This window comes from Quercus robur, chromosome 10 (genome assembly GCF_932294415.1).
Source record: "Quercus robur chromosome 10, dhQueRobu3.1, whole genome shotgun sequence".
In the NCBI taxonomy this organism is placed as follows: Eukaryota; Viridiplantae; Streptophyta; class Magnoliopsida; order Fagales; family Fagaceae; genus Quercus; species Quercus robur.
In genome coordinates, this window is record NC_065543.1 from 33,787,554 (window position 1) to 33,847,921 (window position 60,368).

General features: G+C 34.5%; 5 protein-coding genes across 8 annotated transcripts; 2 read left to right on the forward strand and 3 right to left on the reverse strand.

The window, feature by feature from the left end:
* Positions 1 to 354: 354 nt before the first annotated feature.
* Positions 355 to 4,213, reverse strand: LOC126702508 (uncharacterized). Its single transcript, XM_050401210.1, has 7 exons — positions 4,049 to 4,213; positions 3,788 to 3,865; positions 2,139 to 2,177; positions 1,476 to 2,054; positions 1,293 to 1,385; positions 808 to 999; positions 355 to 719 (listed from the first exon to the last, which is right to left on the reverse strand). The coding sequence occupies exons 1-7, from the start codon at positions 4,139 to 4,141 to the stop codon at positions 594 to 596; spliced, it is 1,200 nt and encodes a 399-aa protein (XP_050257167.1). The 5' UTR covers positions 4,142 to 4,213; the 3' UTR covers positions 355 to 593.
* A 13,314-nt stretch (positions 4,214 to 17,527) lies between these two features.
* LOC126702894 (NAC domain-containing protein 92) lies at positions 17,528 to 20,214 on the reverse strand. The gene is made up of 3 exons (XM_050401754.1): positions 19,921 to 20,214; positions 18,533 to 18,798; positions 17,528 to 18,442 (listed from the first exon to the last, which is right to left on the reverse strand). Exons 1-3 carry the CDS (start codon positions 20,072 to 20,074, stop codon positions 17,903 to 17,905), a joined length of 960 nt encoding a protein of 319 aa, XP_050257711.1. The 5' UTR covers positions 20,075 to 20,214; the 3' UTR covers positions 17,528 to 17,902.
* A 10,306-nt stretch (positions 20,215 to 30,520) lies between these two features.
* Positions 30,521 to 33,732, forward strand: LOC126702611 (uncharacterized). Of its 2 annotated transcripts, none has more exons than XM_050401360.1 (6): positions 30,521 to 30,762; positions 30,845 to 31,296; positions 31,397 to 31,732; positions 31,853 to 32,227; positions 32,386 to 32,597; positions 32,919 to 33,732. In XM_050401360.1, the coding sequence occupies exons 1-6, from the start codon at positions 30,617 to 30,619 to the stop codon at positions 33,165 to 33,167; spliced, it is 1,770 nt and encodes a 589-aa protein (XP_050257317.1). In that variant the 5' UTR covers positions 30,521 to 30,616; the 3' UTR covers positions 33,168 to 33,732. The 2 variants fall into 2 exon arrangements, with proteins under 2 accessions (XP_050257317.1, XP_050257316.1); XM_050401359.1 differs by having other exon boundaries at positions 30,522 to 30,762; positions 31,394 to 31,732.
* A 6,695-nt stretch (positions 33,733 to 40,427) lies between these two features.
* On the forward strand, positions 40,428 to 42,006 carry LOC126702186 (3-ketoacyl-CoA synthase 7). The gene has a single exon (XM_050400844.1). The coding sequence runs from the start codon at positions 40,502 to 40,504 to the stop codon at positions 41,873 to 41,875; it is 1,374 nt and encodes a 457-aa protein (XP_050256801.1). The 5' UTR covers positions 40,428 to 40,501; the 3' UTR covers positions 41,876 to 42,006.
* Positions 42,007 to 43,819: 1,813 nt separating this feature from the next.
* On the reverse strand, positions 43,820 to 58,130 carry LOC126702138 (pentatricopeptide repeat-containing protein At1g10910, chloroplastic). Of its 3 annotated transcripts, XM_050400784.1 has the most exons (11): positions 57,648 to 58,130; positions 56,732 to 56,816; positions 53,899 to 53,991; positions 53,728 to 53,772; positions 52,110 to 52,412; positions 51,406 to 51,510; positions 47,686 to 47,785; positions 46,725 to 47,044; positions 46,251 to 46,427; positions 46,036 to 46,164; positions 43,820 to 44,401 (listed from the first exon to the last, which is right to left on the reverse strand). In XM_050400784.1, the coding sequence occupies exons 1-11, from the start codon at positions 57,950 to 57,952 to the stop codon at positions 44,171 to 44,173; spliced, it is 1,893 nt and encodes a 630-aa protein (XP_050256741.1). In that variant the 5' UTR covers positions 57,953 to 58,130; the 3' UTR covers positions 43,820 to 44,170. The 3 variants fall into 3 exon arrangements, with proteins under 3 accessions (XP_050256741.1, XP_050256740.1, XP_050256742.1); XM_050400783.1 differs by having other exon boundaries at positions 53,728 to 53,991; positions 57,648 to 58,129; XM_050400785.1 differs by lacking the exon at positions 56,732 to 56,816 and having other exon boundaries at positions 53,728 to 53,991; positions 57,648 to 57,803.
* Between the last annotated feature and the right edge of the window lie 2,238 nt (positions 58,131 to 60,368).

A 60,368-nucleotide genomic window follows, 5' to 3' on the forward strand; every position in this document is an offset into this window, starting at 1 on the left:
GAAAACAATGTGTATCGTGTATTTGTGCATACTTTGTAAACCTTTGTAGCTGAATTTGACTAAAGCAGTTACACGAGTATTTTTTGTAAGAACCTTAGTGTCCTCTAAATTTTTGGTAAGTAGAAAATAGCGAGTGTTCTCTTACAATCTGCACCTTACACCATGATCCCTAGATTTTAGAAAATAAATCAACGTATTGTTTTTTTTTTTTCTTATTTTTGGGTCGGTGAAAGAGAGAGAGAATAAGAACCACGTTCACATATTTGCTATGAACCACAACTATCTAGCAAATAAGATGAACAGTTAATTGAGGCATAAATGAAGCAGACATTATGGAAGAGAAGAGAAATGCAATTCCAAAAAACCTCAACGGCTCACTTAAAGGCACGAGAGATACACTATAAGCCCCCCACCCCCACCAAAAAAAATTCATGATGAGAAACTGTAACTTAGTTCTGAAGGATTTTGTATCATTCTTCACTGTAGCAAATTGGTAACTTAGATGGCAACGAAATACATTCAATCTCTACCACTTAAAAAGGATGTTTGATCCTCTCATGCTTTCCTTCCAAACAAAATCAATTTTCTTTGTTTCATTGGCGTAGTATCTGCTGCAATTGAAGCACTTGATTCCTTTGCTCTGGAGGCAGGAGATTAATCTGTTCAGGAGTGAGGCTCATGACTTGTTGAAGTAGCGCTTTCTCCATCTCCGGTGTCAACTACATAATGAGCAGAAGTCAGTTTTTAAAATCTGAATGTATTATAAAATATCTAGTTGATACCAAAAAACAGTGGTGGACATATTACCGATTGGGAGCGAGGAGGCTGATTGCCGGGACCCATTTGACCAGGAACTAGTGGTGGTGGGCCTGGAAGACCTGAATGCTGTGTTACTGACAAATTTTCAGGTGGGCCAGACATCCAAGAAGATCCTCTATCCACTTGCATGGAACTTCCACCTTGATTGCTGAATTCTGTCCCTAAATGTTGACCTCCCATCTGGGGGGATAGTGAGGGTAAATATAAGTTAGAAAGTTGTATTTGTCAATTTTCTTCTACAACAGTTGACTATGTTTATGTGCAAGATCATCAATGAGTTGTGTTGGTTTTATTAAACCATGGCATGTATACCCCCCCAAAAAGGACACCACTATCTCTCTCCAATGCTTATCCACCAAGCCTAATTTCTTCAGATTTATATCCCTCCCATCAATAGTTAGTTGACTAACCACCCCAGTAAGAACATGTCGAACATAATGGTGCTATCCAATAACTAAAAAGTACATGCATACCTGATACAGTGATTGATGTGGTGGCTGATTTGGATGCGGTGGCTGCCCTTGTGGATATGAAGAACCAATCCCAGCAGGAGGTTTACTACCTGGCTGAAATTATCAAGAAAGAAAACAATTTTAAAAAATCTAATATATACCATAATCAATAATGATTTTTGAACAATATGATCTTCAGCTTACATGAAACATTTGCTGTTGGAGATGTTGAGAAGCACCAGGATGTTGGAAACCCACATTAGGCCCCATTTGAGGGTGATACTGATGATGATAAGATGGAACTGGAGGTGGCCTAGGTTGTGGTGGCAATGGAGGTTGCAGTGGCAGATGAGGAATTCCAGTTGTCTGTAGTGGCTGTTGCAACTGGCTGGAAGCAGTTGACATTTGCGGTTGCTGAAGTGGAGGTGGCTGTGAAGAGGAATATAGAGGAAGTGAAGGGACATTGGAAAGTTGAGATGATTGCGGAAGAGACATAGGGGGCATTTGGGAATTCATATGTCCTTTAGGCGGCTGTGGCATCTGCAGGGGATGTGAAGGCATGGGCTGAGACTGAACATTTAGTGTAGGAACAGCAGCAGTTGAAATAGGCATCACAGTTTGGTTCTGGTGTTGTTTTCTGTTAGGAGGAATCTGAGATGCACCAGTTTGGTCCTGCATACCCACTTGACTTGGTGGTGAGTGAGCTGCCTGAACATTTGACATTTGAGTTGGCTGTGCTGATTGTTGAGGAGGCTGTGATACTGGTGGCTGGATGCTTGGAATCTAAACACAAACTGAAATTTAGCATATACATATAGGCATTAAATAAAATCTAAAGATCAAAGCTTCATAAATAACAAAGCATACCGCTTGAGGGGGCTGGACCATTCCAAGCATAATTTGTGCCTAGCAAAAATAAAATACCAACCAGTCAAAAAAAAAAACAGTTGAATGTAATGTAGTATAATGTCCAACTGAAAACAAAATGAATTACAAAACCAACTAAAACATAGATCACCACTAACTGGTGTGGTATACATCTCATTTATTAAAAAATTCTAAATTCTAAAATCTAGATAAATAACAATGATTCTTAGATGAATCATAGTAGAGTTGCCTTACATCATTTTCAGAAATGCGCAGCATCTCAAGATTGCATAATGAACTACTTCAAAGTTAAAACTAATTGTCGATCTCCATGATAACAGAACTATGACAGACCAAATGCAGACATATAAGTATCATAAGTGAAATGAATTTTACAAATACCAAATATACATTGTAACAAGTTTAATAACTTAATGTATACTAGAATCATCAAGTCTGAATAACTTGGTATCACTGGGCATGGGGAGAGAGAAAACACAAAAGTCTCTACAGGTATGTCCTGTATAAAGATCAAAGAACCAACTCACTCCCCCCCCCCCCCCCCCCCCAAAAAAAAAATTACCTACGCCACATAATGCTGCCTTGACAATAATCTATTAAAGTAGACTTTGGTTAATTCCAACATGGACAGAAGCAGTTTTAGTAAACTGTCACTGGACTTCTGTTATGACACTTGCTAATGTTCACAACTTTCAGGTTCTTGATAACTCTGTTTACTATTTCCTAAAATAATACTCTCAATATTTTCATTATACAATATAGATAACAAATTTCTTTAAATTTTAAATTTAGGGACTAATTTAGTAAAAGGAAAACTTGTGATACGACATTGCCTAACTTCCAAAGAGAGAAAATAGTTCATTACCTAGAGTTTTCTTTGATGTAAAAGTGTTAGGTCAAACCAGAGGAAGCAACCGTATGCCAAGAACGCCGCATAGTCTATGAAACTTATCAGACAATTATTTGTCATCATTTCCATAAATAAAGGCCATATTGAGTTCACAAAGATTCTGCTTTTGCGGGTTCAGGAGAGCTGATTGGTAGGCTTCCTTACCCCCCAACTTTTTTTTTTTGAAAAGCTGATTCCAGACTCAAACTCACAATAATGGGGTGGTACTCCCAATTCCCAAATCCCTCCCATCCAGAGTTCAAAGGCCGAGAGGTACTTCTTGGCTATGAAGTTGGTCGAATAATGAAATCTCCAAGTGATATTTTAGTATGGTAGTGTTTTCTAAAGATTACCCATTTAGAATCACATGTTTCTAATTCAAAGCCATCAATGCAAACTCTTGTGTCTTTTCCAGAATTACTCCTACTAGGACAAGAACACCATTGCAATTCTCACTCTCCAGTAGGATTTCAAAAGAAAGAAAGAAATTTGTTCCAAGGCAATGCTATCACATTACAAAAAACACTATTTGCAAACCTTTTTTTTTTTTGAGTTTTTCTTCTCTATTTAAATGAATTTTGATTCATCAAACCCCTAAAAAAATGCTAAAACCCTAATTGCACAACCTAAATAAATAGATGAAAAAGGAAAAAAAAAACACACACACACACAGAATTTCCAGAGTCCATGAAATAAGCAGAAAACAGCTTTAATTTTTGAAACCCTAAAAATTTGGTACCTGGAAAAGGGCTTTGGTCAAGAGTGGGTTCTGAATGAGGATTTGCCTCGCTTGTTGCTGGTTCTGTTCGATTAGAGCCTGTAATGCGAGAAGAAGAATGAAACAAATTATATTGTAATTTCTATTTTTGTCAGAGAGATTAGTCAGTGTTTGGAAGAAAAGAAAATTTCGAAAGTGAAGTGAAGTAAAAGGATGAATGAGAAGGAAAAAAAAAATGAATTCAAAGAAAATTCGGAGACAGAGAGTGAGAAAATAGTTGACCTTCATCTGAGACATGATTTCATAGAGCTGGTTCTTCGACATTCCGGCGAGGTTCGCCGATAAGCCTTCGCCGGTGATTGACTTTCCCGCCATTGTTTCAGAGAGAGAGAGAGAGAGATTCAAGTGTGAGGAGGGTAGGAGTTTAATTTCGGTTTTTTGTGTTGGTCCTGGGCCGAGTTTATTGAAATTTTGCGGTTAGGCCCAAAATATATGGACATTGGGATACTTCAATTTCAACTTTTCTTTTTTCTTTTTCAGGGGTTGTTTGGATAGAACTTATTTTGCTGAAACTGAAAACTGAAAACTGAAAACATTGTAACAAAATAATTTTTAAATATGTGAATAGTGTTGTGAGATCCATTTTTAATGAAAAAGTTGATAAAAAGTGGAGTTTGTGGGTCCGTGTTCACAGTTGAAAAGTCAACAAAATCGGCTCTGAAAAAAAAAAAAAAAAAAATCTGAAAATGCGCAAAGTTGAAAACGTGAACGTAGACATGCTATCCAAACTGCACCTTAATCTTTTCTCCTCCTAAAAAGAGTTCTTATAGTGGGTATCAAAATCTCTCAATATTTTCACTAGTTAATGTGTCAATTTGCCCTAAGTCAACAAAAAACTCACAAAATTTTCATCACACTCTTTTTTTCTTTTTGAGATAAAAGACTATTATTTCATTCAATCAATAGAAAACTTCTATCAAACAATACAATATTGGTAGCATCACTATAGATGTCTTCTAACCAAATTTGAGGATTAGAAAAAACAAACTTTGCCAATCTGGCTAGTTTATCAGCTACGCAGTTACCTTTTTGCTTCACATGAGAAAACAAATAAGATCCGAGTGATGAAGCTAGGAAGCGAGAGACTTCAATGACGCGTCCAAAAGGAGCATGCATTGCAAGTTGGAATTGAGGCTTCGTATAACAGTCTCCGAATCTCCCTCAAAAACCACTTCCTAGAGCCCTATCTCTAGAGCGAAAGCTATCGCCCTTTGACAAGCCAGAGCTTCAACATCGTACACCGTTGGGGGCATATTACGAATTGAAGAATAGAAAATCTGTATTTCCATTAATGAAATGAATTGATTACATGAGCTGTATATATATTGATCTGTACAGGTGTGAACACACAAACTAACAGACTAACAGAATTAACAAACTAACACACGTGCAAGCTACAAAACTAACTAACACTCTCACGTACTAACACTTAAGTAAATATCCATACACATTAAGCTACAAGTCGTATGTGCATTATTTTTCTCTTGCATTGACCTGCCGTTTATGCTCTGTTACAGAATCAGCATCTCTATGTTCAGTGTTTTGATCCTCTGTATTCTTGACTTCGCTTCTGCTCTTGCTACTGATCTTGGCAAATTCACTTGAACTCTGATACTCCCCCTCAAGAGTAGCAGGGGCATGTATATTAAGCATTCCCATTTTACAAGTAAGAGTTGAAAATTGATTGTAATTCAAAGCTTTGGTAAGCAGGTCAGCTAACTGACAGTTTGATCAACATGATTCAACTTAATCACCTTTTCTAACACCTTATCCCTAACCACATGACAATCTATTTCTATATGCTTTGTCCTCTCATGGAAGACTGGATTAGAGCCAATATGCAACGCAGCTTGACTGTCACAAAACAGCAGAGCCTCCTTCTCATGATTCACTCCAATGTCCTTGAGAAAGTATAGAATCCACACTAACTCACATGTTGCTACTGCCATGGATCTGTACTCAGCTTCAGCTGAGGATCTTGATACTGTGGATTGCTTCTTGGACTTCCAAGACACTAAAGAATCACCAATGAAGATGCTATAGCCAGTCACTGATCTTCTAGTGTCAGGACATGCAGCCCAATCTGCATTAGCAAATCCTTTCAGGTGCAGGTCTGTGCTAGAAGAGAACATGAGTCCTTTGCCTGGTTCACCTTTCAAATACTGCAACACTCTTTGTGCTGCACTCAGATGTGGTCTTCTTGGTTTGGACATGAACTGACTGAGTTTATGGACAGCAAAAGTGATGTCAGGTCTTGTGATTGTTAAGTACAAGAGCCTACCCACAAGCCTTCTATAATGACTAGGATCCTTAAGGTCTTCTCCTTCAAACTTGCTCAGCTTTAAGTTATGCTCCATGGGAGTCTTAGCACACTTACAGCCAAGCAATCCAGCATCACTGATTAGTTCAAGGGTGTACTTCCTTTGACAGAGAGCAATACCTTTGTCTGATCTTGCAACCTCCAAACCAAGGAAATATTTCAAATCACCCAAATCCTTAAGCTTGAACTTATCATCCAGCATGACTTTAAATTTGTCCACTTCAGCCTTGTCATTGCAAGCTATTAAAACATCATCTACATAGACCAAAAGAATCATGAAGATGTCATCATGTCTTCTGGTAAACAAGGAATAATCAGCTTTGGATTGGATGAAACCAAGCTGAATCAAGGTGCTTGAGAATTTGGCAAACCATTGCCTAGAAGCTTGCTTGAGGCCATAGATGGACTTATTGAGCTTACAAACAACCTCCCCCTGGCTGTGAAACCCCTGTGAAAGAGCCATATACACTTCTTCATCCAAGTCACCATGAAGAAAAGCATTATTTACATCCAATTGGCTAAGAAACCAACCCTTAATGGCAGCAACAGCAAGAACAATCTTGACAGAGACCATTTTAGCCACAGGGGAAAAGGTTTCAAAGTAATCAATGCCCTCCTTTTGTGTGAAACCCTTAGCCACTAATCTGGCTTTATATCTCTCAATAGAACCATCAGCTTTATACTTGATTTTGTAGACCCATTTGCAGCCAATGGAGCTCTTACCAGCAGGCAAGGGTGCCAATGTCCAGGTATTATTAGCTTCAAGAGCTGCTATTTCAGCAGCCATGGCAGCCTGCCATTGGGGATCAGACACGGCTTGATGGTAAAATTGAGGCTCAACAAGAGAAGAAATGGCACAGCAATAGGCTTTATATGAGGGAGAAAGATGGTGATATGAGACATGAGAAGAAAGGGGATGAGCAGTACCTAATTGGGAAGAAGATAAAGGCTGGGCAGAAGTAGCATAATTGCAATGGAAGTCCTGTAAATAAGAAGGTCTTGTAACAGATCTAGTGGACCTTCTAAGAGGGACAGGAGCTGCAATAGGATCAAGAGATGTGTCTGGAACTTCATCAAGTAGATCATCATCAATAGTATGATGTACTTGGATGATAGAGTGAGGAGTGAGGGCAGGAGTTTTGGACAAAAAAGGATCATCATGTAAGTGAGAAACAGGAGAGACATATGGTAAAGGTAATGAAATCAGAGGAATAGAGGCATTGGAAGAATGAACATAAGGGAAGATAGACTCATGGAAAACAACATCCCTAGAGACAAAAACAGCATGAGTGGCAAGATCATAGAGCTTATAACCTTTGACATTACATGGGTAGCCAAGGAAGATACATTTTCTTGCCCTTGGGGAGAATTTGCTTCTATGATGAGCAATAGTAGAGGCAAAACACAGGCAGCCAAAGACTTTGAAGTGAGCATACTCAGGAGGCTTATGAAATAGAAGCTCAAAGGGTGTTTTGTCATTCAACAAGGGGGAAGGAAGTCTATTGATTAGATAGGCAGCAGTCAAGACACAATCACCCCAAAATTGCAAAGGAACTTGAGATTGAATTTGTAAAGCCCTAGCAATGGAAAGTAAGTGTTGGTGTTTTCTCTCCACAACAGAGTTTTGTTGTGGAGTATAAACACAGCTAGTTTGATGGATAATGCCATGGGAATTAAGAAAATCAGTCATGGAAAATTCTTTGGCATTGTCAGTCCTAATGGATTTAATATGTTGACCAAATTGTGTAGCAACCATAGTATAAAAGGATTGAAAGAGGGGCCTAACATCAGATTTGGATTTCATTAGGAAAAGCCAAGTGGCTCGGGTAGCATCATCCACAATGGTCAAAAAATATTTATAGCCATCCAAAGTAGGGATAGAATAAGGTCCCCAAACATCCATATGAACTAAATCAAAAGGACAAGCACAAATGTTATTATTGAAAAGAAAAGGTAATCTTTTAAGCTTGGCCATAGGACAAACTTGACAAGTCTTATTACAAAAGGATTGCAAAGATGGAATATTGGAGCCTAAAACTTTAAGTTTCATATCTGAAGGATGTCCTAGTCTTGCATGCCAAAGAAAAGAAGATGCAGAACTTGCAGTGGTGGTTGCAGAGAAAGGAAGAAAAGAATCATTGAACTTGTGATTGCTTAAGTAATCAGCAAGTGAAGAGTGAGGAATGTGTTGTAGACTATCACACTGCAGCAAGTACAGCCCATCAACAGCCTTGCCCATCCCAATCGTTTTCCAAGGTAAAAGGTCCTGGATAAAACAATAAGTTGAAAGGAAAACAAGGCAATAAGGCTGGGATAAAGTGAGTGTACTGACAGAGAGCAGATTGAAGCTAAATGAGGGAACACAAAGAACATTAGTGAGGGTGAGTGAAGGGGAAAGGACAACAGTGCCTATATGAGTGACTTGAGCTGATTCCCCATTAGGCAAGTGAACCAAAGACTGTATAGTAGCAGTAATTGAAGTCAATAGATCAACTGAACAAACAAAATGGTCTGTAGCTCCAGTATCCAAAACCCATGTCCACTTATCATAAACTCTTCTATTTACTACTTGTGCAGAGAAAACACTGTGAGAGAGGTCAATACCTGACATTGGAGCACTAGCAGGTGTAGAAGATGATGCTATATTGGCCATGGAAGCTTCTTTGACTGGAGCAGAAGGTATAATGGATGAAGCAGAAGCTCCAAATAGTGCAAAAAGCTGTTGATACTGCTCCGAAGTAAAGGCAGTCTGATGGTGCATTGGTGAAGCAGCAATGGGTGATGCATCTGAAGATACTTGATGAGCCATAAATGGCTTATTCTTGAACTTAAAACCTGGTGGAAAACCATGCTTTTTATTGCATTTCTCCACTGTGTGACCAGTTTTGCCACAATGTGTGCAAGTTGGTCTTTCCTTCCCTTTACCAGCATTACCAAGAAATGAACCAAGATGTTCATTGGACAACTTAGCAGCCAAAGCAGTGGAATCAACCTTAGCAAAGGATGTGTTAGGTACTGATCTTTGGGTCTCCTCTTGAATTAGCAATGAGTAGACTTTGCTAAGAGATGGAATAGGATCCATAAGCAAGACTTGAGATCGAACTTGGGAGAAAGAATCATTCAATCCCATTAAAAATTTCATAACAGATTCTCTTACTTGCAGATCAGTAAGCCTCTTGTTAATATTGCAAATACATTTACCACAAGTGCAAGAAGGAAATGGACTAAGGTTTTGTAATTGATCCCAAAATACCTTCAACTGAGTGAAGAAGTCAGTGATAGACATTTCTCCTTGATGAAGCTCTGCTATGTCCTTTTGAAGGTTGAAAACTCTAGGTCCATTTGTTTGGGCAAATCAATTCTTCAAGTCATTCCAGATTTCTAAGGCAGTATCTTCATAAATGATGCTTGCTTGGAGCTTTGGTGAAACTGAATTGGTTAACCATGTCCCAACCATGTTGTCACATCTTATCCAGGCCTGCACATTCGAAGGAGTTGATACCAATGGTGATGAGAGAGTCAAAGTTCCATCAATGAACCCTAGCTTATTCTTGGTAAGTAAAGCTTTTCTCACTGCACGAGCCCAGGCTGAGTAATTTTCACCACCTATTAATGGTTGTGTGACAAGAACTAAGCTTGGATTCTCTGCGTGATGCAAGAACAGAGGGTCATCCATTGGAGATTCTTGTGAAGATGAAGAAGATGGATTCACAGATGTGGAAGCATCTGTTGAACCATTTTCATTCGTAGCAGAAGCCATAGATGGCGAGAATGAAGAATAAGATTCCTAAGAATTAAATTTCTCAAGAACAGAGAGATTTTCTCGGGAAAATTTGAGAGAGAAAGAAAATGCAAAACCCTACAGGAATTTGGGAATTTGCTCTGATACCATATTACGAATTGAAGAATAGAAAATCTGTATTTCCATTAATGAAATGAATTGATTACATGAGCTGTATATATATTGATCTGTACAGGTGTGAACACACAAACTAACAGACTAACAGAATTAACAAACTAACACACGTGCAAGCTACAAAACTAACTAACACTCTCACGTACTAACACTTAAGTAAATATCCATACACATTAAGCTACAAGTCGTATGTGCATTATTTTTCTCTTGCATTGACCTGCCGTTTATGCTCTGTTACAGAATCAGCATCTCTATGTTCAGTGTTTTGATCCTCTGTATTCTTGACTTCGCTTCTGCTCTTGCTACTGATCTTGGCAGATTCACTTGAACTCTGATAGGGCAAGACAATTCTTTCCGAGAGTGATCCAATAATCTGACCTCCAAAGTCCCTGATCACCACTCCTATTCCCGCTGAAGTGATGTCCTGGAAAAGAGCACCATCGAAATTGGCTTTGTAAAACAGTTGTTGGGGAGGAGACCAGTGAACTAACGATGTAGAGGGTACCACAAGTGAAGGCGAATCCTAGACTGAATGAAATTCCTATAAACTTTCCACCGCATCGGAGTAAATTTTAGAGTATGGCAAAGATGGGGAATTTAATCTTGTGGCATTGCGTTTGGCCCAAATGCTCCAAGTAATGTAGGTAAAGCGCTTTGCTAAGTTTTGAACATTGACATTAAGAATCCCTGTCAATAAGTCCTGAAAGTTGACAAAGTGTTCTGAGAGTTGGTGATGACAGTTTACTTCATCCCACCATGTTTCTTTAACCACTTGGCAGTCCCAAAGAGCATGTATGGTATCTTCCACACCTTCATGGTGGCACTCACAAGTAGAGTTTTGAGTCACCTTTTGACGAAAGAGATTTTTCTTCGTCGATAGTGAATCATTACAAGCTCTCCATAGGAAGTGTTTAAGTTTACTTGGGATGTTGAGGTTACAAATTTCCTTCCAAAACACCCCTTGGGCAGAGTAATTTGAGGTCCCCGATTTGGATGCCAATTCAGCTTCATGGGGCACAAATCAGCTTCATGGAGCACCCGCTCAGTTATCCAGCTAGATCCATCTTCCTTTAATAGAGCACAAACCCACGTATTTCCAGGAAAATTTTTCATCGGTCAAATAACTCTACTAGAATGGAATTCTAGAAGCCATTTGTCCCCTCTGATGTAGACATTTTTTCCATCGCCTATCCAACAAGAAGATCCCAGATCAATCACTTGTAATGCCTTGAAAATACTCTGCCATGCGTATGATCCCTTCATGTTTACCCCCTCGTCCATGATTGAACATCTAGGAAAAGACCTCGCTGTAGATACTTAATTTTGCACCCATAATTTAATCAAGGAGAATGACTTGAATGATCATTCATGTATCCTAAAAATCATCATTGCATTACATGTATTATTTTGTCCTTGCATTATTTTGTCCTTGCATTACATGCATTAATTCATTCATTACATATCATAAAAATGATCTTGAGGTTCTAACGGTTGCCACAGTATGCCCGATTTCCAAATCGGACTGTCAAATCGAAGATATCGCATAATCAAGTTTGCACGGTCAGTATACATTGTATGGGATGAAGCTAATCACATGTGATTAATTGAAATTAATTTTGATTGGTTGATGATTAAAATTAATTAAATGAATTTATGTGATTGGTGGAGCATTTTTCTTAAAGTGAAATTTGTTGCATGGGATTAAAACAAATAAGTTGATAATATTTAAAGACCGTGGATAATTAGGCTTTTGGGATAATTATATTCAAAATAATTATTTTAAAAGTCATAGTTATCACTTTGGAATGAGGTTTATCATGAAAATAATTCTGAAATTCGTCCAAATACCGTCTTAGAGTTGAAAAACACCTCAAAAACGTGCTAATCAAGTAACAGATTTCAGATTCACGTTCTGAGGCACTTTTGGCATAGTAGAACTCAAAATTAGGACTAGGCTATTTCTGGAAAAGTTGTAGATAATCGAATTTCCTTTCAGCTCTAAACATTTCAGCTTAATCAGAATTTTGAACAAAGAGATATGATCAAAATACGAAACTGGTTCTGATCTGAAAAATCAGCTTATTCTTATCCAAATCTCCTTTTTTTAGGATTTTCCCCCATACGTTTTTTGCTTATTTTTTTTCAGCATTCCAACCTCTATAAATAGAGGAGGCATCTCATAATTCAACACACTTTTCACCCTTTAGAGAGAAACACCTTTTTTCTACACTCTGAGAGGCACACGTTTTGAGGCTCCCAAATTGTTGATATTTGTTAATCCTCTCTGAGATTTGTTGTTTAAATTAGGATTTCAACCCTAAAACATCCCCTCAAGAACAAAGAGTGCTCATGCAAGAGGTTGTTTCCTTTACCCTATCTCTTTCTTATGCTTCTTGTTTATAATGATGAATGTTCTTTTATCTATGAATTGTTAATCATTGTTTTGTTCTTATGCTTCTTGTTTATAATGATGAATGTTCTTTTATCTATGAATTGTTAATCATTGTTTTGTTTAAAGCATGATTGTTTTTTTATGTGATTGTTATAATCTTTTTCTTGAATGTCAATAATTTGCATGTAAACAACTCTTTTTCTTTTTCTTAAAATAAAAACAGATCTGCATATTCATTAGATGTAAATCTGACTTTTTCTTAAAAATAAAAACTAATCTATATCTTCACTAGATGTAGATCTGACTTTTTCTTAAAAATAAAAACAGATCTACATCTTTATTAGATGTAGATCTAACTTATAAAAACAGATCTGCATCTTCCTTAGATGTAAATCTGAATTTTTCTTCAACATAAAATGGATCTGCATATTCCTTAGATGTAGATCTGGATTTTCTTTAATCAAAACTGGTTTGTGTCTTCATTAGATGCAAATCCAAACATTTTTTATCAAAAAAAAAAAAAAAAAAAAAAACTGTTTTGTATTTTCCTCAGATATAGATATGATTTTTTTTTTTAATGCATGCAGATTTTTGAAATAAAGAAAAAGATTAAACATGATTGAGTTTGTGTTTTTTTTATTTAATTCATGTTGCATAAATTTAAATTATGAGTGAAACTCTCTTCTTAAAAAATATTTTTCATTCTTTTAAAACATATAAAAAATAGATCTGATTTTTCTATTGTCAAAACCATTTTTTTTTTTTTTTTTTTATCATCATAGCACTAATATGGATTTTTATCATCAAAAGCCACTTTCTCTACATACTACAAAACAGATTTGGTATTTTGACAAAACAAAATCAATTTTTTTTTTTTACCAATCAAAACAGATTTGATTTTTTTTTTTTTAAACAAAAGACTTCATTCATAAATAAATTTGTGTGATTTAATTTTTTCACATGTTCAACATATCATTCATGACATGCATAAAATGGTACATTGGTCACAAGAGTCTAGAAGAACAGACTCTGTTTAGACAAAATGGGTGCCTAACACCTTCCCATTCTGTAACCTAGTTTCCGGATTTAGGTCTTTGGCTAAGTAAATCTAGCCTTGTCTTTACTTTTTATTTTGGGTAGAATGTAACTAGGACAACAAGCCATGTATTTTTGGTAGATTGTAACTAAGACCTAAAGCTATGTAATTTTCAAATTTTTCAGGATATGTAATCTTTTATTCAATTAATGAAAAGAACAATTCAGTCATGTATTTATTTATTTTTTCTTATTTTTTTTTATAAAAAAATAAGTGGCTACTCTACATCACTTACTCAAAAAGAGAGGTGCCCCAAAAGGTACCCGAATCTCTTTTTTGAGGGACACTTTTTTTTTTCGAGGACTCAGATCCATTCATTGATTGAATAAAAAAATTACATATCCTGAAAAACTTAAAAATTACATAGTTTTAGGTCCTAGTTACAATCTACCAAAAATACATGGTTTTGGGTCCTAGTTACAAACTACCAAAATACATGGTTTTTTGTCCTAATTACATTCTACCCAAAATTAAAAGTAAAGACAAGGCTAAATCTACATAACCAAAGATCTAAATCCAGAGGCTAAGTTACTGAATGGGAAAGTGTTAGGCACCCATTCTGCCTAGACAAAGTCTGGTTTTCTAGACTCTTGTGACTAATGTACCTTTTTATGCATGTCATGAATGATATGTTGAACATGTGACACTAAAATTAAATCACACAAATTTATTTATAACTGAAGTCTCTTCTTTTGTTTAAAAAAAAAAAATCAGATCTGTTTTGATTGGTAAAAAAAAAAAAAAAAGATTTTGGTTTATCAAAATACCAGATCTGTTTTGTAGTATGTAGAAAAAGAGGTTTTTGATGATAAAAATCTAGATCTATGTTGTGATGATAAAAAAAAAAAAATTTGACAATAGAAAAATCAGATCTATTTTTTATATGTTTTAAAAGAACGAAAAAGATTTTTTAAGAAGAGAGTTTCACTCATAATTTAAATTTATGCAACATGAAATAAATAAAACAAACACAAGCACAATCATGTTTAATCTTTTTCTCTATTTCAAAATTTTGCATGCATTAAAAAAAAAAAATCAAATCAATATCTAAGGAAGATACAAATTAGTTTTTTTTTTTTTTTTTAATAACAAAATGTTCGGATTTGCATCTAATGAAGACACAAACCAATTTTGATTGAGGAAAATCCAGATCTACATCTAAGGAAGATGCAAATTCATTTTATGTTGAAGAAAAATTCAGATCTACATCTAAGGAAGATGCAGATCTGTTTTATTGTGAAGAAAAATTCAAATCTACATCTATGGAAGATGTAGATCTATTTTTATTTTAAGAAAAAGTTAGATATACATCTAATAAAGATGTAGATCTGTTTTTATTTTTAAGAAAAAGTCAGATCTACATCTAATGAAGATGTAGATCTGTTTTTATTTTTAAGAGAAGTCAGATCTGCATCTAATGAAGATGTAGATCTGTTTTTATTTTTAAGAGAAGTCAGATTAACATCTAATGAAGATGTATATCTGTTTTTATTTTTAAGGAAAGTCAGATCTACATCTAATGAAGATATAGATCTGTTTTTATTTTTAAGAAAAAGTCAAATCTACATCTAATGAAGATGCATATCTGTTTTTATTTTAAGAAAAAGAGTTGTTCACGTGTAGATTATTGACATTTAAGAAAAAGATTATAGCAATCACATAAAAAAAAAATCATGCTTTAAACAAAAAAATGATTAGCAATTCATAGATAAAAGAACATTCATCATTATAAACAAGAAGCATAAGAAAAAGATAGGGTGAAGGAAACAATCTCTTGCATGAGCACTCTTTGTTCTTGAGAGGATGTTTTAGGGTTCAAAGAAACTTATTCAGTTATCATTGAAACCTAAAAACTCTAATTTAAGCAACAAATTTCAGAGAGGATTAGCAAGTATCAACAATTTGAGAGCCTCAAAACATGTGCCTCTTAGAGCGTAGAAAAAAAGGTGTTTCTCTCTAGAGGGTGAAAAGTGTGCTGAATTATGAGATGCCTCTTCTATTTATAGATGTTGGAAAAAAAAAAAAAACACATATGGGGGAAAATCCTAAAAAAAGGTGATTTGGATAAGAATAAGTTGACCTCCTACCATAATTCCAACTCCTCCTTGTCGCACTGTTCGGTTGGCTGACTTTCTGGCTGATGAAGAGATTGCTAGGGCCCGTGATGGCTATATTGTTGCAGGAGTAGAGTCTCAAGTTCATTTTTATGATATGCAATGAATGAAATAATGCATGTAATGCAAAGACAAGCTGATGCTTGTAATGCAAGAACAAATTGATGCATGTAATGCAATCATGATTTTTTTGAGGTGTATGGATGGTCATTCAAGTCATTCTCCTTGATTAAATCATGGGTGTAAAATTGAGTGTCTACACTCGCTTTAAAGACCTAGTAGAAAAGGGAGATTGTCTTGTGAATTAATCTCCAAACCTGTTTTCCAAGGATAGCAAGATTGAATTCTTCAATTTCCCGAAAGCCCAAACCTTCTTGGCCCTTCAGCATACACAGCTTGTTCCACACAATCTAGAGAATTTTTCGAGTCTCCCCGTTATATCCCTACCAGAATTTTTGAATGTGTGATTCAATATCTTTGCATAAACGCTTTGGAAGTTTAAACCAATTCATTGTGAAAGTGGGCATAGCTTGTAGGACTGCTTTGATCAACACTTCATAGCTCGCCTGTGAAAGGAGCTTTTCTTTCCAGCCTTGGATTTTATGCCAAACCCTTTCGCGGATGTAGCTAAAGCTTTGCCTCTTTGCTTGACCAACGAAAGAAGGAAGATTTGGCTATAATTCAAATTGGGAGGTAGCCGAAACTCCCAGACGATCTTTGATGATGGACTATGTATGGTGGTCAATATTAAAGCTGAAGAAAAGATGAGTTTTGTCTCAATTAATCTTTTGACTAGAGGCCCATTCATAGATGTCTGGTAATTCCAAAACAGTAGTGTAGTCATGGTCGTTTGCTTGATAGAAGAGCAAACTATCATCAGTAAAAAATAGGTGTGAAACTTTAGGTCCATCCCAACATAAAGATTCACCTCGAATTTCACCGCTATATTCAGCCTATTGAATAACAGAGTGAAGACCTTCTACACAAAAAGAAAAAGGTAAGGCGATAAAGGGTCCCCTTGTCGAAGCCCTCTTTAGGATTGAAATAAACAATGTCGTTTACCATTGATCATGACAGAGAAAGATACAGACTGGATACATATATGCACTAATGAAGGTACTTTGTAATTCAGAGACTAGATTGGGGAGACGTCTTTTTAGGCAGTTTGCTAGTCTTGGAAATGATTTTGTACAAGACGTTGCAAAGGCTAATAGGGCGAAGGTCTTTTGCTCTATTTGGGGATTTTGTTTTTGGAATGAGGGTGAGGAAAATATAATCTTTTTTATTTTATTTTAACCTATGGTACCTAGGTTGACAAGTTTGCTTCTTCTAAAAATATTGTAAGATTTTGTTACGTCCTTCTAATATTGTTTTATTTCCTAAAGTTTGCTTGAATTTCATTTTTCAGCATTTTAAACTTTTAAAGTTTATTTCTCATCCCTAAAATTTTTAAATAGTTTATTGGCATAAATAAGGACGAAAAAAAGTATTGCAATTTAGCTAACTAAGCTCAAAATTCATCAACATCAGTTCATGCAAAGTTTTGTTTTTTATTCTTTCTTTATGTATCATAAGGATGAAGGAATTAAAAGAGCGGATGATAGTTATTGTTATGTATGAAGAAAGCAAAAAAATTTAAAAAGCAAATAATAAAATATAGTATAAAATAAATAATATAATATAAGGTGTTTTGAAAAGTAAGTGTAAAATAAAAAAATTAAGTTCTTATACTAAAATATACATAAATTTTTGCACGAGCTAATACGAATTCTCTTAGCTTTGATATATAATCAAAGGTGCTAAGGATTATCATCATGGAGTACTACACACACATGAGAGAGAGAGAAACTGAAACCATATATATAATGCACCCAACAGCCAACAGTGCTTTCTTTTCTTGGGATTATTCATCAACAATGAACGAGTATAGACAGAAAAGTTCTACGTAGTACATAACAACAAGGATTGGGGAGGAGTTTCCCCTATTTGACATCGAACTAGACCAACTTAATTGAAGATAGACAGAGCCACGAACGGATGGCCGGAGAAGCTTCCCTATTTTAACATACCTATCTAGAAGAACTGAACAACAATACAACATTAGTGGCATGGGCTTAGCCCCATCAATTACCTTGCGACTACAATGTAATATTTCCATTTGTCGATAGGTCATATATATATATGGTTTAAACAGAAGAAATGTTTACAAGAAGTTAGTTCTCGCACTTTAAGATTGCTTCACCACATGGAGTCCATATTGAATGGTTGCTCCGATTGCTGTTGTTGCACAGATTCTAAAACCTTAGAGGAAGAAGCTTGCAAATTTGAACTTAAATGCTCACTTCCAAACTGAGAAAACCCTTGTGGCATATACGAGTAATCTGTACTTGTAGCGTCTCTTGGTTGATAATTTCTCAGTTGTAATGCCTTGAGAAGCAAGGAATTCACGGAAAGACCAGAGCTTAGCAAGCTTGAAGGCCATGAGAGTGATGGAAGACTAGCCGCAGCTGCTTCCCTTACTGCAGCCCAATTATTCATGTTCAAGTTCATGTTCATATTAATATTATTATTGTCGCTGTTGTAACTATGCGGTGATATGTTACTGAACCCACTTGATGAATTTGCAATGTTATTCAAATTTGGTAACTCAATGTCTCCAAACTCGTTTACTATAGAGTTTGTATCGCATGGAGACTCAAGAGATGGCAGCGTTGATGGTGTCTGCTGTGGTTTTTTCATTGCACTTTTTTGGAAAACCCTACAAACCACCCATTCTTCCTGGAAACAAAGAAAGGCCAACAATCCATCAAGAATTGCAAAATAAACAATTTACAATGTTAGGATTGAAAGTTTTGTGTGTTTGGTTACCTTTGACGATTTGAAAGGATGCTTGTTTTCTAGCCTATATTCATGCATAACCCAATTGCTTTTCTCACCCCTAGGAGCTCTTCCCTTGTAAAACACTAGGGTTTTCTTCATCCCAACTAACACTCCAGTACGAAATATTTCCTTGTCCTTCCCTGTGGTTTTCCAATAGCCTGCTTCAGTGGCTCGGTTGGTTCGAAGACCTGTTGGGTATTTTCGGTCTCTCATGCTGAAAAAGTACCATTCTTTTTCGCCCATGGAAGCCTTGCCTGAACCACATAAAGTGATTTAACATTAGTATTTGATTTGTTCTCTTTACATTGATATAGGATCTTAGAAGTTAATTATTTAAGAAATTTTACCAGAATCATATTTGAACATTTTTTAACTTTCAGGATTCATTTATACTAAGATGGACTCGAAATTCATTAGTGGGTTTGTTTGGATAGAGTCGTTTAAAGACAATGATTTGAATTTAAATTTTCTATTAAAATGACTTAAAGGACTATGAAATTAAAAATATATATTATTACTTAAATTTATTGACGAATTTGAGAATTATTATGTGAATTTAAAATAATTAGGTTTGTATAAGATATCATTTCAAATATATATATCATAAGTTTTTTGTTTGAGTAATAATTTCAAAATTCACAGACCATGTGTTGTTAAATTTATATATAACAATTTATACAAATAATTATTCTTCAAATCTCTTAATGTTAATCCTCAAATCCAAACCCAACCTGGAGAAAAATTGGAAAAGTGAAGGATTCTACATGACTCATCGAGTATCTTAGATGGAAATATTAAAGAAACTATTCATTCACATAAAAAGTCAACTTTAGCAATGAAGAAAATGTCATTTGTATGGAAGTAAAGATCACCAGAAATTTTTTTATTTTTTTATTTTTTAGGTAAAAAAGATCACCAGAAAGTTGTAGGTTACATTGTGTATGAATTTTGTTAGTTGTGTCTTATTAAGTGTATTTCATACACCACAACAACCATTTTAATTATGCCCATCAAAATTATTATGAATAGAACATGTTGATAACTAAGGAGCTAAATGAAGAAAACAATTGTCATGATCAAGAAAGGGAAAAATTAAAGAAAGAATTTGTTTGGAATTAAAGACATCAACTTTTCCCTTTTCAAAGCTTTACATTGTTCATTTTAGAGGAAAAAAAATCTAAAAAAAGATAGTCTACAAATTAATAAAATCTATGAAGTCATGAAACTTTACAAAGTAATGATATTTTGAAAGAAAAACTAAACATGTGAACCTAAACAACATTAAACTATGTTTAAAAAAAAGTGGAAATTGTAAAGGTTGAAATAATTAGGCATGTCAATGATAGATGCAGAAAAACAATCAACATTCAGACTACCTGGGAGGTCCCAAGGTTCACACTTGTTGAGATCAACAACGGCTATAGCTTTTGACGTGAAACTAAGATCAGAAACCTTGCGAGTTAGATAATACGTAATGAGCTCTTCATCTGTGGGGTGGAATCTGAAGCCAGGAGGCAGACTTTCCTCCATATATGATCTTTAGTATTTGGAAGCCAAATGATGAGGCTGAAGAGTACGATGATGATGATGCTCTTAAAAAGAAATATAGCTTGATAACATCACCAACATGAGGTTTTAATGGTGGGTATTTAATGTGTTCTATAAACTCACACTTGAAGAAGAAGCTGCCATAGTTAGTCTTTTTTTTATGTTGTTAATTACAGCTAACACGTTGACAAAATGATGGGGCATGGAAATTACGTGGCTTCTTACACGTATGTGTGGGTGTATTTCCTTAATCGTCACTAGGGTTGTAGAGTTATTACTCAATTACCAAACGTAGTTGTCTCATTGACTGAGCAACAATTCAATTATTTCAAAAGAGTGGGTCAGAAAAAGTTGTGCCAATTAAATATAAACCTGAAAAATTTTCTAGTGGATATGAGTGGCAATTCTTTGTGCACGAGGGTTGATTCTATATTACAACAGTTTTGAAATACTAATTCTCTCTGTCTTTCTTTGATCCTGTCCAACCACCTTCACCCATTTCTAACCACCGAAACTCTAATCTCTCACCATACTCCAATGAGAACGTAAAGCTTCAAACCTTATACTTTCTCTAATTCAAGAGAGTATATTAATTAATTTTTTGCTACCTGGCGGCATTCACCGTCATCTCTCTCTCTCTCAATGTGACCGACGTAGGACTGTTCATATATCATTGTTTATTTTCTTCAATTTCGTTTATGAATTGTTTTTAAAGTCATTCCAAAGTAGACAACATATATATAATCATCGCTGTCGCTTTAATTCAATTTATTATCATAATCAATGTTTCTCGCTAAACTTCTTTGCAAGATACACATTTTTCTTTGGTGTTGCTTGAGTCTATATAATGGCCAATCATTTGATAATTTTCAGATAAGATTAAACTCACAAATATAACAAAATATTGGCATAGAATAATTTGATAATTGACACTCAAGACCTTACATTAGGATGATGCAATTATTCTTATTAATTATTTTTTAATGTGGACAAGTATATATTACTAGGAGTGGTTAAAATGGTCACCAACCCACAAGACTGTGTATCTAGGGTAAGCATGTATTTCTTTTGGGTTCTTTTCTTCCTTCACCTCCTTCGGACTTCAAAGATCTCATAAATTTCAATCCTAACCCGGATTTTAATGTATATGTTTCCAGCACCTTAAGAGTTTCTAGAAACACGTGCTAGCTCTTGCACGGGGGCTTCTAGTAGAGCTCTCTTTCTCGAGGGTTTATTTTATTATTATCAATGTTTTGGAAAATACACAACTATACCTTTCTTGAATGACCATTCAAATGGTATAGTGATATAGAATAATATGCATCTTAAAAGTGCTTCAAAGATACAAGTGATATCAATCAAGAAAGCAGACTGATCAACTCTTGAAGTGGAGATTTGGGGTCTACTAAATAGCAAGGATTTTTAATATTTGGCATCCAGTATAGGAGCTAGTTTCATTATCACCTTTGCGGAAAACCAAAAAAGATCTCATAATTAAACACTTATTTTTGGCACGAAAGGTTTTAAGGTTTTAACTTAGTTATACAAGAGTTCAAGTCAATCTAAGTAATAGGATGCCAAATTTGGTTGTAATTCATTGGTTGATGCAATTTGTGTCAAGGAATTTTTATTGTAGGACCGACCTAGTCGCTTTCTCAAAATTGTGTCAGTCGTATTGCACTAAGCAACGCTCCCTCATGACAGTTGCTCGATTTGGTCGGTTTTGGGAAATATGAGAGAGAGAGAGAGAGAGAGAGAGAGAGAGAGAGAGAGAGAGAGAGAGAGAGAGAGAGAGAGAGAGAGGTTTTAGTTAAAGAGTTAGATCTAAAGTTTTCTATTTGGATTTAGGTTATTTTTTTGTGAAATGGTTGGATCTAGGATCTTTCAGTTAAAGGGATTGATCTAGGGTCTTTTGATTCTAGTCTAGGGTTTTTGTTTTTTTTTTATATATTTTTTTAATGAGTTTGGGTTTACTTAGTTAAGGGTCTTTTGAGTGAAAGGATTGAGTCTAGGGTTTCAAAATCATCCATATAATTTTAAATGTTTCATTTTAATCCTCATACAATTTAAAATGTTACAAAAACATTCTTGCATTCAATTAATAGATTAAAAATGCTAATGTAGCAAACAAAAGTGAACTATGTCATATTAGTGAAATGATAAGCAGCTTAATTGGCAAGGGAGGTCAAAACTTACACACTTGTACACCATTTTAGCAAAATTTACCACCTCCCCATGGATGCCAATGCCAAGAAGCAATGCCACTTTTCACTACCATCAACCAAGACCACCAAATGGTCATAAAAATCACCATAAACCACTGGCACTAATACAGACAACCACCAAATCCCCCCCCCCCCCCCCCCTCTCTCTCCCTTTCCAAAAAAAAAAAAAAACTATCACCCTTATGAAGCTCCATTCATCTAAATGGCTGAAACAATTTGAAACCATAGAAACAAAGTAACTGTTGGGAAATTTATAACCCGGTTGATAGAATTAACAAGTTTTAAACCCAAGTTGTTAATTAAATCTATTATGAATAAACCTTGTTCAAATAAATAAACATCAATATCAAGTCAAAATCATGCACAACGGAATAGTAAATAAGACAAGATATGATAACCCAAAAAAATTAATGAAACAAACTAGTTTCACAATAAAAAAATTCAGGGGGAAACCTTCCCAAAAAGCAATCCACTATAGTAAAGAGAAGTTTCAGATCTAGTACACAGTCTTTGTCCCTAGACTCTACAATTCCAGTAGATGAACTTACAGCAGAAACTTTCTACTGCTTCAGAACCTTTGAACTCTCTAATATATGAACGCTTCACCCACAATCACAATTAGAAACTCCAACTAACTTCAAGAACCTCTTAAAGGTTTTCTTCACAACAGCAAATTTGTGGTGGTTGCTATGACTTTAGCTTCTTTACCAATGGAATCTTCAGGTCTACTTTAAAACTCTTTGGTTTGATGAAAAAGAGAAAACTTGGTTACAAAACCTTAGCCGCATAAACATAGTTTTTCTCTCTAAAAAGCCTTCTAATATATGGCTTATGATGTCCTTTAAATATCGATTCAAACGCATCTTAATTTGGGCTTCAAACGAATAAGTTATGGGTTTTCTCACGTTGCTGATTTTTGCTGATCCGCGAAGCTCAATATATCAAGGAGGTGTCGAGCTTGTGTCGAGGAGGTAGTAGGTTTCGAGCTTCTATCGAGAGGTATCAAGACTATTATCAAGGTACATACTAAAAAAGTGCTGAAAATGTGTTCTTGAGCTATTCTTGAGCAAACTGTGTGCTTTCAACTTGGTCTTCAATTACAACTTTAAGACACATCAAAATTTAATAAAAGACATATAATTTGGCATGATTTGGCAAAACCAAAACACATGACCCTAATAGTAACCATAATCTAAGCACAACCAAAACATCGCAACACATAGACCCACATTGCTTAGACTCTCAGCAATATATAGCCACACACAAACCCATGCTCACTCAAGCTCTTGGATTTTCAAAACAACAAGAAAAGGGCTCCTCATTAACATAGAATATTTCCAAATTTCACATCTCCTTGAAAGGAAGAAACAAAGAGACACCCATAAATCCTTACTAATAAACATGTTGAGAATAATTTATGTCCTCCATAAAGAAAGCCCACACACAAATTTCCCCAAAATTCAGAAACATAGGTTCCAATCAGATCAATTCTAAGTATATTTAACAAAATTACATAGCTAATTTAATGAGTTATTCTTTTAGTGGTTTGGGGATTTCTTGACCAGCTCTCACAATCTGGTGGGTTCTTAATGGTGAAATGACAATGGAGAGGAGTTTTGGGGACTAGGTTGATTATGAGTTTCCAATTGGGTAGAGTGATACTTCAGCATTCGGCAATGTGGTAGAGTAGAGGCTTTATGTTTTATTGTCAAAGTAGGGGCTTTAGGTTTTAGTTTAGCCCTCCTCCTCCCTTATTGCGCACACATGCTAGTGTATTAGTGGGATTTGGGAGTTATTGGATTTAGAGAGGTTGGTGTGAAAATTTATGGTCGATGAATGTTGTAGATGTCAAAATTTTATGACATATTCACAATCGTCTAATTGAACATGATCAAATATTTCTGATCAAATTAATTTCCAATTAATGATGTGTCAACTGTGGACAATTAGCAAATGAAATCAAGTCACATGTCAAGTCTTTGAGTTACCACGACTCACATAGAAATGACACATGTTCAAGCCACACAGCAACATCAAATAAAAAAAGCCATGTGGCAACTTCAAAAGAAAAGATGCACATAGAAGGTTCTTAATAAATGCAAGACCAAATTAAATTCAAAATTTGTAATTAACTCTCAATAAATGCTCTCTTTTTCATTTAATAAGAAGCAATCATGTCACCCATTACCTTACCGTACGGTTGAGATTAAAAATCAACGCCACATCATCCTTATAAAAAAAAAAAAAAAAAAAAACACCACATCATCTTTCTCTCTAAGAGATGAGAAACTGTGGGTACTAAACTAAAGTCTCAAATGCCAAGACGAAGGAAACAAGCAAACCCATGGAAAAAAATTAACAAAATAGCAACTGGGTACTCATGGATTGAACCAAAACCCCACAAAAAAATGAAATCTTTGGAGAGGAAGTTACTTTAGAGTTGCTTGGAATTTATTTTGCTAACAAGAATCTGCCTATCCAGCACCTCCTTTGCTAGATGATGCTGTATTTTAATTCATATCTTAGACAAAAAAGACTCAGCTTTTCATACTCTGTTTCTCTCTAATCAATTTTAAGATTAGAAACAAACCCACTAACCTTTAAAATGCGAGTCAATTTAAAATCAAAGCCCTTGAAATTTCCAAAATGCAAAGAAAGGGCATTTACCTACTTGGCTCTTCTTGTTGTTTTGAAAAATGAATGAGAACATTGAGAAACAAGTGTGTACATATCTATTTGTTCTTGTTGTTTTGTGCTTGAGTTGAGCATTTGAGTTGTAATTTTTGTTCCAAAATCTAAAATTTTAGTTTCCTTTTCCTTTTAGAATAACTCAATGAAAATATTTGGTTGTTACTCATGAATATCTAATTTTGATATTTTATGATTTTCTTCTATTGTATCAATGAGCTAGATTTTAACTTTCAAGTTTTGATTAATATGAGAATTTTGTTTCCTTCACCATTGTGTTGAGAAGACTACTAAAGATGCTCGTTTTTTAGTTTCTTTCTCCAAGAGAAAGATGATGTGGCGTTGATTTTTAATCTCAACCGTACGCTAAGGTAATGGGTGACGTGACTACTTCTTATTAAAAGAAAAGAAGATATCATGTTAAAATGTTAACTGGAGGTAAGCAAAACCCAAAGTTGAAATCAAAGATCATTGGGTCACCTATAAATAGAGACTTCTCATGTAGGAAAAGGGACATACACTTAGAGAGAAAAATTATACTATCACTTTGTAAAAATAGAGAGTCATCTCTAAGTCCAAGAGAATTCTATTGCTCATTCCAAATCAAGGCTCAAAGCAGGGATTTTCTTTTAAGTTCCTTTGATATGGTTATTAGATTAAGCCAATAGCAATTTTATTAAATCAATTACCTTCAATCATTCATTCAACTTGGAGACATCAAAGCACAATTCAAGATCAAGTTTCATAGTCTTTCAGATCGTAAAGTTTCTTGGAAATTGAATTAGAGAAGTTTATTATATTTTTTCATTGTAAAGAGTCATACAAAGGATTGTACTTATATATTTAATCAATACAAGTTGTTCATTTATTACACTATTTTTGTGACCGTGTGATTTATTTTTTGCGAGATTTATGTGTTGGATTAGGGACAAAATTGGCCAATGCCCTTTTCGCCCAAATTATATAGCCTTATGCCCCCCTTCCCAAACTAATTAGGGAAATGCCTCTCTTTTGTAACTCGATTTCTCAAAATCGAGTTAAAAAAAAAAAAAAAAAAAAAAAAATCTGGAGCCCTATGTGGCGTTTTAAGGACATATAGTGGCGTTTTGGAACTTGACCTCCATGAAATCGAGTTATAGGCAATTTTTTTACCTATAACTTGAGTTCATGGAGGCCGAGTTCCAAAACACCACTATAAGTCCTTAAAACGTCACTATAAACTCCTTAAAAACGCCACTATAGGACTTAACTCAATTTTGAGTAAATCGAGTTTTAAAAGAGAGATATTTTCCTAATTAGTTTGGAAAGGGGGCATAAGGCTATATAATTTGGGTGAAAAGGACATTGGCCAATTTTGTCCGTAGGATTAGATTGATTGGGTAGCAGGCGAATCCGTAACATTGAAATTTGGTTTGTGCTAGTCATGAGGGTTTGTAGGGGAGGGAGGTCTAAGAGTAGTGTTTATTATACACTACTTGTTACACACACAACAAAATTGCACTGAAAACATAACTTGAAGTCACGAATTTGAAGTAAAAATTTGTGAGTTCAAGTCATGATTTCAATGCAATTTTTGGGTGTGTGCAAATATGTGTAACAATCATTTTTTGGGGCCTAATGATGTGGGTCTTTTGAGTAAAAGTTAGGTGATGAGTTTGAGGATTTTCAATCGTTTTGGGGATAGTTGTGTGTGTGTAGTTTGGGTTAGAGATTGCTATGCTTTTATAGGGGTGTGGGTTTGTAGGCTTTCAAGATCATTTGACATTTACATGATTATCTTTAGTTGATATAACAGTATATATGGGTTGTACCACATCAACTTTTACATTGAAAGTGAACTTGCTTCAAAATGTAATACTCAATCGTAAATGATTTTTTGAATTTAAAAAAATGTTGAAAAACATTTTAATGAATGATTGAGTTGAAATGTATTAAAACAATTTTTTATGTCTTTTATTTTATTTATATTTTGTGAATATTGAATTAATGGTAGTTTGGATTTTCACGTATTATTTTAGTTTTAAATCTTAGTATATTTATTTTCAACGGTGATTTTTCTTTTTATGTTTTGGTCTCTCAAAAATGAAATGAAATCTTGATTTGATGGATACCACTGACCTAGAGGTGCATTAAAAAATATAATAAAAAATTGAAAAAAAGAAAAACCTAATCTATTCTTTTTTTTTTTTGCTGAATAAACCTAATCTATTCTATGCAGCTTAGTTGATAATTTTGTTTAATCAATGAAGGATTAAAACTTGAAACTCTATGGCTATAGGTTTAAATAAGTAATTTTCTATTTATTTTTAAAAAGTAATATAAAGAAGGGGCTCCACATTTAGGAATGATCATCCCTATGAATGAGTCAACCCCGAATATTTACTTTCTAAGGGCTATCCTAAGCTATAGCAATTAGACCTGAGAGTGGGCAAACGTAGCCCCATAAAGAAGATGTTATAGGGGTGAGCGGAAATTATGAAAACCTTCTGTTCTAAGATAAATGCAACTTGGGCTATCATGCTGGCCCACAGGCGAATGATATAAATATATATATATATATATATATTAATATATTTATTTATTTATTTATTGAAGAGAGGTTTGACCATATGATTCGCAGATTGTGCTACCTCTTTAGTTTTATATGACATGGTTGATTAGCAGGTAAACTTAACATGATATTATTAGTCCATTAATTTGGGCTCGGCTCAAACTTGATGCATATCCTTGGCAACGTACAACCTTCAATGGCTAATAAGTTAACGCATTTTGGGAAAAACAAAACAAATTAACAAAATGAATCCTACCATTGCACATTCTTAGCGTGATGGTTACTTCACAAGTACAAAATTCTTGTGGGATGTGGGGAACAAGGATCGGGATTCAAGTCTTTAGAAAAGAGTTTCACACACATTTATACTTAGATTATACTAGAATATAATTTTTATCTTATATAAAAAGAAAAGAAAAAATTGAATCCCAAGCAATCTAAAAGAAAAGAAACACTTTCTCAAAAAAAAAAAAAAAAAAAAAAAAAGAAACAGAATCACAGTAAAGAAATATTTATATATTCACCAACAATAAGAATATTGAATGAGGCCTAAACTAAACTATAAATGTCAATTTGGCACCATTTAGGCCAACCATCAACCAAATTTTTGTATGAGCTTTGGTAATAGCTTATGAAAGTCCAAGTAAATATTCAAAGTTATAGGGCCATTTGATATTTTAATGCTTAATAGCAAAATTAAAAGTTCATTCACATGTACTATTGCTGTTTTCTTTTTCCCTTTTTGAAAATGATGAGAGCAGCAGACACATGTAAATGGATTTGAGTTCTAGAGTATATTGTTAATACTAAGTTAATTTTGTGGATAATGTAATATTTAATCTAGGAATATAAATCTTGGGTAACGCGTGTCTTTTTGAGTTGATCAATCATACGTAGAAAACATGATGCGCAGAAACCTTACCGACTAATTAAAAGACATAGAGCAGTAAGAAGATATCTTTTTATTTTATTTTTTGAGAAACAACTAAGAAGATATCTAAAAGAAGCTCAATTTGACAACACCACCCTCAGCTTTTTAAAAAGGCTCTTTATTCAGTTAGGAGGCAAAGAATACATCAAAACTCTATTAAACTAAACCCATCTAATCTCATTCATCTCTAAATTTTTTATTAATGGATTAAATTATTATGGTTAAACTTTTTTTGAAAATTATTTTAGTAATTCTTTTGAAAAGTTGTGTCCACAAATGCCTACCAATGCGTGTGACTTGGTTTTGGTCTCTTCTTTGTGTTTTTGGGACAGGATAGGACCCTTTCTCGTATAGTAGGATTTCATTTTTTTAATTACCCACTATGATACGAATCCAAATCTTCTGTCCCACTTTTCCTGCTCCACTCTATACTCCACCAATAAAAGCTTGCCACGTATTAACATAATTAATTAAATACTATAATTATTGACTTATTAATATTACCATTATTAATTAATGATAGTATTTAATTAATTATGTTAACACATGGTAAGCTTTTATTGGTGGAGTATCGAGTGGAGCAGGAAAAGTGAGACAGAATATTTGGAATACAAGGTTTCTGTATCTTTAATGGAAAGAATATTGAACATGATTCATCCTGATTTGCTTAATTGTACATAATGCACAACATGCCAAAGAAAATCCCACCTTTCATTGGCCATTGACCTTTAGGACAAATATCATTTCTTTGTGTTTTTAACAAAGACGCGTAGAATTTGAATCCCCTTCCTTCACTTTAAATATAACAAAAAAAAATCCACCTTTCATTGGACTGACATTCTATACCTGGAGTTACAAATTGTTAATTTTAATTATCTGTCTATCTTTCTTAGAAAAAAAAAAAAAAAATATATATATATATATATATGTAAATTGGGAAGGAGAGGAGAAATCTAACTATCTTCATTGATTCCAAAATTATAATCCAGAAAAATTTAACTGATAATGTAGTAAACTTAATTAGTATAACTAATCTAAAAAAAAAAAAAATCAACTTTTTAGGATTTTAAGTGTTGGCTACTTCTATGACAAATTTATATTATAACTTTGGATTTTTTACTGTGTAATATGTATGGATTAATAAGGGTTGAAGACTAAAGCTTTTGTTCATAGCACAAGTATAAAGGTCTTGCCCAGGCGAAAACCAAAGCTCAATCAAGTGAGAATGAAGATTCAAACAGAATGTTTTCGGTAGACACCTGGTAGTTTCTCAGTTGGTCAAAACCTTATTATGGAAAGACCCAAAATTTTGTTTTCACATCGATCTGTTTTTTATAGTCACTAAACCCCAAACACTACAATGTTATAAATAAATATTAAACCCTAATTACTAGATGGGAAAACGACTACAAAAATAGTGAGAAAACCTACTGAGAGAATCCATTGTTTTCCAACAATTCTCCATTGAATATCCTTGAGATTCCTATTATTCTAAAAACAAGATCACCTACAATGTGTTGGACCTAGATCATGGAAACACAAAGATGAATTCAAATATCTCGAATAAACTCTTGGAGAGATCAAGAGGTTGATTTTCAAGTGATAATCGTTTGTGAAGTGGATCATGTAAAAGTCACAAGGCAAGAGTAGTAATTAAGCGGTCTAGGGGTTTAAACAGTGTTTTTTTCATAGGAAAGCTACAAAGTCAAGCTCAAAAGGCCAAATTATACTAAAATTTGGGCACGAAAAGCTTGAAAATAAGAAAATACAACATGGATATATGTGGCATAGCAATAATATGTACTAATAGTAAATTTCATCTTTGAAATTACCATCAATTTACTGAGTTGTAAGCGTGTGCATTATTGCTTCTTAAACCCCGTCAATATATTAAATGAAAATTTACTGTTGTCCCAAAAGATAATGGTGCTTAAGGTATAGTTTAAATTGTAGGACAAATATGACATTTTGTATTAAAGAAATGGATCAATTTGACCAATAAGGAAGAGGTGGTATGAAAAGCAGCCAAAGTAGACACTTTTTCTAGGAGTTTTGCTTTGTCTTGCTTTGCTTTGCTTTGTGAATGAGAACTTAACTTTGGAACTCATTTTGAAGCTAACAAGAAGAAAATGCCATGTTCAGAAAAAGAAGCTCTTGTTAGGCTGTTCTACAATGTCTCGAGTTCATTCCAGCTCCTCTTCCTCTTCCTCTACTGCTCCTCCTTTATACTTCCCAAGTTCTTCCATTTTCTTGGCAGAAATCCAATAATTCAAAGGTCTAGTAGCAACATCTCTTTAATTCTCTTTTTCATGTGTTAGTTTGCTTTTCTTGTTTCTTAATTTTTTTGTGTGTTTCAGAAACCAAAATCGATATGAATATAACTTCTCAGAGGATGAAGCAGAAGAAGTAGAAGTAGAAGAAGAAGAAGAAGATGAGAGGTATTTTCATGTTGAGTGCAACGAAAAAGATCTTCTTGTAGCTGACATCATTGGTGGCGGAGAATCACTATTGTTTTTGCCAAAACACCCTCGGAGGAATCAAACTCTTTCTGAAGAATTCATTACTCCACAAGAGAGCTTATTTGAAGACCCAGATGAAGATTCTGCCCTTGAAATTGAAAACCTCTCTGTTAAATGTGTTCATGAATCTGACGGAGAGCATGAAGTTGAAGATGTGTTTGAAGAAGAGATTCCTACAAGAGATGCTGATTCAGTTTACAAATCTGAAACAAATCAAGGTGGGCCCTACATGCTGATTTCTAAAGACCTACACAAAAGTGAAGTGGAAGACAATGACAAAAACTGTGACGGTAATTGCAACATGTCTAGGCATCTAAGTTTGTTACATCAGTCACATGTTGTACTTATTATACTTTCACTGATCTGATATTGTTTTTGTTTTTGTAGAAGACTATCATAATCGAGAACATGAAAGCAAGAAGTCAGAGACAACAAATTTCTCAGAGGATGAGAAATTTTTTACTTTTGCACCACCCAAGTCAGAGAGAAAGAAGTCAATAGTTCAAGAAAAGGAGGAGGATGAGATATTTGGTGATTCATGCACTGCTGGCTCTACATCTAAGAGCTCGTCAGAGTGGAGAAGCTCAGTTAATTATTCTGAGGATCCACTTTCTTCTTCATCACGAAGGAGTTGTCCCAAATGGGAATCGTACACAATGTTTCAAAAATATGATGAGGAAATGATGTTCCTAGACAGAATAAGTGCACAAAAGCTTCATGAAACTGGTATTTTGACCATTTTCACTTTCTATTTTTGTTCTCTTTGTTAATACCATATTTATCATTCCCTTGAAAAACTAACATTATAGTAATTATATATATATATATATCACAACCAAAATTCAGAGTCACTTAGGTCTGTTCTAGTGGGTCCAAGATCAATGTCAGAGAGAATTGTTCATAAAATTTCAACAATAAAGAAAAGGCCATCAGATAACCGTCAGAACCCATATCATGAACTGGAAGCAGCATATGTGGCACAGATTTGCTTAACATGGGAAGCTCTAAATTGGAACTACAAGAATTTTCTACAGAAGAGAGCTTCACGGCGTGACAATGACCCTGGCTGTCCTGCCCATGTTGCGCAAGAATTTCAGCAATTCCAAGTTCTTTTACAGCGATATATAGAAAATGAACCTTATGAGCAAGGCCGGAGACCTGAAATCTATGCTAGGATGAGGCTTTTGGCACCAAAGTTACTTTTAGTTCCAGAATACCGAGGTAAGTACTTTTTTAATCTGAAGTATCTATGAAATGTATCAATTTTAAATTGAAATGATCGTTTTTCTTTGAACTTTAGTCATATGAGTTCTTTTAATTACACTATTCTACCTTTTTAAGATTAATGTTTCATCTATATCTATGTTGTGTTTTTAAAGATTCCGAAGACGATCAGAAGGATGGTTTTGGATCAAGAATATCTTCAGATGACTTTCTTCTAATATTGGAAGACGGCATCCGAACTTTCATGAATTTTCTCAAGGCTGACAAGGAAAAACCTTGCCAAGTTATATCAGCATTTTTTAGGAGAAATCGAAGAGGTTCAGTCGATCCAACTCTTCTCCATCTAATGAAGAAAGTTAATCAAAAAGTAAGTATGCATTTGCCTTGCATTCGATTTTAATCTTAACAGTTCATCAATTATTATAGGATAAATAGTAAATAAGGCATATCATATATTAGGGATTAAGATTGGGAAAATATGATCAATATTAATAATAGTCTCTACTAGGAAGTTTTACATATATATATATATATATTTAGATTATATTATATTATAGTAGAATTTTTTTTTATATAAATAAATTCTCTCTTGCATAAAAAATTGCTTAGAGTAGATTCTCCTAATAGTAAGGGAAATTTATTATTATTATTTCTTGGGTCCAACAATTAACAACTGTTTTCTACACAGAAAAAGATGAAGCTTAAAGATCTTCGCCATCCACGAGTATGCTTGATGAGAAAAAGGAAATTAAAGGTGAACGAAGAGATGGAGATCTTAATGGGTCTAATAGACCTGAAAGTGGTGTCTAGGGTTTTGCGAATGAATGACATTGTTGAAGAACAGACGCACTGGTGTGAAGCAAAGATGAGCAAAGTGAGAGTTGTGGAAGGGAAACTGCAAAGAGATTCCTCACCACTTTTCTTTCCTGCGCACTGACCCACCATATTTTGATGCTTTATGACTAGATATTGAATGTGCATTACCACACAAAACGGATATCCAGGAAACCCTTTTGTAAATACTGTAGAAAAAAAGAAACATATGATGGGGCCCAACGGATGAAAGTAACTACATGTGGGTGACATGGATTATGGTGATATGGAATCCATGAAAGAGAGTAGTATAGATCATGGTTAGCTTTGTGATCCATGAATGCTGAAAGTGAAAGACCGAAGACAAAGCAAGGAACATGAAGGTAGAGACAAAGATAGCTTTAGCTTTAGCTTTTTTTTTGTTAGGGTTTTAATAAGGGATATGAGCTGCATAAAAAGAAAGAATGAACAAGGCTGCTAGACATGTGGAATAAAAAGGTAGCACATGGTACACTCAAGGGATTAGTATAAGCAGACGACCCCACTTAGATAAAAGAAAGGAGAGAGAAATAAACGTGTACATCAGCCTTTTATGATATATCTAGAGAGCATGGTATTTTATGATTTATGTTAATGTTAATCTTGTAGTTTGGACTATATCATGGAGATGAAATGGATGACTTTCAAAATGCATTTGACTCGGTAAAGGTAGAAAGCATATTGCGATAGTAGCAGATTTAGAATCTTAAATACGATCGATGTATTTTCTTTTTATTCAAAGTCTTCTTCAATCAACTTTCATCCTATTTCATTGTTTGAACTCCTTTTCCTTTTCTTTGTGTGTGTTTGTTTCTAAAAAAAATAAAAAACTTCATGCTATTTTATTGTGTCTCTAATTTCTATACGCTTAGAGAGAGTACAATTGTTGCAAGAATTCGTTTCCTTAGAAATAGAAGCATTGGCCATGGCGTACATTGAGGGCTGGAAAATATGCCTGGCACAATTAATACCATGATCAAGTCCAACAAGAAAAAACAACTTGCAATAATGAAGTGAAACTGACCAGTCTCTTCTGCTTCTCATTGTAGACAGTACAGGTGCTTAGAATTACGTAGCAGTGCAGTGAGAGAAAAGAAAGAACTGTAACCTTAAATTTCAGGATGACTGTTTTCTATGATTCATATCTAGCTAGATCAAGTATTTTGATAGCTACCCACTTTTTTCAAACTTTCAAGGTAAGTTAAAAGATATGTTAGACCCCTAGCTAGGTTGACTTTGTACCAATTTTAACAATTTATTAATGTCTAGTCCAAGTAGTTACTTAATTGATTTCAATTACAATGTGAATAAAATGGTAAAACAACCACATACAAAAGATAAAGCGTTGTTCACGAAGTAAAAACCCAACAAGAAAAAACACTCGGAAGACCTAACCTAGCTCATCATATCCACAGTAATTCTACACTGAAAGTCAAGACGCCAACCACCAACCCAATCCCTTGATTACTTCAAGGCCACTTGAAGATTTATGTTGTATTTGTGGTTTCAAAATAGCACTCCAATAACATAGGTGGTTAGCTTGTATTTGGGTGGCTAAATTCTCCTATCAAGGATTTTACTAACGGAGAGGGTTGGAAGACAAATCTAGGTTCAGAGGGTTTTTCTTATCATGCATACGAATCATAATATCCCATACATCTCTCATGATGAATTCCTAGGCGTGGGGTGAATTTCCAAAAATTCGCTCCACTCCCCCCACTAAGTCCACACATCTCTTAGCCTGTTGTAATGCCTTCTTACCAGGCTGATTTAGCTGGTTTTTCCTATTTTAATGATAGTACTATTTTCTAAAAAAAAAAAAAAAAAAAAAAAAAAAAAGTCCACACATCTCTCATGATGAATGTGGCACCTAACAAGTATACCCACTCCAAACTCTCTATAAAAAGGACCAAACTTCACCAAGTAAAGGTATGTACTACTATTCATCCACTTCTCATACTTGAATCCTAGAGAGAAATACAAACATGATCATCAGATGATTCTTGGCCGGTTCCACCCCAGTTAACTTCGATAGTCTTTCTTTCTTCTTTAGGTTACTAATTGTCCTTAGTGTTCGGAGCTTGTAGCCTACTAATTTCATACTTCATCAATATATGTGTGTGTGCGTGAGAAAGAATAGATACCAATGAAAAGGCACCAATTAAATGTCACTACAGAGACAACTTTTAAAACATAATTAAAATGGCTACTAGCGATTAAGAACCATCAACCCTCACAAAGATACATACTTTGTCTCCTTATTTCTACAGAAATTTGCTAATCTGTCCATGATCTCACTTGAGTAAATTGATTGTAGCTTAAGGGAACTGGCTCTCACTTGAGTGAACAATTTATTTAATTTGAAAATTTTGGCTATCCTTTGCATGTAATTTTGCTTAAGTGTTCACTTTGAAAGGGGATCACCACATATATTACAACCTACATTTAAAAATTTAAAAAAAAAAAAAAATCCCTACTAGCTTGTGATATATTGAGATTCATATCTTATCATGCATACGAATCAAAAGATATCTTTGGAGGTATGCCTCTTAGTTTTGTCATTTCAAATTTTCAACAAGTTAATGTTGACTAGTCTTAAAATTTAAAAAAAAAAAAAAAAAAAAAAAAAAAAAAAAAAAAAAAAAAAAAAAACTCTTAATGCTTCAAAGTCATAAACAACACACATCACACATGAAAAATATCCCATACACCAAAATTCACTATTAATTTGTTCGAAACTAATATGAACTTGTGCTACTACCTAGTTTAACGTACATTTACACACAGCCTGCTCTAAAATATAAGTATGAGATGCCCCAAGTAAAGAAAGACCATCTAATTTTAACCAATAGAGTTATTTCTTTCATTGTAATAATATTAATTAAGCTCAAATATTAGCCAATAAATAAATCAATATTTTTAAACAAAAGAGAAATTCTACGTTCACAACATTTTTCACAATATTTTCACAATAAATTTTAAGTGGTAGGTTGTTACTGGCTATTATTGGTGGCTAAAAAAGTAATTTTAGTGGTGGGTTTAAATTAGAACTAGTAATAACTTAACACTTAGGATTTGTTGTGAAAATGTAATGCATTTAGCACTTCTAAAAAAAAAAAAGCAACACACAAAATTTTTCACAACAGTTGAGTTGGCTAACTTTTACTGGTTCTCATCTAAATTCACTACTAACATCATTTTTTTTTTATTTACCACTATTAATTTGTCACATCAATAGGTGTGAAAAGTTTGTCAAATTTTTTATGTCTATAGACATTCTCAAAAAAAAAAATTTGTGGTGGTTCATATTAATTAGTAATTTTGCATCTAACAAGAGAATAGAGCTTAAGCAATATTTAATTTATTTTTTTTAAGTCATTTTTAAATATATAAAAAGCATCAACTCATTTTTTGCCTTATTTCCCTAAATGCATCAAGTCACCCTTGCAATATTTACAAGAGTAAACTCTTTAAGTCTTATTTAGAAGCGACACGTACTACTTCTATGTTCATATAGGTGAATTCCTTCTTTTGTCATTGTTAGATACATAGGCATTGCACTATAAGATTGTACTTCACTAAGAGTACAACTCACCCTTCACAAGTAACAATCAGCATTGATCAATCCTAAATGAGACTTTAGTACTAAAGTAATCACTTATCTGTAGCTTGTTAATACCTTTTAAACCTTTTTAAATAAAGCCTAAGTGAGGTTGGGTTCCAACTACAAGTGATCCTATTTGAAGGATTTTAGTCCCATTCTAAAAGATATTGCCCTTACTTCTCAAGAGAAACATACGCGGTAAAGGTATAATTTCTGACTTAAAATCTTAGATTTTATCCTTATTTATATTATCTAGCTTTGAATTTCATGATCATATGTTGATTCACAGTAGTGTAATGATCATGTAACTAGAAATTGAATTAAAATGATTGTCTCTTAGTTCTTAGGTTTATGTTTTCTTTTTACTCACATCTGATATTGCTCATTGGTTTAATCTAGATTTTTTTTTTCTTAATCATGTGTATAGGTTAGGGGTGTTTCATTTGATTGACATCACATGCATGCCGATTTGATTAGTCATTACTCAGGATTAGTCATCCTACATAAAATAACAAAATTTTCACCCCAAAAATAAATAAATAATCATGCGAATGGAAAAGGTCAAATGTGGAAAGAATAATTTATCATGCATTTTTACATGCACCCATAATTTTGATTTCATTTTATGTAGTTTATCACTCCAAAATGATAGAATTTGTCATATGAAATTATGTGTTTTGAGCATACAAGTGGAGCTTTCTCACATATATAAGATGATTAATGTTCATACAAATGAAGTTTTTCTTTTTTTTTTCTTTTTTTTTTTTTTTAAAAAAAAAAAAAAGTTTCAACTTATGATATCCACTTCTGATGATAGCTATTTATCAACAAACCAAGACACCAATCAGTTTTTTGGTGTAGGTGGGGATTGAACCTTAGATCTCTTATTCAACCATCAAAAATTTTGCCAGTTGAGCTAACTGAAACCCACCCATACAAATGAGGTTAATGGTTAATGTTCATGAATTTAACATGGGAATTTGGTTCTCATTCACAAAACAATAGCAACGCATCCATTCCCATGTCATTTACATTATAACATGCATTGTAAGATGTCCAAGCATCATTCACATGCATCTAGTTTTTCATCAAGTCCTATTGTTTTTGAGTCAATTTATGAACAAATTTTTTTTTTTACTTGGGCTTGACTCGTTTATTAAAAAAGCCTAAAATTAGACTCAAGCTTGACTCGTTTATAAACAAACAAACATAGATGAATTTTTTATCAAACCAAGCCCAAGTAGTTTATAAACATCATGGTTCATTTACAACCCTAAGCATAATTGACTCTAAATGGCCTACAAAAATACATTTTTGTCCATGAGCTTTTTACACTCTCTTTACTTCATTGGGCCATTAAAGTAAAAACATTTTTTTTTCCTTTGCAAACCAAATAAAGTAATGATAAAATACATTCTTCTCTTTTTTTATCTCCTTCCCTCCCTTCATCCAAACATACAAGAGGAAAACATTTTCCCCCTTTCTTTACCTTTTATTTTCCCTTGTCCTTTTCTTTTTTCTCCTTCCCCAACTACAACCAAACTCGGTGTAATAAAGCATTGAAGAAGAGGTACTTGTATCTAATGCTAGGTGATTCCCAACTATTATGGTCAGCCATTTTTGTTCCTCAAAGAGGCCAACTAGTTGGCCCATAATTTAGCAGCTTGGCCCACCCCCATCTCTGTTGTTCCTACTTGGGTGTTTTCTTCCTTGGCTGAAATGAGTTGGTCCCCTTAGGCTTTTGTACCTTGACTCATTTTCACAATTAATCGTAATTGACTGATTGTAACTTTTATATGGATTTTTTTTTCTTTATAACAAAAAAGGGTAGGGGTGATGAATGTGACCATCCTACCTAGGCATGACTATAATAACACTTTATTTGTTGGGTCTCAGGCCCTACTAAAGTGTAGGAGGACTACAGTAAGTCATAACTTTTCAGTCCCATGAGAAACACTAATAAACCTTGAGCTACTGAGAGAGGTAACCCAAGTGAGTCCATATTCGGACTCAAACCTTAGACCTCACACTTAACGCATCTTGTGCATCACCTAAGACCACAAAACCACACCCCTCGATAGTAACTTTTATATGTACCAATCCTTCTTCTTTTTTCCCAACATTCAGAATCAACAATGTAAAATAATTATTAAAAAAATCTTGTAATTCATTGGGTCCGAGAATTATTCTTTTTATCTCTGATCATCCATGAAATGATAGCAAGAAAAGAAAGTCAAATGGAGATTGGAGGACCTAAATATCCAGAGCCAGAGACATATGCAGCAGGCCATGCTTTTTCATTGGTTTTGATGATAAACAATTTTTTCTGTAACTTCACATCACCTTCAACTAGCAGTGTTATCCTAGAACAACTCTCCTAGTCCAACACTGGTCCACGCTGCTCCCTATTTCCAGGCGAACTGATCAACTCATTTGGGCACCCATAAATAAACATGATGTCCATACTCTAATGGGAGCTATCACCTCCACTTATAAACATTTTATTGACAACAATAGAATAGCCAATGAGCATCGTAACCTTCAATATATTCTTTCTTCTTTTTTCTTTTTCTTTTTATAAAGAAAAACCTTCATTACATTTGAAAGTGCCAATGCCACACAGAAATTCATACCACACTAATTTTCGACCTGAAAGCCTGAATCCCAGGGGCAACAAAAGTGTGGGTTGTTAAACTTAGGGACATAACTAAATGGTTTGTACATGCAAACTTTGTGATCAAACAAATTAGGTTGCCTTTGTTTCAACGCAAATAAATAAAGAAGTTTCCTTTCCTTATGGAATACAATCGTCAAGAATAAAGAAAGATGGGCATTTGGAGAATCATATAGAAAGCATAATGTGATTATCACAATATCTCAGATTTTAAAAATTATTTGAAGATGAACAAAGAGAGTATTTGAATTAATCTTGTCCAACTCACATGTTTGTCACGCTCATTGAAACCGAGATTTCTAATTTTTCAGTTATTATGACCACCTAAAGATTGGTGACTTCACCCTATCCTGGAATCAAAATTTCTAAAGCTTTTTCATCAATACATATATCCAAAGCTTACGAGGCTCCCCCCAAAAAATAATGGGTTCTGCTTCTTTGGCATTTACTCAATATGTTATTTTTAGATATTAAAAATTAGTAATTATAGAGATGAAGCAATTGGCAATCCGCTTCTTGATGCTAGGAATCAATTTTTCATCTTATAATATTATCAAACATTGAAATGTATGAAGTTATGCTTACTTAGCCATTTAATTTTTGTGAGAGAGAGAGAGAGGGGCAATGGTTGCGTTCCAAAACTTCTCTCTTGATCGCTTCATTATATGAACTAGACTCATCACACACGCTTCGCATGCAATGAGGCTTTTTTTTTTTAGTAGTTCTATTTTGTAGCAAAAAAAAAAAAAAAAAAGTGTTTTTATTTTATATATAATTTTTATTTTGTGAATCTAATTTATAAGTGGATAAAAAAATTTGAAAATTAATAGGAAGTGGCTTTATGTTTTTTAGGCAATGTTTTAGTAAAAGTTAGAGTTATATTTTTACCGGATTATCATTTAGTTTTGTTTTTACTTAAACATAGGAATGTAGGACTATTTTTGAATAAAAAAAAATGAGGAATCCAAATAGGGAAAGCCTTTTAAATAGTTGTATAGATAAACACTAAACCGTTCATACACGTGCACACACGAACACATAGCTAATAGTTGCATTTTTTAACTTCTTTCTTGCTTGCTTGTTTGTATAAAATCAAAAGCATCAAATTAAACTCCTAGCAATCTGATCCAGGAATTTACCCATGGAGATTGTCTTGATTAGATATTTATCTTTTACAAACCTATCTGTTGTTACAGAATTCCCAATATCCCTCACCCATCTCTTAGCTATAACTGCATTAATCATTGCAGTTATCTGTTTTACTTTCAGATCCAATCCTGTTTACCTTGTTGATTTTTCCTGTTATCTACCTCCCGATAGCTTGCGAGTTCCAACTGCTAATTTTATTGAACATTGTGAAGCATCTAATATCTTTGACCAAGAATGTATCGATTTCCAAGTGAAAATATTGGAAAGATCAGGTATTGGATTTGAGAGTTGCATGCCTATTGCAGTGCATGAAATCCCACCAAATAATTCTTTTTACCAAGCTCAAGAGGAAACTGAAATGGTTCTGTCCACAATAGTCAAAGACCTTCTTTCCAAGCACAACATAAATCCTAAAAGCATTGACATTCTTGTATCCAACTGTAGCCTCTTCTGCCCTACACCATCCCTTACATCTATGATCATAAACAAGTTTGGATTCAGAAGCAATGTAAAGAGTTTCAGCCTCAGTGGAATGGGTTGCAGTGCTGGAATGTTATCAATTAGTCTGGTTAAAGATCTTCTAAAAGTTCACAAAAATTCAGTAGCTTTAGTTCTCAGCATGGAAGCTATAACTCCCAATGGTTATAAAGGTAAAGTTAAGTCCATGCTTATGGCCAACATTTTGTTTCGAATGGGAGGAGCAGCTATTTTGCTTTCTAATAGGAAGCAAGACAAGCACAAGGCCAAGTACAAACTTCAGAACCTTGTGAGAACACACCTGGGGTCTGATGACCAAGCTTACCAGTCTGTTTTCCAACAACCTGACGAATCTGGGAAAGTCGGAGTGTCTCTATCACGAGAACTTCTACATGTGGCAGCAAAAGCATTAAGGACAAACATATCGGAATTAGGCCCACTTGTCTTGCCATACTCCGAGCAGCTCCGGTATGGATGGTCAGTGATTAAGCAGAAAATATGGTTTTCAACAGGCCAGAAGGGAACTTATGTGCCGAATTTCAAAAAGGCTTTCGAGCATTTCTGTATACATGCTGGTGGAAAGGCAGTAATTGATGCCATAGAGGACAATCTCAGCCTACACAAAGAAGATGCAGAAGCATCAAGAATGACATTATATAGGTTTGGCAACACTTCATCTTCATCACTTTGGTACGAGCTGAGCTATCTGGAGGCAAAAGGAAGAGTGAAGAAGGGAGACCGGGTTTGGCAAATTGCCTTTGGTAGTGGCTTCAAGTGTAATAGTGCAGTTTGGAAATGCATATCAGATCTTGACCCAGATTTAAGAAATTCATGGTCAGACAGAATCCATTTGTATCCTGTTGAGATCCCAAAGGTGTGTGATCATTGACTATCACTGCAAATGCTATGAAGATCTCTTTATGGATTTTGATGAATTAACATTCAGACCAAAGTGAAATTAGTAGTTAACAGGGAATGGACTTAATATCAGATCTTTTATAGAGAGTCCAAACACTAAAACTATATACCCACGTTAATTTCAGATACATTAAAGCAAGTTTTATCTAATTGTCTTCGTCAATAACACCAAGGAAAACCATTCTTAAGATACACAGTTTTTATTTATTTATTTTTTTTTATAAGATACACAAAGTTTATTTTCCAAGACAATATGAGTTTCAATTAGTTATAGAATCAATTTAATCTTTTTTGTTTTATAAAACTCATGTACCTAGGGCAATCTATTCTTATTCCTTGAGCTATCCTCCTAAAGGGGCTCTCTCTCTCTCTCTCTCTATATATATATATATATTGGTCAATTACACATGCAACCGTTGGATCTTGAACTCATGATCTCATCCTCCTACAACTCAAAACACAGTCTTCAAACAGTTGAAATAATTTCCCCTAGCTGAGCATATACCTAGAAAAGTCAGGGGAAAGATGAACCTGTTGAAACAACTGGTCTTTCCTATAGATGCTACCTTAACTGCTGTCGGCTCACCTTAGATTTTGAGGTTTAGGATCGATGGGCTTTTCATGCTAGATCTCGCTTCCTAACAACAAATAAAGCTAGTTAAGAACAGCTAGAAGTAGGTCAACTATCTTCCAACCACTTTGGAACTTTGCATATATAGCTTTATTAGGTTATGCAATAAAAGGGGGGCTTTGCTCTGGATCCCCCCTACTTGCAGAAATGAACAACCGCGACATACATCTTCTCCATAGTCTATGCCGCCTTCCTAAATCCATTCCGCAACTCTAAACTCCACCATATAATCTGTACTCCAAACCCACTACATCTGCCAACAAAACGCTTCAGAAATCAATGCCACCAGCCCACCATATTTTCAAAATCAAAGCCGCACCCACACTCCCATTTGACAAAAAAGCAATCCAATCTAGCTTTTCAACCACCCACCTCCAGTCATGATGGACAAACTATCCATGACTTAGCTCAATTTTAATTCCAAGATATAACCCAGCATTGAGCAAAAGATAAATGAATTAAGTACATATATATAGTTGAGCATAGGGGAGTTATCTGCAATTAAACACTCCCAAGTGCTTTAAACTTGAGAATAACAGTAGCAAGTCAGCTATAATTGTCACAAGAAGAAGTCAGAGAAGTGATAAAAACAGTCCCTAAGAATGCCACCACTACTGACATATTCAATACTACCAGATTTAATTCATTTAATTTTTTGGGAAAATTATACTTGACCACCCTAAACTATACCCCTAGTTACATTTTGCACCCTAAAATTTTCGAATGCACATTTTGCACCCTAAACTATGACTATTGCTACACTTTGCACCCCAATGTCAAGTTTGCTGCTAACTTAGACAGAAAGGCATGACACCATGTGAAAAAAATCCAATTGCTCTCTTCTTAATACCTTAACAATCCCTTAAAAATAAAAGAGAAATTAAACTTTACCACCCTAAACTATACTTCTAATTACACTTTTCATCCTAAATTTTGGATTTCCAAGTTAATAGAAAACTTAGCGTTGGGGTGTATAGTGTAACAAGAGTTGTAGTTTAAAGTGCAAAATGTACATTCGAAAAGTTTTAGGTGCAAAGTGTAATTTAGGGTATAGTTTAGGATGGTAAAGTGTAATTTCTCATAATTTCTTAAGTCCATTGAAAAAAATCCAATCTGTTTATGGACTATAGTCTTTGGTTCACAGTGCCATGGATCTAGTAGTACAAATGTCCATTATATTATCTTATTTAGAGTTTTCACTGGGTTGACAAGACATCAAAAGTCATGCATGGGCAGCTGATCAAATTCTAGTCTATACAGCAGTAATAAGAACTTCTCAACGGCTATAAGAAATTGTGTCATCATTATGACATCAAATTCTCTAAATACATTACAATAATCAGAGCTGTAGTTCTCATATCTGGTCATATGCATTAAAGGTAAAATAATCAGGTTCATTCAATCTTGGCACTGTACATAGGTGGTAAACTAAAACCTAACAGTCTTCTCAACAAAACAAAAACCTAACAAGTTTATTTGGGATTCACCACACCCATCAGCTGACTCAAAAATGTGACACTGACATGTTATATTAAAAGTGTCTTTCTTGGGAGGCAATGTTGATCAAATTGGTAGTTTCCCTGCGAAGGGTTCAGTGGCATTAATAGGTTACCTTGAACTCTTGTAGTTTTATCCTTAATTGGTAGTTTCCCTACAAGATCTCGATGCTTTTGATACCATATGCTGCTTGGACAATATTTCAGCAATTAGTTGGCGACCGAATAACTGTGAGTTCTGGAGGATAAGGTTTCTCGTAGATGAATCAACAACATAACCTTGACCTGGCATCCATTGTAACAGTTGTAGAAGCAATTCCTTCTTTTCAGGTTGCTCAATATAACGCGATATTGCCATCTGAAATAATTCCTGAGAGGGAAATTGAAGAAAATGTGACTGAATCTGAAGTTCAAAAGTCAAACATCAAGAGGAAACAGAAATATGCTTTGTTTTCATTTAATGAAATCCAATGTACAAGGGATTTCCACCTGAGTGGGAGAAGGGTGGACTTGGTGATTTGGCTGATAATCAAGGTAATACAGATTGTGAAGATGAGTCATGTAAAATCAGGGAAACAAGAACAGTTTTGTACCCTCGATTGAGGTTATGGAGGATTGGCAATTCACTGTAGGGCAAAAATTTTACTTTTATCACTTGGTGGATTTCATAAAATGGCAGACCACTGAGAAATTTCACTTCTCTCACCTCTTCAAGGGGCTAACCTTTCCAGACCTCCACAACTTTACAAAATACTGGAGGTAACATATCAGACTCTTATCCTAATAAATTATATTAGACAAACCAAAACTTTAGAATTATGGTCAGGAACACAATCTGTAACCCTTGAATGTCAATCAACAATGCAGCTCCAGGAATCAAATTACTCAATGAATCCAAATAAAAGGTAAAATTGAATATAATTGATGGGGAATTCAAGTGAGGAGACTCAAATGAGCTTTCGTCCTCACCATCTACATCTATCTTCTTTTCTCTTTTGCATGCATCAGCACACAAGGATTCACCGTGGCAACATGTTTTCTAGTGCTTTCGGATTGAGTTTCCCAGTGAATTAAAGGAAAATGTCAACCCAAAAATAAAAAAATAAAAAACATTGTATTGAGACCTCCATCTCATTCTCTTTACATGGCTAGGTAAATGGATCCAACCACAACTGGGAAACAACATTGATATCAACAAAATTAGCAGTCAGGATAATTTGATGAATATTTGTCATCCCAGTGACAAGATTTTGGATTTTACGCTCCGTTTGTTTTGAAATAAAATATTTTATTTAAAATGTTTTCCTATTTTCATGTGTTTGTTTGCATGTAAAATGTGATCAAACTTGTAAAATATTTTCCTTTGATTGTAAAATCCATTGTAAAAAGTTCTAAAACTTTTTACCTTTAAAATTTTGGTAAAACATTTTACAAAAACACACTGTGACACCCCCCCCCAAAAAAAAAAAAATTGGTGGCTAGGTCGGTCTGGTGCGCTGACAGCTGGTTCTGGCTGTCCAGTCGCCGGAGCTCCTTTTCAATGGCCAGTGCTGGCGGTCCAAAAGCCAAAACCGCCAGTCCAGTCACTGAACATCCGGCACTGGCAGCCCTAGTTGCTAAGCGGCTAGTTTTGTGGTTTGTGGTTTAAAAATTTTACATGTCACACCAAACACCTGAAAACATTTCATTGAAAATGTTTTACATGTAAAATATTTTACATTCGAGAATACTTTACTTCAAAACAAACGGAGCGCAAAGAAAAATAAAATAAAAAGCCCAAGATTGGTTTCAATTTCATGGCCTTAAATCACCAAATTATGATGCCTTTGGTGTAACAATCTTTTAAGTGCACCCAACTCATGATGGGATAGACACTACCAGACAGGTCCTATTCATATTATAAGGGTAAATGTTTACCATTTGAAACTTAGATGCAGATTGCGTTAACAACAATAATTCATTCAAGATTTCTTGAACAGTTAACTTACACCCACAACTGCTTACCTGATCAATCTTGTGGCCAGAACCATGGATGGCCTTTATAACATCATTTATCAAGTTGATGTTTCCTGACTTCAAAAATGCAGTCGCAAATTTCTTTACTGCAGGTTTAGAAATCAAACCTGCATTGTCCTGAGCAAAGAATGTTTTAAAGAAAACAATCACTCATATGACAGATGAAGAATAAATCTAAGAATCCTTAAAACAACATAGCATACCTTGACTACTACATAGGCATCTTTGAGAAGCCCACCTGCTATTAGAATGTGCAGAATCTTCTCATGAAGAGCCTTGCACATTGTTCTCTTACTATGTCTCAACATATTGTAAACAGAAAATGCTTCTGAATGTGCTTTTATTTTACCAAGATGAAATATTAATGTAGAACAAAGTTCCTGCAAAATATCAATAGGCAAAAGAGTTTGGAGTTAAATGTAAATTTACCGTTTAAAAGTTCATAACTGCAAATTGTTGAACCACATGTTTACCTGGACTAAGATAATATGCAAAAGCACGGAATAACAAATTGTAAGGACTCAATATGTATTTTGTAATTAGATTAAGAAAGTAGGCAACACCAAAGTCTTCCAAATTCAGAAACAGAGACAGAGACAGAGACAGAGAGGCTCTAAAGCAAAAGAGCTGTTCTGAAGACTTCTTATTTAGAAGTGACAAGTTGGATAACATCATACCTCCTCTGGGTGGTGACCTTTACTGCCCATGTCTTCCATAGTCTGATAAGCAAGCAGATATAACCTCTCCTTACAGAAAAATTTGATTAGGATACTAAAAGTATTATAATCAGGACAGATTGCTAATTCATCCATTTTCCGTAGCATTTGCATTGCGCTTTCCATTTCACCTGCTCTGCAGTAAGCACAGAGCATTGTGTTCAACATAACCAAATCATATCTGTCATAGGTTGCTTCAAAATCCCTGGCCAACTGCTTTGCCTCTTCCAAAAGCCCACCCCGGCAAAATGCTGAGATCATGATGCTGTGGGCATAGCCATCTGCAGGATGAACTATAATTTATACAGATCAAGCAAAAAAGACAGGATACTTATCTTACACCTGGCATAAAAAAATTCTTCAGGAAATTGCAAAATTGAACACAATGAAAGCTGACATGCAATAATCACATCAGATCACTTCCATCAGATTCAAGAAGGGTTCATGAACAAATTATTAATTATATAGGCTTATGCCAATAAGCAACATAAACAAACTAAGCACAGGAATTTCCTAGTGTTCATATCCCAGATATCTTAGTAATTGTGAGTTGTGACATTCCCACAAGTACCAATGCAAGTGGAAAATAATAATAATAATTCAGAAACTACAAATCAACTTAGTGAGCCAAAGTGATGACTTCAGGATAACATTTTCCTGCAAGCATGGCCACTAAATGCCCTCCAGGATTAACAATGGATCACATAGCATGACTCCAGAGCTAAATCTTTAGCTCATCAAAGCCATCTTTCAAAGAAAACTATGCTTTATTTTTATGTAGAGAAAACCATAAAAATATAGTTTTAGCTTGGTAAAGAAAACTATAATTGTTTGGTACTATTTGAATCGTTGACAATAAAATACATAATTTGATGGTTAAGAGATGGCTTCTTTAAGGCTCAATATGTATCAGAAAGCATACCAGATCTAATGGATTTCTCCTTTATTTCTTGAAAGAGTGATTTAGCTTCATCTATACGCCCAGCCTTAGCAAGGCCATCCATCAATAAACAGTATGGCATCTACAAGAAGTTCACATTCTGAGCTATGGAAGTTTATATATATATATATATATATAAGACAAGGATAGCAGTATTCTATGAAGCTTAATTAAAAATTATATCAGATAAGAGAACAGAAAACTTAAGCAAAATATAACAGGAAGCTGAACTATAAAGATGATCCAACAAGTAAGCTATGGTGGTCAATTCATTATGAACAAATCTATTAAAGGTGAAAGTTATATTTTTGGTGAAGTAGAGGACCATTGTCTACTGCAATGGTAAAAATCTCATGCTGCCATCACTTCATGCAAAATTGCTAAAGGGTAGGCAGTATCTAAGCCATCCCTTGCAAGACCCACTTAAGTGGGACCAACATTGAGTAATGACCCTTCTAATATGTATGAGTTAAGTTCAAGTTATAACTATTGCAATGTTAACATAATTTGTCCAAATTTTTAAAATTTGGGAATAATTGCCGATCAGGAAGCTCTTTGCTCTGAAGAAGCCACAAATAAATCATAGGAGTATCAAGGTTTATAGCACATTAGTAGGCTATGGGCGGCACCCTATAGCTATGCCTATGATACTATGCATGCATAGATCCAAGGCAACACTAGAAGTTGGAATAAAGATCACATAGCTTTGGTGACAATCAAAATGTTATCCAACTGATAATTTAATATTATCACTTGCACCACCCATAACTTCAGGGAAGCCATAACCTACATATGGATGGGAAGTGGCTAAAGTAGGGGTAGCAGGAGCAACAGTGGATTTAGTTGATCCAATGACAGATGGTTGGGTAAGAATATATATATATATGGGAAGTGGCTACACCAAGAGTAGGGTAATGGTTGGGTAGCTGGAGCAACCATGGATTTGGTTGATCCAATAACAAACGGTTGGGTAATGGTGTGTGTGTGTATTACGGGCACACGTGTCCTCGCATGTGAGGCCCACACTTTCAGTTGGAGCATGGCTCTAATAACATCTGTAACAACCCCACCTCAACTGTGTAGGTATTGTCCGCTTCGAGACCCATACCCCCCACAATATTGTTCTCATTGAAGGGAGATCATTCCTTATAAACACATCCTCATGTGCTTCCTCAAGCGATATGGGACTCCAAGATTGCTTCTATATATATATATGATAAGTAACAAAATTTTTTTGATAAAAAAGGAAACACCTATGTACATGGGAGGTGCACTAACTATACTCGGGGATCAGATCAATCACTCATTCAAATTACAAACCTCAAGCAAATCTAACAAATTAAAGCAGGGAGAGCTTTAAAAGCAACACTTCAATCGAACAAATTGTGAAAAATGAGAGATTTAATCTCAAGAATATATGACCACTCTTATAATTACACAATTTTGTGGTAGTTGCTTCCCCCAATGAGAGTATGGAATGTGATTCCTAGATGTTTAATGCGGCATATTTGGAGGGAGAGGAACAAGAGGACTTTTGAAAATCAAGAAGTATCTATTATGGGGATTCAATCACAATTATTGGATCCTTATTCTTTTGGATGTCTTTGGACCCAAGTAGACCCTTTATGCTTTATGACTTTATTAAAGCTTTTTTTATAAGCATGATATTTCATTAAGAGAAAAGAAGCCCAAAATGGTGAAATTGCTTAAAGAATTACAAACAGACATTCATATGGTCAAAAACATCAACTATAGGGCTACATGACAACCATTCCTCTAGGGATTCATGTAACTTGGCCTTCTAGGGATTCATGCACTTTGGTTCCAGAGCATATAAAAGACATTTTATAGCCGTTGTAACAGAGACAAAGAGACACAAGCATAACAAGAGTTTCTACAAGGTTTTGTACCAAGCTACTACTAGTTCATCCAAGTGTGGTTTGAAGAACTCAACAAAGCTACAACAATCCAAAGGGTTGTTGTGGAGTTAGTCACAGATATGAGATTGGTGCAAAGGTGAAATCTTCTACAAGAACTAGTCCAATTGGTGATTGGAGCTGAGCTTCCTTATAGTAGGTTCTACTATAGGTAGGTACTTTGGAATAGGGAAGATTCCTTGTATTTGTAAACTCTATTCTTGTTAATGGATTCTTCGAAAGTGGTGACCTGAAATTCACTCGGTGGGATTTTGTCTGCGAGGGTTTTCCCTGTCGTGATCAAATCATTGTGTCAAACTTATTTTCCACTACATTTAATTTTGCACTTAATTTAGTTTAGTGATTTGATTGTGCCTTAATTGGATTTGCATGTAATTTGGATCAATTCATCAACTTAGGTAATTGATTAATTTAATTGGGGTCAATCTATAACCTAACACAACATAATTTCAATGACGACTGAAACACTCCTCTCCATGAAAACAACAAGTCTATCGCCTACCTAGGCATCACCCATAGCACTCCAAAGGTTGTAAATGCAAAAGCCCGCAACTCTTGAGCTATAATAAGACAATGAAGTATCCAAAGACCACAACTCTTGAGCTATAAGACAATGAAGTAGCCGATGCTTTATTTTTTTGCAGCTACATTTCCACATTATAGATCTATTAACAACCACCACCTTCCTTTTAATACGATTATCCAAAGTTAGGATAGAATTCGTGGTAGTTATCCATGCAAAGAAAGCCACCTTGTGTGGTACCTTACACACTGTTCGAAGGGAACTTTGATGTAGGCACATCTCAAACACTCAGAAAAATGTAAACTAAACCACCTTGTTCCCATCCGAAGTCCAAAATAAGCAATCATCATTTCCTTTTGAAATCTACTTGGAGTAAAGCAAATCCATCGTTTCATTCACCTAGTCTAATTCCTAATCATGAAAATCCCTGATGAAATTCATTGATTACAAAAGAAAAGTAATCAAAGAATTCATAGAATCCCTATCCGTGGCAATTATATACAACTCTGGGTACAATTCTTTCAATAAATAATTTCCACACCCAACATCATGCCAAGACCTTATTATCTTTTCATTCCCAGCCCTAAAAGACAAGGGGGCAGAGAATCTATCCCCAAGGAGAACTACATGTAAGGGTGGGCCCCCAAAATTTTGAATAAATATACCAATTAGAAAAATAATATTAAAAAAAAAAAAACTATTTTTTGGATTTTTTTCCCCCCTCAAAATTATGAGCTATTTCATCTCAAATAAAATTTTTTTTTTTTAAAGGAAAAAAAGAAAAAGTGATAGATCTTTTAAATTCTAATATTCAAGATTTTTAAACTTTTTAAGAAAGCAAAAGTCATCTTATAAATGAGAATAAAGCTTTAAGCATATTATAGAGAAAATATAAATGCCTAAGCATATTATAGAGAAAATACATTTTTTTAACGCTATATATTAATATAATTTGTGCCCATAACAGATCAATTTTATATATATTGTAGATTCCACTAAGATTAATACCAACAATAATAACAATATATTAAGATAATTTGAAGATAAAATAAACCTTATCAAATAATACTTACAAAAATGTATATTAAGAACGTGCTAAAAGTAAGTCTTTTTTTTTTTATCTAATTTCGTAATTGTGGATTCTAATTATATGATCTGTTATGGGTTCCATTCAACGGTTTTCAAGCTTTGTATCGCAAGCTTGACAATCTTTATTATTCATGACTATAAGAGATAGCATACCTCTTCATCAGCATAGCCCAAAGTTTCCAGTTCAGCCAATAGTTCTCCTGATTTTTCAAATAAGCCTCCTCTAACATATACCTTTAATAAAGTTGTCAAAATTACCTGCAAGCATTTTTTAGTATGAACTTGATTAAACACTGTAACCAAAGCCTTGACAGCTACTTAAAAACATAAAAACAAAACAAAATGGAGAAAAGCATATGAGAAGAAATACAACAATGGGAATCAAAAATCAGTCAGGCCATATATCAATGACATGTGAGTAGAAAATTAAAAGCATGATGCAACACATATCAATTTGTTAAGTAAACATGTCGTAATACACATATTACCAATATTCTCGACCACACTAATTGTTCCCCCTATATTGACATCTTTTTTTTAATGAATAAAAAAAATAAAAAAGATTCTTGTAGTTTCTGAATTAGGAAAGAGTATGCCAGAAAAACTTCATATCACCTGTGGGTTAATATGTAAAGGCAAGTTTATTTGATATATGCAACTCTTCTAACATAAGTATTACCTTTTCATGGGATTTAAATTTGAATTTTTGAGAACCTTTGAAATTTGCTACTAATACCAAGCTATCTCAATGCATACTAATACCAAGACATCAAACAACCTCAACATTTAAAAAAGCATGAATATACTACTCTTAGAAAACCCTAGTATTTATTGGCAAATTAAACATGAAAACAAACCTTATTTGGTACTAACCCTGCAGACTTCATATCTTGAACCAACTCGTTGGCCTTTCTATAGTTTCCACTAATTGAGTAAGCATTGAGCAAAGAACTGTAGTGAAACACATTTGGCGAATGACCTTCATCTTTCATCTGGTTAAAATAGCTTTCTGCTTCTTCCAATTTAGTATGTGAAGCACAAATAGCTAGAAGTGTCCCATAAATTACACTGTCCATGTGCAGCCCACTATGTTGAAGCTCCCGAACCAGCTCTAATGCCTTAGAATAACCATGTTTAACTTTGATGCAACCTGCAAGCAGCTAAGAATGACAAAGGACAATGGCGATGTGATGTAGGATCTTTAGAAATTCAGCACTAAATTAGGATTTTTTTTTTTTTTTTTTTTTTGCTTTTTATGAGACCTTGAAGGGTTCTTTGACTAGGTTTTGATGTCTAAGAGTTTAGATAGGGTTAGGTAAAATAAATAATAATATAAAATAAAAATGGATTTTGAATGAATTTGATCGCTGCTTGGTGTCAAAATAGTGAATAAAACAAGAAATAAAGATATATAAACCCTAAGCAATCACACCTTTAAAGCTTAGGAAAGCTTCTGGAATTTTCTTAAATTCAATCTCTACATCTCTATTATTGACTACATAAAAGCCTTTGTATAGTCTATTGCCAATCCCTTCCCTAGAAAGACTAAGGATACTAAATAACATTTTCCTAGAAAGATTAGGAGTACTAATAACAAAGATAAGTAATTAAGAACTTTAAAGTTTAAACCAAATAGAAAAGGACTCAAAATAGAATAACTAGTAAAGGATAATTACCATGAAACGTCTTTGATTTATCCAAAGATTATTGTGCTGTTTAGACATCACAATAATGACAAAAAAGAAAGTTCCATTGTGCTTACATAACATTTGAGAGGAGAATATTTTTCTCAGTGATGCAACTATCTGAGAAAAATCATAAATTCTAATAGTTTAACTCAAGAGAAATAAAGTAGCATACAAATTGAAACTGGCTAGTAAAGCTTGACATATGCAGTTTCATATTTGCATAGACATACTCATAAATGCATCCTCCACACATGTCAGTTTATCTATATGGCATGTGATTTTTTTCTTAATTAATAAGTTTAAGGATTCTAAGTGTGACCTCATTTTCAAACCATCATCTTTGAGCATGCTGCTTTAAAACCTTAGCAAGGTGATAAACACAAACTCAAAGAATCTACACATGGTGATCAAAGCTAGACATAGGTCATGGTTTTACTATCTACGTGTGTGTGTGTGTGTGTGTGTGTGTGTGTGTGTGTTCACATCCATGTAACCATCTGAGTGGATATATTTTTAACTGGTAAATGAAAGGTCTGTAGTCAAAACAAACTATTCGCTTGATTTTCTGCACAAATCAATTCTGTGTACAAACAAGTGACAATATGGAAAAAACAAAAAAAAAAAACAAAAAAGGAGTTCCGAAAGCTGTTTGATATGGATAAGTGCCCTATATAGTAGCGTATTATCATCATGTGACTGTGGCAGAAACTTCAGGTTATATGAACAACATGTGAACACATGCTAAGAGAAAAATCAGAAATACATAGTATGAATTGAAAAAACATACCGTGCTATATGTAACAACATCTGGCATTAAACCATCCTGCTTCATCTGATGAAACATTTTAATGCTGCTATCAAACTTGCCATTCCTAACCAGACAACTAAGAACAGAATTACATATGAACACATTGTTTTTTGCTGATTCATCTTTAATGCCATTGTATATCTCCATCACCTTTACAGGATTTAGGTTCTTTCTCATGAACTTCATATAACTGCTATAAGATGAAGCATTTATCTTCCCATTTTGTTGCATCCATTCAAAGAGCTGCAATAATGCAAACATGACATAATAATTATCAACAATTATAAGAAGGGGAAATTAAACAACATAGTTAATTAGGTTCATTGTTCAGAGAGGATGGGTAAAGAGGGCAAAACTATAACCACAGAGAGAGGGCAATTAAACAGTCTTTTTGAATGACAAGAAGACGCCTAAGTGACAATAATGCATATGAAAAACAATTTTATCTTATTTTATTTTTTGTAAAAGGCTTACGAAGACATTTTCTCAATATTTTTCAATTACAATTTACAAGATCCCTACTAAATGGATTTAGAATTACTAAAATTCTTTCAATATTTTGTTCATGACAAAATAAAATTTCTTGATACTAGTACCATGCCATTCCATGATCTATCAAAAGTAAAATTGAATTATCCATTCAACTACAGAGTAGCAATATACGGATTTAGTTTATGCACTTATAAGATCAGTGAGCAATTTCCATTTTGTCAGTCATCCTATTTCTGCGCCTTGGCATGTGGGAATTCCAAATGCATATATACACCCTCTTGTTTCCGATTTTTTTTAATAATATCTTATGTAAGCACTGACAGCCCTCTTGGAAGAACACCTAAAATTTTTATACCAAGTTCATGACACACAAATTAGACAAAAGAGAAAGGGAAGCACACCATCAGATATCATAATGATGGATAATTATTACTTAAAGAAGTCAATTATATGAAAGCTCTGAATTCCAATTCCCCAAAGAGTCGTGAGAGAGGGGAGTCTCAATTTTCCTTTCCATCCAGATCTACCTTTGTGTGTTTCATTTTCCTCCTTTCTGTCCCTTTTTTTTCTGCCCTACCTTTTCCATCTTTACTAAGTTTATGGGTACAAAAATAAATTAGTAGTAAAAACCAAATGGCTTTCCTTATTGAAAAGCAAAATGTGCCCTTATCACTGATCTAATATTAGTTTCTATTTTAGTTTGCTCTGCTTTTACTGCAATCACTTTGCCATGAGTACACCTATTTGTCAAATAACAAATGCTATTCATTCATCTGCAAACTTTTCCCAATCTTACTATTTCTATGTCTTCCCTTCTTTACGCATTTGTATCATCGGAGGATGGCAGATGCCTCCCAAGCAACATGGCATAACCCCATCACCTCTAGCAACCACCATAACACTAGGAAAGCCATTAACGAGTAAAGAAATTATAATTGTTATGGGGTAACATCCTGATGCAGGACCATTAAGAAGTTCAGCACTATACTAGGTTTCTTGATGAATTCTTGAATAAGGATTGATGTTTAAGAGTTTAGGCTAGAAAAGAATGAACGTTGATGCTGTTTGGGGCTGAAACAGGGGATAAACAGAAAATAACATAAATAAAACACTAGGCAATCACACCTAGGTCTTCCTAAGCATCACACTTAGGGTTCCTTGGCATCACACCTTGGAGAAGTTTGCATCACACAAACAAAGCTTAAAATAAGCTGCTGAATTTTATTAATCAATCACAATATTCTGAAATAACATAACTACAAAAGAGCCTTTATATAGAGGCTACAGTTATCCTTTTCCTAGTAGGATTTGGACTCTAAATAACCTATTCCTAGAATGAATAGGAATACTAAGAATAATTAAATAAAAGACTTAATAATACATAAACATAAAATAAGACTCATGGGCCTTTGGTACGGCCAAGGACAGCCCATTCCAGATTTCTAAAAATTACCAAATTGCCCTTATTCTAATAGAACTTAATTAAAACTGAACCAGCAGCAACTAAACAATAAAATAAGACTAAGCAAGGTCCCACGAGAGCACCCCATCATCCGAAACATCCCAAATTAAGGCTTGAGCATTAGAACCAGCTTTTCCTTGCCTCTTATAGGTCTTCAAAGTGGGCTGCCACTTACATTCCCCATCACATCCTAATGCAACTGATTTCACACCACCTAGGGTCATGGCCCCATGGTTTCAGTCTTGGGGTAGGTCCTAAGTTTGAAACTTTAGGGTGACAGCGTGACTCTAGTTCAGCTCAAGAACTATAGCCTTCCACTGCCTAAAATCAGTGGCACTGAGGTCAGGCTATACTCAACACCTAAGGAAGCACCTGTGGCCTCCTCACTATGTAGAGCCCATAGGCATTCATTCCACAGTGAGTGGAAACCTACTATGGTCAAGCCCAAGTAGGGTCACCATGGTTGGTCTCCCCAAATGATTTCACAAATTTTAGAATGAAACCAAAAGACTTCAAAATATTAGTTCTTTCTAACCCAAAATTTAGTCTTAGATGATAAAGTATACTTCTAGGGATTGTATGGCCTTAACCCTAAAGTTTTAATACCATGAGAGAGAGTCGCATATCAAGAGTGAATTGTATATCGCCTCTATGGAGCTGAAGAGGGTAGTGAAGAAAATTGAATTTGTTGTCAAAGAGTAAGGTACCAATATCATTTGGTAATATATTCCAATGCCACTCATATCATAAAATGTGTTGAGTTTTAAAACATCAAATATATTCTTTTAAAGCAGCTGCCCAAGAAAAAGGAGTAAATAATGGATCTACATATGGAAGACCCTTTTAAAAGGAACCAAATGCACAGATGGCACGAAATAAAATAAAACTAAATAACAAACATCAAAGAGACATCCATGAAATAAGTTGTGAATATATATCCAAGTTTAAGACTCTACAACAAGCTTAACAATTCAAAAAACCAATAATTGGCTTCTAAAAACATGTACAACAGCTTCCTAATTGAAGCACCTGAGAAAGATCCTGCCATCTGCCTAGAGTTCCAAAATTTCGTAATACGGCATTCAAGTCTTGCACCTTCAACATCCCTCCTAATCTGCAGTGATTTATATTCTACAAGTTATATCTAACAAACTCAACAGATGTTTTTTTCCAGTAAAAATATCATTCCAATATTTGAGTAATTAAGTTAACACAAAAACACCAAACAGGTAAAAAATTTCAGTAACATCATCAAATAGCAATGCAGATAATTCTAGATGTCGAATAAATATGCTGCAATCCAAATTCAAGCTAACAATTTGATCTTTCCCCTAATGACAAAGCACGATTGAGATTCATTTCAAACTTAAGAGGCATTTAGCAACGTCAATAAAGATGTCTGAAAAGTTAATCTAACTACCCACCAAAAAGAAAACTAGTGATAAGTTATTAGACATTTTAATATTTCTTTCCTTTTTTTGTGGGGAGGGGGGGTGTTTGAAGTAAGAGGCTAGGCATTAGTGTGATGGCAAATGCCTTCCACCCAAACCGATATAGGGTTGAAAGTTCAAGCCTGGGAATACATATACATACATATATATATATATATATGGGGTAAGACTGTCTACCAATCACTTTTTTTCCCAAACCCCACAAAAGAATGAGCTTTTTGCACCAGTACAACCCTTTTTTTGAGTGAAGTAGACATTTTGATATACCAATAGACATATAATGCAATCTAAAATGAACCCAACAATCCAATCTGGGTAGTAATTACACCCCAAAAAAAAAAAAAAAAAAGTTAACAGGAAATTTCAAATAGTAATGCATATAAGAAACACCTTATATTGGCATTCGTAACAATACCCAGATGATATGTCGCTTGATAACTTGAGGGAAAAAAAAAATGACATAAAAGAAAGAAGAATTAAAAAGGATGAAGTACCTTGCAAGAGCAGAGTCGAAATGAGATTGAGAGGAGGCCTGTTGAAGTTGAAGAATAGCAGATTGCCTTTCCAAGTAGGACTTGGAGTGGCGTCTCTTATTAACACTAACACTAACTTTGCTGCTTTGGTTAATACTATTTGACTTAGTTGCTTCTTTACCAACATTATTATTTTTATTTTTTGTTTGGAATTGGGAGAATGATATTGCTGAAGCTGAAGCTGAAGGAATTGTAGGAAAAGCCATGGTGGATACGGGGCTGAAGAGCGTATGCTGCTTAAGCTCAAACCCAGTGCCGAGCATCATCTCTTTTTGGATTTGGCTTTGCTTTTCGTCTTTTCTTTTGGTTTAAAAACTGACCATCTCAGTCCCTAACCCCAAACGGGTTGTAACGCCGTTACATATTTTAGTCTAGTCGAGTCTCTCTCTTCCCTTTCTCTAACGCCAAAACCAGTCACAAAACTCCCATCTCCAACACGCCCACAAAAAACCCAAATCCTCTTGAAGTGGGTAAAATTAGGGATGACGGGTCCACTTAAATAAACTTGACAATACTAGACCAGTTGGCTAATAGTGGACGGATCCAAGATGCACGGACGCAAGATGGATGGACCTCAAGGCCACTTGGCATCCACATGGTTTAAGTGACCTCCAAGTAATCTTAAATGGAAACAACTTGCGTCCCACGATTAACCCTAGTCGATAGAGTCCCAATGTGAATAGAATCCTAACATGAGAAGGATCCCGTAATATTCGCCTATTAATGATGATCTTCTCTATAAGGAAACACCTTCCTACATAAAAAATGGAGGTCGGTTCTACTTTACTATAAAAACTCAAAGACTCTCAGAAAATGAGGTACGCATAATTCTTCGAAGAGTCTTTGGCTGGTATCACATCGGTACTCTCCTAGGGTTTTTTCTCTGTTTCTGTTTCACAAGTATTAAATCAAGCACGTGAGTACTGTGCGATTAACTAACAATTTTTGGCATCATCACCTCTAACACCAATCCAAACCAAAACTGACCCACAACAAAACCCACAATCCTCTAACGTCGATCCCAACCAAAACCCACAAACCACCGCGAACCCACCACCATGACGCCACAGTAAAGACAAAGAGAGAGGAGAAATCAACGACGAAGAGAGAGAAAATATAAATGAGAGAGAGAGAGAGTCAAAGGTTATGGACTGAGATGGTCAGAGGAAGAGACATAAAATAGATATCATAGGCAATGGACGAGAGTCAGTGAAAAAAAAAAATGTGTTAGATTCCGTTTGGGTTTATAGACTAATATGGTTAATTTTTAAATTTTTTATGGACTTGATTGGCATTAGTCCAAATCTTAGGGATGTTCCTAAAATTTAGGGGTCGTTTGGTAACGCTATTTGTAGTTTTTGGAAATACGTATAGATAAAAAAATATGTGAAAATACGTGTAATATTGTTTAAAAACTGAAAACATGTGTTTAAACACATGTACCAAACTAGATTTTAAACAACAATTTTCAGTGTTTAAACACTAAAGCATGTATTTCTATAACACTTTTTAACTCATATGTATTTCTACAACACGTAAACAATGGTACTAGGAATCTCTAACCAAACAACCCTATCCTTTTGTTTTTATAGTAAGTTAAAAGGAGCAGCTCACTTCCAGTTATAGACTCTCATGTTTCCTTCTATTTTAGGCTGGGTTTGGATTGCACTGAAAAGGAAAGCAAACACGTATCAACATTTTTTTGTGGGTCCCATGCACTGTTCATTGGACCTGCAAATACGGATTTCAACAAATTTTTCTCTAAAACTAGGTCTCACGAGTCACGACACTAATATTTACACATTTAAAAATTATTTTGTTACAATGTTTTCAGCAATAAGCGGTATCCAAACAGACGCTTAATATAGATGAAATACACCTAGTAGACTACAATCTAAAGGCAAAATAATAGTCTGCTTAGTCTCTCGTAATTTTGTTTTTCTTTCTCTCGTTCTTTCTCAAGTACTCACAACCTCCAACAAACAAAGTTAGCAAACCCACCATCACACGCCCAACACTCTCGGCAATGGAAGGCAAGGAGCTGTCAGGAAAAATGGCGGAGACATTATCGGCATGCATGTGATTCACATCACACATGCCGATATGATTTTTTATTACTTAGGATTAGTCATCCTATGTAAAATAACAAAATTTTCACACACAAAAATTGATAAAAACATAATGTGAATGGATAGTGTCAAACGTGGAAAGAACAAATTCTCATGCATTTTTACATGAACCCATAATTTTGATTTCATTTCATGTAGTTTATCGCTCCAAAATGATAGCATTTGTCATATGAAATAATTTTGTTTTGAGCATACAAGTGTAACTTTCTCACATATATAAGATGGTTAATGTTCATACAAATGAAGTTAACGGTTAATGTTCATACACGAAATAATGGAATTAAACATGGAAATTTGGGTCTCATTTACAAAACAATAGCAATGCATCCATTCCCATGTCATTTGCATTATAACATGCATTGTAATATGTCCAAGCATTATTCACATGCATCTAGATTTTTATGGAACCCTATTGTTCTTAATTCTATTTATGAACTTTTTTTTTTTTTTTAATTTTTACTTAGGCTTAACTCATTTATTAAAAGAGTCATGCTAACGAGTGCCCTTAGGGCACTCATTAACAATTCATTTTAAGAAAGTTTTGATACCACTT

Excerpts from the sequence above, each read along its gene's own strand:
- LOC126702508 (XM_050401210.1), bottom strand. The coding sequence starts at position 4,141 with ATGGCGGGAAAGTCAATCACCGGCGAAGGCTTATCGGCGAACCTCGCC. Across the intron at positions 2,055-2,138 it reads TGGTCCAGCCCCCTCAAGCG|ATTCCAAGCATCCAGCCACC; the intron begins GTATGCTTTGTT and ends GTTTGTGTTTAG. Across the intron at positions 720-807 it reads AGCCTCCTCGCTCCCAATCG|TTGACACCGGAGATGGAGAA; the intron begins GTAATATGTCCA and ends CTCATTATGTAG.
- LOC126702138 (XM_050400783.1), bottom strand. The coding sequence starts at position 57,952 with ATGATGCTCGGCACTGGGTTTGAGCTTAAGCAGCATACGCTCTTCAGC. Across the intron at positions 53,992-56,731 it reads GATGGCAGGATCTTTCTCAG|CTCTTTGAATGGATGCAACA; the intron begins GTGCTTCAATTA and ends GCATTATTGCAG. Across the intron at positions 46,165-46,250 it reads ATGCCTATGTAGTAGTCAAG|GACAATGCAGGTTTGATTTC; the intron begins GTATGCTATGTT and ends TTCTTTGCTCAG.
- LOC126702611 (XM_050401359.1), top strand. The coding sequence starts at position 30,617 with ATGCCATGTTCAGAAAAAGAAGCTCTTGTTAGGCTGTTCTACAATGTC. Across the intron at positions 30,763-30,844 it reads AGAAATCCAATAATTCAAAG|AAACCAAAATCGATATGAAT; the intron begins GTCTAGTAGCAA and ends TGTGTGTTTCAG. Across the intron at positions 31,297-31,393 it reads CAATGACAAAAACTGTGACG|AAGACTATCATAATCGAGAA; the intron begins GTAATTGCAACA and ends TTGTTTTTGTAG.
- LOC126702186 (XM_050400844.1), top strand. The coding sequence starts at position 40,502 with ATGGAGATTGTCTTGATTAGATATTTATCTTTTACAAACCTATCTGTT.
- LOC126702894 (XM_050401754.1), bottom strand. The coding sequence starts at position 20,074 with ATGGAGGAAAGTCTGCCTCCTGGCTTCAGATTCCACCCCACAGATGAA. Across the intron at positions 18,799-19,920 it reads TGAACCTTGGGACCTCCCAG|GCAAGGCTTCCATGGGCGAA; the intron begins GTAGTCTGAATG and ends TATGTGGTTCAG. Across the intron at positions 18,443-18,532 it reads ATCCTTTCAAATCGTCAAAG|GAAGAATGGGTGGTTTGTAG; the intron begins GTAACCAAACAC and ends CTTTGTTTCCAG.